Raw genomic sequence first — 72,089 nt, forward strand, 5'->3', positions numbered from 1 at the left:
ATTTTTCAGGTTGCAGCCATATAAGGAAAGCACCTTGAAGAGGAGTGGGGCAGAGAAACTCAAGCCAAGGTTCTATGGGCCTTATAAGATCACCAAGAAGGTAGGAGAGGTAGCTTATGAATTGGAGCTCCCACCAAATAGCAAAATACATAATGTTTTCCATGTATCTTTCTTGAAGAAGGTTCTAGGCTAGCAAACCATAGTATCTATAGAATTACCACCTCTTGATGATGAAGGGAAATTAGTTTTGATACGAGAAGAGATTTTGGATACAACAGAGAAAAGATTAAGAAACAGGAGCATCATAGAGCATTTGGTCAAAAGGAAAGGATTACCACAGGAGGATGCAACTTGGGAAGGAGCACATATTCTTGAACATTCCAATCTTCATTACTTGAGGACAAGTAATATTTGGAAGGGGAGGACTTGTCATGTCCCCTTTTCAAATATTTAAAAATAATAATCTTTGCTAACGCAGGCAGGCCCAAAAAAGGTGAAGCTTCAGAAAAAGGGGAAAATCTTTGGAAACCAATGGACTAATAAATAAAAATTATTATTAAAATATGTTTTATTAACCCCTGTTGGATGTGAGTTAGGTTTATGCCCTCTTTTAAGGGATTTGGATGCATTTTAGGCTCATTCCAGAACTTGATTTTCGCTTATTGCTTTGTTGTTCTTCAGAGGCTGTCAAACCTGTGGAGAAAGAGACCCAAGGATGGGAGTTTGAAGCCATTCCATGTGCAAGCTCATGCAGAGTTTTTCCTTGTGTTGAACAATGCAAATTTGTGGGGTTTTCGGATGTGTTTTTTGTAAGAGTTTGGTGTTTTCGGTTGAGTATTTCATATCAGTTTGGGTTGCTGCTGGATTTCAGACTTTAAGATGTTAAAATAGAGCCAAATATATGTATTGGTACATGGTTAAACTTCTAAGATATATTATTAGTGTTTTTGTGGTGTTTTCGGGCATTTTTGTGTTAATTTCGAGAGCCCGATGAGCATAGTTTTTGTCCTACATTTGTGAGCTGTTGTGTAAATGCTATACAGATATGGAAATTTCATTTTGTAGGCCGTTATGCTAATGAAATTTCTATAAAAATGTTCATTTTCAAATTTATTAATAATATGTGAAGTTGTGAAGTTTTTGGCACTATTTCGGTCATACCCGATTTGGGGTTTATTGAGAAATTGGTGGATCTTTGTAATATTGGTTGTTTGATTTTGAAAATCTGATTAGAGGCTTGAAATATCATAAAAAATTAGAAAAAGGGACATTTCACACACACACATACATACATATTGTGTGCTAAAATATTGACACACTTCTATGAGTCATTATATCCAAGATTTCTCAAGAATGAGATCTCAAATGGTGACTCATAGCTCTCTATTCATGGAGTGCAAGGGTTTGTAATGAAGGCCCTCAGTTTGACCTAGTTTGTGCCCATGCAAGTAAACCATAAAATGAGAGATTCAAGGAAGAAAAGAAAGAATTCTAGTCTCCACGATCATCAAATATGCATGCAAATGAAGATAAAAGCTAATCTAAATGATAACAATGCAAAGAAATGCAAGAAAGGAAATCTGCTTTATGAAAGTAAATAACAATGCAAGGTTAATCTATGAATGAAAATATAAGTCTAAGCTAATATGAAAATGCAAGGATGAAGCATAATGATGAAATTCATGGATGCATGAGAGAAGAAGAAAAGAAGAGAGAAGTTGCAATGAAGCTCCAATGTCCAAACCCTAAGGCTCAAACCCTAATGCTCAAACTCCTCCAAAATCGCTCTCCAAACCTATAGCATAACAATAAAATAGAAACTAACATCCATTATTTCTCTTATCCTTATGAAATGAGAAGGAGAGGGCTCCTTATATTGTCAATTGTGGGAGTGGGAAGCTTCTCACAACCAATATAAGATAATAAAGCTTCATTTGTGTGAGAAAAAATTTCACCAATAAAAAAAGCGGAGTGTTTGACAAGAAAAAGGAAAGAGGAAATTAAGGAATCTCACATAGAAATATGTGCATTTAAGTGTAGAGAAAATAGTTTTATTTATTTATTTTCATTTAATTTATTTCCTTTTTCCATTGTAAGGAGAGATTTAAGTGCGGATTTTATTCAAATTAAAGGGAGCAAATTCTTTTAATTAAATAGGAGCTATTTTATTTAATTAAAAGAGAAGTTTTCTTTTAATTAAATAAGATTTAGAATAAGATTATAAAACCTTAGGAAATATTGAAATAATTAAACTAATTACAATTTGATCAAGGAAAATGATTTAAATTGATTCAATAAAATATCCCAATGCATTAATTCAGGAAATTGATAAATTGAAGAATGGGGGCCCATAGTCTAGGCAACCATTTTAGGGAGCACACATTTGCCCCTCTTTGATTAATGGGTGATCATTTTAGGAAAACATGTAGTCAAAGAATACATTTGAAGTATGAGGTTGATTTGGAATCATCAAACAACATAGATGTGTGGTCAACTTAGGAACACATTAGGACAAAGAATATAATGTTTTATAACAATTTTGTCTTGACAAAGACAAGACTATCCCAGGTGGAACAAAGATTAATAAAGATGAATCAAGGATTTAAGTTTGATAGGTACTAGCCCCTTGTGATGAAAATCAAAATGAAATAGGGGTAAGTGCACCAAGTTGAGGTGCCAAAAGGGGGGTATAAGTGGACAGAAAGTAGGGGATGGGGGAGAGAAAGTGAAAGAGAGCAGGCAATGGGAGAGGGAGTGGGAGAGCGAGAGTGAGCGAGAGAGAGAGAGAGAGAGAGAGAGAGAGAGAGAGAGAGAGATGAGAAGGGGGATGGGAGTGTGTGCTAGAGTAATTATTTGTTTACACTTATTAATTAAATCACTTTGATTTAATTAAATAAGTTGCCTATTACTCTAGTTTTCTTAAGCTATCTCTTAGGTGCATATAATTAATATTTTATATTAATTATAATGTGCAACCTAGCTTTTTAGGCTTTAGGGTTTTCATTCATCTTTAAGGTTGAACTCTTGTAATTGTTTCTTTATCTCTTCTATTTCTGAGAATGCATTAGTATATTTTTCAGAGAAAAACCCTTGCCTCCTCTTATCATTTTCTTCTGCGACAGGTTTTTGCATGCATGTTTTCAAAGGCTTTGTGGATTTTTTTTAATCAAATCCTTTATGGTATCAGAGCCAAATCTATTGTAGCTTGTTCATTCTTTGGAGAAAAAGGAGAAAGAGGATTTGACAGAACATATCTGAAGTTTTTTGGGCTTTTTCTAAGAAAATAAGCGACTCACTAATTTTTGTAGCAAGTTGAGGCGAAATGGACATCACAGATGGATTCAAAGGGCATCAAATCCTATGTTTCCATATAAATTTTATTCATTTTGGATAATTTTTATCAAAGAGGAAAAAAAAATTTCCCAAAAGGTCATACGGCCTCCTGCGTGCTCTATGAGGTAAATTTTCAAAAAAAAAAAAATTGGCCACACGTCGTTTTCTAGCCTGCAAACCCATTTTTTTGGCTACTTTTGTATTTTTTAGCGCAACTTTCTATTTTTATGGAGATAGACACGAATGATCGGCAGCTTTTTGTTTTTTGGCACCGGTTTTTCTTTTTGCAGCGATCGACGTTGATTTCCACCGCGCTCCACCACTCCTCTGCATCCAGTCACCTACACTCCGTCAAAGTGTTACACCAGCTAAGCTTCGCCTCCCAGCCACCTTTCCTCTACTCCACCATCACCTTTAGCACTATTTTTTTTTTAAATAAATTTATTTTAAAAATAATAATAATAATTTTTCAACCTTCCTGGGGCCCTATCATTTTTTTGCAATATCTCAAGCATACGGGGGTATTTTTTTGATCTAAAAGAAGTGTCAAAAAGCTAGTTCTGAGACGGATATGATGCAGAAGAAATTTTTGGGAGTTTTTTCTAGATTGATACCTATTTTGGCACTTGAAATCTGTTGATGATTTCTATCTTCTGGGGGGTATAACTTCTTTGTTATAGCTCCATTTTTTGTTTTGAAAAAGCACTAGAAACATCTTCTCGAGTGTTTTCCAGATTCTCAGTCTTTTCACCAATATTTGGTATCAGTTATTTTTTATTCATATCTAAAAAATTTTTCTCTTCTCTCCTTTTTGCAATCAATTTTTAAGTTGGCGATCAGTTTATTACATTGTGGGGGGGTGCCTTTTCCTTTATGTCTTTTACTTCAGAATCGACCCTTCTACTTTTGTCTTCTTCTCTCAATGGAAAAATCCTATGTCACCTACCTTATACCTCACAAATACCATACTTGGAAAGGACAAATGACTAGATTTCTTATGGCAAAGGGGTTATGGTCATGTCTCGATGTGGCTCAACTAGTTCTACAAAGGCCTTATGAGCTTCCTATGCAACATAATAAGATGGATGAGGCAATGGGCCTCATTGCAATGAATATTTTAGATGGGTTATTGTTTCACTTGGATGGTTTGACTACACCCAAGGCTATGTGGGACAAGTTTTCCACCTTGTTTGGTACAATGAATTAGTTCAGGGTTCTACAGATAGATGCAGAGTTTCCCTCCTTGGTCCTTGAATCATTTGCCAACATTGAGGACTTCTTGATGAAATTCTAGTCTCTTTGGTCTATGTTATAGGTTGCTGGAAAGACAAAGTCAGATGATGAGTGTATCTTTCTTATACTCTCCAAGCTTTAAGGTCCTTATGAGATTTTCACTTCTACCTTCTACTCCACTATGGATGCTCTAGGTGCAGGATATGTTATGCCCTCTTTCGAGACATTTTGTGATAGGTTAACTCATGAGCAGTCCAAGATCACTTAAATGGATTCACTTACAAGTTCACAGTCATAGGCATTGCTTGCCAAGCCACCTCAAGATACACAGAAGCAAAAATTGAAGTAGACATTAGATTCCTCCTCTCAGCACTTTACTGGTTCATCATCTTCTTCTAAGAAGGAGAAAAAGAAGACTAAGACTCCTACCTATTCCTATTGTTAGAAGGGACCTAATGATGATTCACATTGTTTTTAGAACAGATTTGATGGCTATGAGAAACAAATTATAGATTTGCAAGCTCTTCTTTAGAAGAGCATTATTTCCTCTCCATGCTCTTCTACCTCATAGGGGTCTTCATTTTAGTCTTCTTCCATCTCTTTTTCATCTATACCAAATTTTGGACAAGCTCATGCATTATGGGCTTCCATTACATCCTTTTCTCAGGTCCCTCACATACTGGATTCAGTTACTTCTCACCATATAACATCTTCTCAAGGGGTTTTCTCCTCTATTGAGGCTTCTCCCATTCCTCATATCCTCATGGGGAATAAAATTTCCCTAACAGTTTGCAGGAAAGTTTTAGTTCACATTTAGGATGGCATATTCAATGATGTATTTTTTTTCCATCTCTGTCTGCAAACCTTTTCTTGATTTCTCAGATTACATGTAGTGGATCGAGGAAGACAGTTGAATTCACTATAGATTCAGTCTTCATTCAAGATAATGCAACATGAGGCCTTATTGCTATAGGGACAATTGATCATACCACCTTTCTTTACACCTTCTCACACTTTGGTCCACCATCTCCATTGTTAGAGCACAACTCTCCTCTTTCACAAGAACATCATGTGGTGTAGTCAAAACACTTGAACCTTTGTATTGATCTCAAGATTCTTGTTTTGACTACCACACCACATCTAGTTCAGGTCTTTTCTATTTAGCATGATTCTTCTTCAACTCTGGGTAAACCTCGAGTTCTTTTCATCAAGCCTCTAGGTGCACTTGTTGAGGATTCTATGTACATTCATCTCCTCCTTCATGATAGTGTCAACACATTTGCATTGGGGATTCCCTTTCCTGATCCTCATGTTTTCTCCTTTAAGGATCAATTAGGCCTTCCAATCATTCAAGGGTTTCCATGTTATGTGCCCTTGTTTGTTCCACATTGGATTTCCATTAGTTCAATCTTTTATATAGGGGCTTTGTCATTCTGGGGGGGCTTTGGTGTCTCTTTCCTCTCTCATGGGGGGGCTGGTTATACTTATGGTTTTGAGAGAGTCTCTTGAGCCATTTCTTTTCGTTGTTTTCTCATCTATTTTTGGAGAGGATTTTTTCCCACTAAGTTTTCTCTTTTGTCTCCAGTTTACAGAGATTTCCTTGTATTGGGTACCTGATTAGGCCTTTTGTCGAGACCCTATTTTCCTGGTTTCATAGTTGTGCTAGGTTAGCTTACCTCTTGAGCTTCACTTAAGGGGTGTTGTTAGAGTAATTATTTGTTTACACTTATTAATTAAATCACTTTGATTTAATTAAATAATTTTCCTATTACTCTAGTTTTCCTAAGCTACCTCTTAGGTGCATATAATTAATATTTTATATTAATTATAATGTGCAACCTAGATTTTTAGTCTTTAGGGTTTTCATTCACCTTTAAGGTTGAACTCTTGTAATTTTTTTTTTTATCTCTTCTATTTTTGAGAATGCATTAGCATATTTTTAGAGCAAAACCCTTGCCTCCTCTCATCTTTTTCTTCTATAATAGGTTTTTGTATGTAGGTATTGAAAGGCTTCGTGGATTTGTTTTAATTAAATCCTTCAGTGTGTGTTCATGTGTGTGTGTGTGTGTGTGTGTGTGTGTGTGTGTGTGAGAGAGAGAGAGAGAGAGAGAGAGAGAGAGAGAGAGAGAGAGTAGGGGATGGGAGAGGGAGTGTGAGAGTGATAACAAAAGAGAGAGAGGAGGGGATGGGAGTGTGAGAGAGAGAATAAGAAAGGGAGTAGGGGATGGGAGAGAGAGAGAGTACGCAGTAGGGAGAGAGTTAGAGAGAAGGGGATGGGAGAGAGATAGTGTGTGAGTGAGCAAGAGAGAGTAGGTGGTGGGAGAGGGAGAGTAGATAGAGAGAGAGGGGGGGGGGAGTGAGAGAGAGCGTGGGGATGGGAGTGTGTGTGTAAGAGATTAGGGGGTGGGAGAGAGTAGGAGATGGGAGAGAGAGTGACAAAGAGAGTAGGGGGTGGGATAATGAGAGAGAGTAGGGGATAAGAGGTACAGAGAGTGAGAGAGAGCAGAGAGGGAGAGGGAGAGTAGGCGGTGGAAAAGAGAGTGGGACAAGAAGATGGAGAGAGAGAGAGGGGGGTTGAGAGAGAGAGAGAGAGAGAGAGAGAGAGAGAGAGTAGAGGATGGGAGAGGAGACAGAGTATCAAAAAGAGAGAGAGAGTAGGAGATGAGAGAGATGGTAGGTGGTGGGAGAGGGAGTGGAAGAGGGAGAGAGGGAGAGAGAGGGAAAGAGAGGGAGGATGGGAGTGTGTGTAAGAGAGAAAGGGATGGGAGAGCGAGAGTGATAGAGAGAGGAGAGGGGGGATGGGAGTGTGTGTGTGTGTGTGTGTGTGTGTGTGTGTGTGTGTGTGTGTGTGTGTGTGAGAGAGAGAGAGAGAGAGAGAGAGAGAGTAGGGGATGGGAGAGAGAGACTGAGAGAGAGATATATTAGGGGATGAGAGAGAGTGAGAGAGTAGGTATTGGTGAGAGAGAGAGAAAGAAAGAGAGAGAGTAGGAGATGGGAGGGAGAGAGAGCGTGAGTGAGAGAGTAGGTAGTGGGAGAGAGGGTGGGAGAGGGAGAGCGAGAGTGAGTGTGAGAGAGAGTAGGGAGAGAGAGATAGCAAGGGATGGGAGAGAGAGAGTAGGCAATGGGAGAGGGGGTGAGAGAGAGAGAGAGAGAGTAGGGGATGGGAGAGGAGAGAGAGAGGGAATAGGGATGGGGAATGGTGGGATAGGGAGAGATTATTTTTCACATAGTGCATATGCATTATAGTGCACACGCACTATAGTGCATATGCATTACAGTGTGCACGCACTATAGTGCATATGCATTATAGTGCGCACGCACTATAGTGCATACACACTAAATGAAAACACCAACAAATGGTCATAATGAAAGTTTGGGTCCCTACTGATCCATATTCTATTTTTTTTATTGTGTGTTCTATTGTTCTGACAGAAAACATAGGTTTCATGTTGTTGGAAGTTAGCAAACACTATATTCAATCATTGGATGCACTATTTGAAGGCTTCTTGAACATTCTTTCATTCTATTTGAAGCTAGAAAACATCAAATTCAATCATAGGATACACTATTTGAAGGCTTTTTGAATATTCTTTCTATAAAAAATGTTAGTATAGTCCTTTTTAAATATTATTTGTTATTATATAGAGACAAATTTGATATAATTTGACAAGTTGTTTAAGATATAATGAAATCATTGAAATTTTTATGTTTGAATGAATTGTTATTTGAAAATGGTTAGAAATTTGAAAAGTTGTTTAATATATATTGTCTATTCATTGAAATAATTGTAATTTTTATTTGAATGATTTGTAATTGACAAATTGTAAGTAATTCAGCTGTTTGAATAATTTGACATATAGAAATCATCATCAAGCCAAGGAAGAAACCAAAAACTCAAACAACAAAAGAGAGGGAGAGAGATTGGAAATTAAAAGAGATAAAACGAAACTACTACATGAAGAAAAAAAATTGCAAAGCAATAATGGAGAATTGTCTTTCAAGGAGTAACAAGAACCACCGATACAAAGAAACAAAGAGGAAGAATTGGAAAGACAAAGAGAACGAATGAGATTGTTACACTCAAGAAGCCAATTGAATTGTGAAGCTACACCATCTTCCGATGTTAAAGTCATATCATCATCTCATTTTGAAGAGAGGCTAATTTTTAAATCCAATGATGTGCACTCTCCATCATGTCATGTTGAAGGTACAACATCAACATATCAAGTAGGTGATATGTCATATTTTGCATTGTATTGCTAAGGCACATCATCTTCGGTTCAAGGTACACAAAACACTCAACCTTATGTTGATGTTTAAAATGTTGAGGGAATGGAAGAGATTATTACACCTTGTAGAATTCATTTTGGAAGACCAAAATATTTGATTGATATTGATATTAACATTTTGAAATCAATGCCTGACAAGATTAGCAAGCGTACTTGTCAAAGAAAAGTTAAACATATGTGGAGATTATTTTATGAAGAATTAAATATTATAGATCAATGCCAATTATTTGTTGAAATGATGAGTAATTTGGAATTTAGGCCTATCATGAAGATTCTTGGGCTAAGAACGATGGACGATTCAAATGAAAAAAGCATCGTAAAGAATGTACTTAGTGCTTATGACAAAGTGGGCTCTAAATCATGCACCAAAGATAGTAATAGCACAAGATGAGTACTTACATCAACAATAGTAAGTACCCAAATGAAGAAAGCTCGACTCGTGAGAAAGACAAGAAAAACATTAAAAATTGGTAGAGGTACTCTAAGGAGAGCCATGCTAAGGTGTGAGAGATTGGAAGATCCAACAAAAAATGAATTATGAATATTTAGCAGTAGACTACTATGAAAGGATAAAAAAATTAGTAAATCTTTGAAATCATTGATCAAAGATTTTTGGACAAATAACACACATGTTTCTCCTAATCAAAGAGATGTTGTAAGAAGGAGGATTGGTAGACAAAATCACAACCCACATTCCAAACATTTTTTGGATTCAACTCAGACACAATGTTTTGCAAAATTTATTAGTATGTATCCTCAAATTTGAATAAGTCAAATATTTTTTGAGATGGGTAAACCTTTTTATGTGAAGATAAATCACACACGAACAACTTTTTATTATAGGATACATATTGAATTTTTTAACCATTTTGATGTTTCTAGGCATATATGTGTCTTTTTGCATTCTAAGTTTGTTTTACAGGATTGTGACATGAATTAGCCACCTAGATCTTCAAGGGAATCCATATCCAAGATTTTATGTGAAATAAAAGATGGCCAACAATTTTACAAGACATCATGATTGGATGGTGCATGCTTATTTTGTGGTTCTTTGAAACTTTTATCAACTTGTGAACATATGGATAGTACACATGCAATTTGAAATGAAATAGTAGATTATGGAAAATATAAGATAATGACATATGCTCTAAAAGATGAGAAATATGGTAAAAGATGTAATTTAGTCATTGAAAAGCTTCCAGTGTATGAGTTCATGAAAAAAAAAAATTACGAGTATGCAAGGCATACACATAGAGCTCGATGGTTGGATTTGCAATTCAAGTTGTGCAAGGATACTTTCCACTAGATACCATTTTTTTGGTTGTAGACTTTGTAAAGAGTTACACACTAAAACCACAAAATAAGGTGCAAGAAAAGTATTATACCTCTCAATAGGTTTCCATATTTGTTCACATAACATTCATGCATTCACCTACAAGTACAAATGATATGAAAATTTTGAGGGAGTATCATTTTTACATCAGCAATGATCAATCACATTCTATGGAGTTTATACATGGTTATTTTCAACTATTTTATAGATATTTGGCTAACAAGGGCATACCATATCGTCAATAAATTATTTGGTTAGACAATTGTGCATCTCAATTCAAGAATGCATGGATGTTCTATTGGTTGAGCAAAATGCATAAGTTGTCTGGAATTAAATATATGTGGAATTTCACATAGGCTGGTCATGGAAAGGGAGAGGACAATGGTGTAGGCACATGCATCAAAAGAGCCTTAGCTTGTGAAAAACTAAAGTAAAAAGATGGAGCAATATTGATAGATGCAAAATCCATCATCTACTGGTATAATGCTAAAATAGGTCCAGGTAAGAAAGGTGAGTCTACAGTTCGTAAATTTTTTTGGTTGATAGATAATACTAACATTGCACCATATGGGGATCGTTGCACACTAATAGGATCAAGTGAGTTGCACTCTTTTAGAAGCTCTAATGTAGGTTCATGGAGTATCCACACATGAAAAATGGCATGCTATTGTCCATCATGTGTAGAGGAAAATTGGGATGAGTGTGAGTCAACTGAATGGGTGGACAAATGGAATATACGGGTTTTGGACATAACTGACACCTATCGTCCCCCACAAGCATTGGAAATGGTAGAGATGGATTCATCCATTGAATTTGACTGCTTGTCTGATCTAGTGCAACCTAGTAATATATATATATATATATATATATATATATATATATATATATGTATATATATATATATATGTATATATATATATATATGTATATATATATATATATATGTATATATCTATATATATATATATGTATATATATATATATATGTATATATCTATATATATATATATATGTATATATCTGTATATATCTATATATATATATATATATGTATATATATGTATATATGTATATATATATATCTATATATATATATATATGTATATATGTATATATATATCTATATATATATATGTATATATGTATATATATATATCTATATATATATATGTATATATGTATATATATATCTATACATATATATATATACATATCTTTATATATACATATATATGTATATATATATGTATATATATAGATATGTATATATATATATATATGTATATATATAGATATATATATGTATAGATATATATATACATATATACATATATATGTATATATATATATATATGTATATATATATATATATACATATATATATATATGTATATATATATACATATATATATATATGTATATATATATACATATATATATATATGTATATATATATATACATATATATATATGTATATATATATATATATAATTTCAATATGTAGCTTTGTAACTTTTACCTAAGTATTTAATGAATTAATGACCATATTTTGTACATTTATCATTGCATGCCATGTTTTTGCTATTATTACACCTAAAGATAATGAATAAGGGATAGATTATTATTTGTGTTGTTGTGTCCAAGCCAAAAAAAAATTGGATCACTTGGTTATGGTGAAGGTTTAGAGTACCATATCGGTGTGGTGTTTGTAACTGGCACATGGCTTCTAAGATGATATTCTATGAAGAACCCCAACTTTTGGTTATTCAAGGATTGGCAAACAAAGAGGAAGATTCTTCATTATTCAAACCTTTTTGTTGCATCAAACATCCACTTCATAAAATATTATGGAAAACCACATAATAAGACTCTTTAGAAATTTTGCAACTCAGACCACGAGGCAATACTTGAGACATTAAAAATTTAGAGTAGATCCAGTTGGTTCATTAGATTGAATAGGGAGGGAGGGAGGGAGAGAGAGAGAGAGAGAGAGAGAGAGAGAGAGAGAGAGGGTCATGAGAGTCATGCAAGGGTACATTGAATCATAGGGCCCTCACCTTTTCATTTTTTTTGTGTTATGATCCAATTGAGCCTTGTAAGTAGAATAAGGGTCATTAGACCTAGGTGTTGTAGTTAGGTTATTAGATGTCATTTAATGTCCTTAGAAGACTCATTATTTTGGCCTAAAAATCAAGGCATACCTTTCCATAGGGCAATGAGTAACCTAAGGGATGATTCATTAGCTTAGGAAAGGGTCCCTAGGATGGACTTGCTAAGGGATAGCCTAAATAACAAATTAGAAGTGTTAAGAAGAGGAAGCAAGAAATATTGCAAAAGTGGCTATATTGCAATTTTGCAAGAAATTATGGATTTTCCTTTTAAAACTTGAAGGAGGCCAATTCAAACCATAATGATGAAGGGGAAAGACCTAGGAGGAGATATAAAGACTTCCCAAACCCTAAAATGAGAGAAGTTAATATCATTGTGTATGGTTAGCATGTTATAACATGACATTTGAAGGCAAAATTAATGAATTTCTAAGTTTTAAGGCATTTTTTACATTATTTTTTTAGACTTTATTAGTTTCCATAGTAGATTGGGTTGTTTAGAATAATTTTGATTTAGTAAGTTTGGTTTGATTATCTTTCTTTTCATAGTTTTAAAAATCTTTCTCTTTTCACCAGTTTGTTGTCCTATTTTCAGTAGCTTGTATTAATAATGGTGTAACTCACTATCCTACTATTGGATTTGTATGGACTCTTGGGGAGAGTGAGTATACATAATGTAATATATTGTGGCAAAAGCAGGGCCCTTCAAAAAGTTGGCAAGCAATTTTAAACTCTTGCCATAGGCAAGCTAGAACATGTCCAACAAGTGCATCCAATAAAGAATAGGAACATCATTGAAGGATATATATGCATATATGAACATTAACCAATAAAAAATGTAAAGGAATACGAATATTGAGTATTGTATACAAAAAATGTTTTTCAAAACCAAAGGCAATAAGTCATTCATAATGGTCAAACAATTAAGAACCAGATATATATATATATATATATATATATATATATATATGAACTAGATTATTCTTATATATGTATACAATATTATTGACCAAATCAGAATTAGAAAAATGATATTACACATAATATCCATTACAAAAACATGGAATCTTTGTGATTTTAATAGTTATATTCTTTAGTCCCAAAAATGGAAAATGTTTGCAAAAAATGACATGTACTTGTATGAGGACATTATATATTACAAAAATCACATTGTGAAGCAGCTGGCTAGCTACTCAAAAAATACTAACTAAATGCAAGTGTGATCATAAAGATGCCTTAATAAACTTGTATCCCCTTTACTTAAGCAACAACTTGGTCATTGATGTAGCAGTAGGCAGTAGAAGTCTTCAAACAACAAGGAATGGTAAAAGTTCTCAAATTCCCTCAACACCCAAGGTGAAGGGTGCTAGTGCCAAATACCTATCATAGGTATGGAGATGGGCTTATAGGAAGGTTATCATAACCCCACAAGACAAGCTAACCTAATCACTAGGTCTACCAAAGTTCTAAGCACCAAAAACCCAAAATGCACTAATGGATTCCCTTAGCCATAGAGGGATCAAACCCCAAAAACTAGATACAAAGACTAGGGGTGGCCTACAATCATTGATATGGCCTATTTAGGTCCTAATAAACATGAATCAATGATTCATTTCATCAAAGACAACTTATAGCATCAAGTTGTTTTGAAAACCAATTAATTGGCTTGTAGCCCTCCTAAAATGAGAATGAGGCATAAGTTTGAATTCTTCCAAATAACATCGTGACTTGACTAGGGATTTGTATACCCTTTTGGGTTTTATAAAACACACCAAAGCACCCAAGGATAGAGAGTAATAGAGGTTGTTGTTGTTGCAACATTAGATTGGATTCCTAGGCCTAACTAGGGCTCCATTTACTCTACAAGTGCATTTTCTACAAAGGAGAAACTCAATCCAACTATTAGGATATGTGGGGGCATGTAAAAGAAACAATAATTCAAGGTTTTAGCCTCTAATGAATCCAACTCAAACTAGAAGGGATTGTTACAAATGTTTTATGGTGTACTCATGGTGATGCACACCTAGGGTATGGCGGAAAACTCAATTACTTGTAGTTACTGGAAAACAACTTGCAAAATTTGAAAGCTCATTGTTACACCTTATATTCCAAGAAAGGACATCAATTTCCCATGGTGGAATGTGTAAAAATGAGCTAGCCCCAGCAAAGTGTTGATTTCTAGGTTGAATCTTAGGTAGCAAGCAAGAAAATTTGATAACTTTCAATCTATGAAGAATTAGAACATGGGATTTAATGCAAAATGAAATAGATAAAATTCTTCAACTTCTGGATCCATTAGCACATTCCCTCTCATCCATAGAGTTCTATACAAGGGTCTGTAACACATGTTTTGCAAGGAAAAATGTTGATTTGTATTGATTTCAATGCCAAATTACAATTGTGCTTCCTATCATTAGCCTATAAGGCTTTATACCTGTATTCTCTATTGGTTACATGGTTAGTTTAAACTACCTAGCCATTGGAGGAAAGGATTTGAAAGCATTTGACACTTTTTTGCAAAGTTGCTCAAAAGTTGTTAACTTGGTCCAGACCTAAATTAGGTGATCCAACATGAATCTAGTTATTAAAAACAATTTAAAAACTAGAATCCTATTCATTTTTTAGGTGTATTGATCATATTTTGTCTTACTTATCCAAGGGCTCTTATTTATGCCTAATCCTAGAACTAGGCCTTACAACTGGATCAATTTGCTAACCATCCTAAGTGAACTATCTAGGATCCTTAGGTGCCTTCTTTGATGAGTCTAAAGTGGGTTCTCCTACACTAGTCATCTACATGACTAGGATATCTTTGTGAAATGAAAATATCCATTTAAAGGTGGCAATGAGCTTTTGTTGTTTTGTTAAGATCATTAATATATTTCAATGAGAACTTTGAGGGATCATACCCAGCTTGAGCATCTTGGCTTCCCAAGTCCTGTAAATGCAAGGCCATTGTATGTGCACTTTTTCCCAATAGCAATAGGTTTTGTCTCTTCATTCCAACTAATCTTCATCCCAAGTAATTGGCATACCGTAGATGGCACCAAGATAACCATTTTCTTCTGATATGTCCTTTTCTCTCAGATTAATCTCTCTATTAAGCAAGTTTTCTATATCTTCCTTTGTATATTTAATAAATGTAGTTGCAATTCCTCTCTCTCTCTCTCTCTCTCTCTCTCTCTCTCTCTCTCTCTCTCTCTCTCTATATATATATATATATATATATATATATATATATATATATATATATATATATATATATATATATATATATATATATATATATATATATATATATATATATATATATATATATATATATATATATATATATATATATATATATATATAGATATCAAGCTTTCCTCTATAGGAATGAGAAGGCATGGTGATTTAGGCCAATTGTTGGTCACTATATTAAAAAGGTAGTTCTTGGCCATGTCACTAATGGGAATGATTTCAATCTTATTTTTAGAATCGGTACCTCACATTTCTAGAAAGAATAATATATATTGTTTTCAATGTCTTTGAAATATATGTAGCTAGTAGTTGATTTCTTATTCATTGCCTTTCAATATTCATAGGAAAATAAGGTATTTGGTTACATAATAGGTCCTATGAATGTTAACTAGGGTCCTAGAATAGTCCTAGATGGACCCATTTGACCTAAATATGTAAAGAGCAAAAATTGGTCAAAAGTTGCAATGTTGCTCAAAAAGTTGCTTGAGCAACTTTTGCATTTTTTGCAAATGGAAGTTTGGGATTTTTTTAACTATCCATGCTTGGGTATATGAGTGTGGGAAACATATTTTCAAATGTTGGAAGGTTTCTAGTCAAATTTACATTTTTAAGCAACTTTTATAACTTTTGTAATTTTGCACAAAAAGTGCAACTTTTGTAAAGTTCACTAGATTTCATTTCTAGGACTTGGAAGAGGTTCCAAACTATTAAAAAAAACTAAAAACACCTAATCCTAGGCTATCTTGACCAAAAACTCAAAAAGATCCAATTTTTCCTAATTAGCAACTTTTGCTCATATCTTGTTCAAAGTAGCCATAGATATCTTGCTCATATCTCTCTCATTGTTCATTGTGGGATCAAACCATCTATTATGTTAGCTCTAAGTGGCTAGATAAACCATAGTCCCAAGCTTCTCCCATCCCATTGAGTGCTTGAACATTCTTGGGCACATCGAACTGAATCATCTCTAAGAGTCACTAAATGCCATAGGGTAGCAATCTTTGATAGGGTATATCTTGGAGCTCGTGTGAGGTATGGATGTGATTCTAGGTGCTACAAGACCATGTTGTAGAGACCTAAAATAATTTCTCTCTCTTTTTGGAGATCTAATTTCATTTAGGTTTTTCGGCCCCATATCGGGTGATGCTAAAACTCATAGTGTTGGCCTGTACAAAGGTGCCAACTACTAAATCTTTTCATTGTGGGATCAAACTATCTATTTTATTAGCTCTGGGTGGCTAGGTAAACCCTAGCTGCAAGCTCTTCCCATCCCATTTAGTGCTTGAACATTCCTAGGCATGCCAACCTAAATCATCCCTAAGAGTAGCTAAATATCATAGGGTAGCAATCTTTGACAGGGCATATCTCAAAGCTCGTACAAGGTATGGATGTGATTCTAGATGCTATAGAACCATGTTTTAGAGACCTACTATAACCTCTCTCAATTTTTTGACATCCAATTTTATTTAGATTTTGTGGCCCCATCTTGGGTGATGCTAAAACTTGTAGTCTTGGCTAGTACAAAGGTGTCAACTGCTAAATCTCTCTCACCTTTTGTCATGGGATTGAACTATCTATTTTTTAAGCTCTAAGTGGCTAGGTAAAAACTAGCCCCAAGCTGCTCCTATCCTTTTGAGCACTCAAACATTCTCAGACATGCCAAACCAAATCATCCCTAAGAGTCACTAAATGCCCTAGGGTAGTGATCTTTGATGGGGCATATCTCAGAGCTCGTGCAAGGTATGGATGTGATTCTAGGTGCTACAGGACCATGTTGTAGAGACCTAAAATAAGATCTCTCTCTATTTAGAGATCTTATTCTATTTTGATTTTGCGACCCCATCTCGGGTGATGTTGAAACTTGCAGTGTTGGCTAGCACAAAGTTGCCAACTATGGAATCTCTCTCACCTTTCATCATGGGATTGAACTATTTATTCTATTATCTCTAAGTGGTCAGGTAAACACTAGCCCCAAGCTCCTCCCATATTTTTGAGCACTTGAATGTTCTCGGGCACACTAAATGCCATAGGGAAATGATCTTTGATAGGACATGTCTCAGAGCTCATACTAGGTATGGATGTGATTTTAGGTTCTATAGGACTATATTGTAGAGACCTATAATAACCTCTCTCACTTTTTGGAGATCTTATTCTATTTTGATTTTGCAAACCCATCTCAGGTGATGCTAAAACTTGTAGTGTTAGCCAGTAAAAAGTTGCCAAATGTTGAATCTCTATCACCATTCATTGTGGGATTGAGCTCTCTATTATGTTAGCTCTAAGTATCCAGGTAAATTGTAGCCCCAAGCTCTTCCTATCCTATTGATCCCTCAAACATTCTTGGGCACGCCAAACCGAATCATCCCCAAGAGTCACTAAATGCCATAGGGCATCAATCTTTGATAATGGCAACTAGATAAGTCATATCATCCAATGATGGAGACTCATGATAGAAGGTAAAGGGGCCATGATACACCTCATTTTTAACATGTTAATTTTTTTATGGTAATAAGGTAATCCTTGTTTGTAACATCAAGGAACTTGAGATCACCTATAAACCCAAGTTGCCTTAGTCCTAATGATTTATTTATTTTTGTTCTTTTTTTGTTAATAAGTTGACTCAATAAGTGTTTTGAGAGTCATTACACCTTATATAGATCCTATGGGTTGCCAAAAACCACTTGGTTAAGTTCTAGGAAGAGTTAGTGCAAAAACTGCATTTTGGAATAAAAGTCGCTAACTTTTTTGCAATTTTAGCAATTTTTAGGAAAATATTGAAATTAACCTTGTAACCAATTAAACCAACTGGTAATCAATTGGAATGTATGTCAAATAATTAAAATACCCTCTATGAATTTAGGGAATATGTCAAATAATAAAAATATCCTCTATGAATTTAGGGAAGGCATAAGGTGTTGGTTATTATTAAGTTTTTTTTATATGACAAGGAATCACTATTGATGTTAAACTTGTATATAAGATCATTGAGTTATTATCAAATGTCATTACTTCCTGTTTGGAATAGCAAGCTCATACTTTGTTAGAGTGAAACACCATTTTAGCTGCATTTTATCACCGAATGGAGTTAGTGGAAGATTTTAAGGACCATCTTGGTTGTCTTAATAGCCATTTCATGGGTTTGAAACATAATCACTTCCCATTGTAAAGAGTTGTCCAAAATTAGAAAATTACATGTTGTTGCAAAGAAAACACACTCATAAGATGTTGGAAGATTGTTTTCACTCATAGAATATTGAAGAATCTCTTGGAAGGATGGAATAGATGACAAACTGAAGTTTGTAATATAGTTATTAGGTGTTCCTTGAAGTGTCTAAGGTGATAGTTTGAAGCAAGAAGTTGAATATGATCCATTTCTCAAATTTGCTCATTTTTCCCTTATTTCTTCCCAAGTCTTGAATATTGAAAGTGATCAAGTAGGTTTGTGAAGTTGGGTAGAAGTTTGTTCAATTTTGTAACCAAGTTGGAAAGAGTCTTTGAAGACACTTAGGAAGGTGGGAAAGGTAGTTTTCCTTAAAAGTGTTCTTGCTAAGAATCCACTAGCTTTTGGTGTGAGCACTCTGCATCATTATGGATACAATTTACATTAAAATGAAATACATGAAATGTACTTAAAATGTAAACAAGAAAAATAAGATATATATTATGATAACCAATAATGTCATACTTTAACAAACATATAATATATTATGATAACCGATAATGTCATACATAAACAAATATATCATATATTAACCAATAATGTCATAAGTCTAATAATGTCATGCATCAAATATATGCCATACATCAAATATAAAATGTCATATATACATCAAATGTATATCGAATACATCCACTAACATAAAATCCAACATCTATGTCCACTAATGCCTATAAATGTGTGTCTATCAACTATATCTTCTCCTTCCCGCAAGGGGAAGGTAACAAATCCATAGAGGTCTTCGTTCATTGTGTGGAGGGAGATAATGGGGATGATGGGGTCTTCCTCACACGCTCGCTCATCCTCTTATTTAGGCTCTTCTCTAACTTGAGCTAATACAAACAAATTAGATATGAATCAATAGTTCTTATACATTGAAATCAAATATATGTACACACAAAATTAATTATTTTCTTACCACTATCAAATAGTCACTCTATACATCCACCTCCAAGGCTCATGGACGATTGGGTGTAATAAGGCCGTACAAAAATTAAATCAATATAATCACATAAAAATAACATTTGAAATTTCAATATTTGAACTAGCCATCGCTATAGCAACTCCATGATCGATGGACTGATGAAGATGAGGAGGAATATTAGACATCAACAACTGCATCTCATATAATACAATTTACATGTAACATGAAATATGAAACAAATATAATCAAATGAATTAAATTAACATGAAACAAATGTACCTCTATGAAGCTTGTATCATGCCTAGGCTCAAATTCCCTTGTAAATGTCGATGGTCCAACAAAGAACTAATGCACATGGATAAATTTTTTTTGTCAATACTTCATATGATTACTTAATAAATATATGTATTAATATAAATGATTAAATCAATACATACCTCTTGACTCATTGACAAGACATAAAATGAGGTCAAGGAATTTGTACTAGGGCCATCAACACTCTTACCCTAAATTTTGAACAATGTTAATATATGCTAATTAATTAGTCATTCACTATACATATAAAATGTGATCAAATTAGTTTATTATAATTGTAATTTACCTATGTGTCAATGTCAAATGTGTCACTTAAGAACTCATCAGTGGCTATCCCATCATCCATACTGTCTCCAACATGATTGTCAAATGTGCATAAGGATCCACATGATGTTCACATGTGACTAAGAGGCATAGAAAACTCCTCCTCAACTAATGGATTGACATAATAAATGAGGGTTTTCATCAAAGCATTGATAGTCCCTAGAGTGTTGGCCTCTACATGTTTGTTCACAACTAAAGGAATAATCACATGCTCACCTTGTGGCTTGAAAATAGGTGCCCTAACTACATTAGGGTCATGATGTGCCCCCGGCCTCTCAAATGATGACCCCCCACCTCTACCCTGAGATTCTAATATATCAAAATAATTGAGAATCTCCCCAAGGACAAATTCAGAATACAATTTCTTTAAGAAATACATTAGAACCTTATGATTATTGCAAGGAGGGGCATCAAAGACCATCCATCATCTATCCCAAAAGTTATTTCTAATATCATCATGTATGCACCAATGGATGGGGAACCTTTTAGTTGTATTTTTAATAGTGTCTTGTTCTCTAGGATTTTTAAACAATGCACAAATACTAGCTTTTGTTATTTCCTTCTTTTTAACATCTTTATAGGATAATTTTTTTACATAATATCTTCTTTGTTCATCCCTCTTAACACACCAAATATTCAACTGATGACTAACATAAGCTACATGGGTCATAATGGACTCAAGGGATGATGCCAATTGTGCTCTAATCAGATTGATTTTTTCACAAGCTTCCAACCTACCCATGAGTTCTTCTAATTTATTTTTCCCTCTTTCTATTTCATTCATTATGTTGTCTTGAGTGCTAGAAGGAGGTCTTCCAATTGGTGGAGGTTGTGAAATTTCTTGCTCTTCTTGTCAAAGATTTTGATTTTCATATTGTGGAGGGTTTTGATTTGGATGTTGTGGAGGGTTTTCATTTTGATTTTGTTGATCCAACTGGGGATTTGGTGGTTCATTATTCACATTTCCTGATAAGAAACCAATTGCAATCTAAATAAATAAACAAATTGATCTTACAAAACAATATAAAAAATTATATTTAAACAATCCAAAAATATATAAAACAATGCAAAAACAAGAGTAGAAAACATACTAAATGATCTTGATCTTGATCTTTGGTGATGAGGAGGCATTTTGAGGAGGTGGGTGACAAAATTCTTCAAGTTTTGCAGCCTTCATGCACACTATTGAGGATAAAGAATTTTTAACAAAATATAATGAAATGGATTGCGGGTTTGCAACCCATTTATAAAAAATTAAGATTTTAAAAAGCTTGTATGTGCTATGGCGCACATGCACTTTTAGAATTTAAAAAATTGCTTTTTTTTGTCATTTTTTTTGCACCAAAACTTGGTTCACTTACCCATAGAGGAGAAGCAACAAATTGATAAATTTAATCAAATTGAACTAAATATAATGTTCTTGATGTAAAACAAAAATATAAGGATCACAAAACCAAGTTAGATCATCAAGCATGAAAGATTATGCCCCAAAGTTGAATTAGAAGAAAAGAAGTGGGGTGAAAGTGAATGGAAGATAGAAGTTTGGAAGAGGTGGAAAGAAATGGAAAGAAGAAAGAGAATTTTCCTCAAGAAAGACAATGCCTCAAAATCAATCAATTGTTTAAGATATAAAAAATTTGTTGAGGTCATGTAAGAAGATAAGGAAATGAAGATCAAAACATTGCCACAATTGATTAAAATTCCAAAAGAAAGATGAAGGAAAACCCTTTCAAACTCATAATGTAGTCTAAAAATGCAAAGTAACATGGAGTTTAATAATCAAAGCTACACAAAAATGCAAAGGTGTACTTGCAATAGAGAAACTATAACATAGGATTTTGTGTTCATATTCATGAAAGAATGTGAAGGAACTTATTTTCATCATTTGGCCATTATTAACAGACATCAAAAAATCACACAATCATTACTAGTCACAAGTGTAACTATGAAGATATTAATGTGATTTATATCAGATTGGAATGTGGAAAGATTCTAATATAAGCATCAAAGACATAAAGGTCAAGATGACTTTCATGTTAGCTTACAAAATTTTATGTAGAAAAACCATGGTCGCATCAAGGATTAGATGTCAGGATGACCCTAAGAACAGTTGTGCAAAAACAATCAAGGATGATGCCTCAAATCTTCTAAGTGCTTCAAGGGGACAACAAGAGAAACTCTAGAGTTTTAAGATCACACCCACAAGTAGAAAGCAAAGAAAAATATGCCCCATGGCCCAAGTCCTCTGTCTATGCATACTAGAGAGACTTAGTAGACAAGGACACTCAATGGAAATTAATAACATTCAACATACAAAGAAAAGATCATGACATAGCTCAAGCATTAAGTATTTGTGTTTTAAAAATTTAATTGTGTTAACTGATACTAAGTTTCAAGGATAAGGATCAAATGCTTGCAAGTAAGTAAGATCACATGAAAAAAATGGTTAAGACGAAACCAATTGGTGTTAAAAAAAAACTCGATGCGAGGGGTTGTATTGAAAAATATAGCTACGGTGGCATTGAAAAAGACTATTTGTGAGGTATCTAAAAGACTAACACATCCAAGAGTCCAAAGCTAACACAATTATCTTCCCCTAGACAAAAACAAAGACAAAGACCCTTGTAAGCATCACCTAGATCCAATGAGTGCTAAGTGTTCCATTTATTCTCATGAGAGATGGATTCATGTTGAATCACTACTCATGAAACATGGGTCAATCAGTTTGACTCAAAATCACACAGTTAAATCCTGATAGCAATATCACAAGGGAACAAGGAGAAGGGATGATGGAGAAAGGCTAACTGTCGAGGAGATGCACTAAGAAACAATGGTGCAATGGCCTCAAGTAGCTCCTGTTTCTAGGTTTTCACTACTTGGATCTTATTACAACTTTTTATATTTTTCACTTTTTTTTTGGAATATATACTCTTTTTTTGAGATATATTAAAGTGCCTATTGCTAGGTTTTTGCTAAGATGGTCATTTTTTCAGGACATTTTTTTATCTTTAGAATTTTTGACTATATATATATATATAATTTTTTTTTTTTTATTTTTTTTGAAATATACCTTTTTTTTTTGGATTTTTGAAATATATTATTTTTTTGGATTTTTTAAGGATCAATAAATACATACAAAGGATGTCCCTAGATAGAATGAGCATCAAACTCCCAAGCAAGATCACATCATGTAGTGCCAATGTCTACCAAGGTGGAGGACAAGACGGATTAGTAAGCTAGTGGAAGAGATGGAAGACAAGAGAATGAAGAAGAATGAAGAGAAGAAATCCTCAAGGGAAAACTCCTCATGAGGAAACAAGTTGGGGAAAAATTCTTATGTAAAGCATATTTGGACAAGCAATGAAAACTCATCATAGAATAACTTACAAAAGTGTAATGAAAAAGTACGAAAGGATGTAGTCCAAAGGAGTAGAAATGTCTAGAGAATTCATAACATCATGTTTTACTCTTTTCTATTATATGGAGACAAAATGAAAAAAGGATAGCAAAAGGCTAGAATGAATGGAGATAAATAGATAGGAAGGCAAAACATGAAAGCAATGAAAGAAAGATCATCATAAGATAGCTCAAAAGATAACCAAATGTTTGTTTATAGGTCAGCATTGTCAAGATCAAAGTGAGATGATAGAATGGATGAAAGATGTAGAAGAACTACTCATGATGCCTAATTGCTAGGTTTTCATCATGGTACTTATCCCAGGTGCCACAAGGGAGTGATTTTCACCATAGGACAAATTTATTTCTCTTTAATTTTTCTACCAAGGTGTCAATTTCCAAATTTTGACCACGACACACTTTCAATTTATTATTTATTTAATTTATTTTTTCCTTGTTTCCCCTTCTTTTTTTTTTTAGGATGAAGGCAAGATTTTTAGATAATGCTCCTTGAAAGGATAAACCATGATATGCTAAGGATTCAAAATGATACACTCAAAGATGTTTATAGGGAAGGCAAGATGGAAGAGAAAAATGGAGGATAAAGTTTTATGCAAAGTGAGTGAGGTTGGAAGATGGGAGGAATAGGAAAATGAATAAAATAGGTAGAAGGTAGAAAGATAGTGAATGGAAGGATTATGAAAGGGTAGACAAAAAGGAAGACAATTTCAACATCAACACACACCTTGAAGGGTGGTGAGAGGATGGAGGAAATGTAAGTGGAGGAATATATGAAAGAATGTGATGAATGGATAGAAGATGTTGTGGTTTAGGTGCATGGAATGGAAGAAGGCCTTTGGAAGAAGATAAAGTGGAAGTCTTTGAAATTTTGAATGTCAACTTCACTTGTTTCTCAACATTAAACTCTTTCAAGAGAGGCTTTGGATTCCATATAGTTGTAGGTTTTTCATTCCTTTTTGATGATTTAGAGAGAATATCTTCAATGATGGATCTTGGAACCCATAGTTGTTGTTTAGTTCTCTTCTTAGATATCTCTTTTGACTTTATGTACCTACGTCAATTAGAGGAGACATGGTGATGTTATTTCTTCTTTTTTCTTCTATTGAACATTCAAGTTACTTCCAAAAGACTTGGGACTTGTGGAATAAGGAGGATGTGATTGGTTTAGATGAGTGGGTGGATGGAAAGTATTCAAGAATATGCATCTACGTTGATCATGAGGAAAGATAGGAGATGAAGGGATGTAAGGACCCAAGATGGATGATGAATTAGTAGATTTAGGAGGGGGAAATGAAGGGACATAAGGACCCAAGATGGAAGGAAGACATGAAGCCCTTAGTATTAGTAGAGGAAGTCCAAGGATGGATGTGGAAGATGAGAAAGGATAATCAATAAGTCCATCAACATCTATATGACAACCAAGGACATCAACATCTTTAGAGTGACCATTCAAATTTTCAATGGGATCATGACCATCTTAAATAGGAGCAACTTGTTTGATAGGATTGTTTGGATCTTGAAAATACTTATGAAGAGTAGAAAGTGAAAGCAAACATGGAGTGTTAGAACAAGAAGATGGAATACTTTGACCTTGACAAGTTTCTTTGGATATAATAGGCATAGAACTTTGTTCATAATTTTTAGTGAGCTTGAGGGAAATAGTGGAAGTAATGTCTTCATCATACTTAGGAGGTGGATAAGACATATGATATGGAAGAGTGACATATAAATGGATATGAAGGGGTGCTTGATCTTGATCGTTCTTGAAATTTTTATCTTTATCCTTTTACAAGTCCTCTTGACATGGAGCCAATTCTAAGGATATGGGACGATATGAGGTTTACATGATAGTATCTTGAGGACATAGTGAATTACTAGCTGAAGTGAGCATAGTAGGCATAGCATCACATTAAGGTTGAGCATCTTTAGTCTTAGTAGCATGAAAAAGGTTTGCAACCAAGTGTAGATTAGCTTGGGTTTATTTTAGAGGTAGCCATTGAAGATACATATAATCAATGCAAAATGCATTAGGCTCTTTCTTTGATGGAGGTATGTTGAATAGCTTTGTAGTTTTAGGAAGTTCATGAGTGTTAGAAGTGGAAGTATCAAGGAAATCATCACTTGACATAGGTTCATCAACATGATCATTCTCAAGAGAAGTATCCTCATCATATAAGTCTCTAAGAATTTCAACATCAATGATTCCATCATCAATAAGATATTGAATTTTACATTTCAACATAATACAATCTTCAATTTTATGACCTTTACTTCTATGGTAACCAAAATAGTGGTCACCTCTCCACCATAAAGGTTTTACCTCAGGCTCATAAGGTCTATATTTATATGGTAAATTAATTATCTTGTTTGCAACTAAGATCTCAATCACCATGTCATGTGAAAATCCCAAATGAGTAAAAGTTCTATCAAAAGTATGTCTAGGACCATTTTTGTCATTCTCATCTTGGTCAAAGATAGGTCCATCATGAAATATTGGCATATGTCCAAAAGAGTTATTACTCATTTTCTCTCTCAAGAGGTCTTTGGATCTAGAAGATGAAGACAATTGATGTCTTCGAGTAGAAGATGTAGACCTTAAAGAATATGATTCATGTAATAATGTGATATTCTCCTCTAATAATTTTTCAAATTTAGATTGCATTCCTATTATTTTCTTAGTGAGATAAAGGTAAGTAGGGTCATTTTTCTCTTCTATCTCTAATAAGGCTTGTCTCTCCAACTCTAGGAGTCTAAATTTATCTTCCTTTGCAACTTGTTCTTCTAGGAAGGTTTTCTTTTCATGCTCAATTTTCTTACGTCTTTGGAAAGTTCAAACTAAGGGTAATTGGTTTTAAAAAAATTGAGGTCACTTTCCTTGATCTACTTAATATCTTGTTGTCATCAGTGTGATAGAAAAGGTACTAGGTGATAGGATGATCCTAAGAAACATTGGTGTCAAACTAGGATAGAAAAATAACTCACTTGTCCAAAAGAGAGATGATAAGATATAATTTTTGCAATAGGCATAAACCAACATTGCCACAAAGGTACCTGCTACTTTGGGTGAATACCCTAGCACATATGAATTAGGAGGATGATTTACCCAAATTACAATTAAGTGAATGGAAAAGAGATTACTAAAATTCTCCCAGTGTGTTATCAAAGAATCTAAAGGTTTATCTTCTTAACAAGGACAGTTTCTAACTCACCTACTCCAAGAAAGGTTGTAAAATCAAATAATACTAATTAAAGAGGTCAAAACACAATAATAAAAGGTACAAAAAAGCTTCCAACAATGGGGTAAGTGACCTAATTTGACCCAGATGAACCAAGGAGGATTGGAAATGATAGGATAACAAATTAAGAAAGGTTTCAACTCGAGAACTCAATTTTCTTGTTTTCTTTAATTAACCAACTAGATGCATCAATAGAACTTTATTATAAATCAAGCACATAAGACAACACTCAAGGCATTCAATAAAACATCTACAAGTAATGGTCAAGGGACAAAGAAACCTTGTGAATAAGCAAGAATAGTGTCTTAGTATGAATCTAATCCCTAGAACCACTATTGTGTATGTTCTCAAAATGTTTTCCAATCACACACATAGTCCTAGAAAAGAAAATTTGGGTTGCATTATGGTTCTTAGTAATGGTAAACTTTGCAACTCTTGCAATCTCAAATGGGCAAAATCCAAACCCCATGCACTAGGATTTTGACACTTTTCAAGAATTTAATCAATCAAAGATGCTGAGGAAATCTGATAGCCCAAGAAAAGACTACACCCGTGGAGATTTCTTCCACAAGGATATTTATATAGCAGGCATTTCTACCATGGAAAAGGTGGCTACTATTGCTTGAGGTTCTGTCTACATGGTTTACCCAATAAAGGGAGTGTTAACTACGGTTAACCCTCTCTAATCAAGGAAGACTCACAAAATTGGACCACATTGGTACTTAGTTCAGATTAAAGGGTTCCAAGTTTTTGATGTGCCCAAAAGAGAACAAAGCATACTCCTCTAGCATCTTCACCTCACCCAAACATAAAAAATAGATTCATTGACACACAAATTTTAAATTTGTTCACTAAGGTTCAGAAAGCCAACAAAATTCATCACCAATCTCAAGAAAAAAAGTACCAACAAATGTCACCAAGTGATACAAGCAAATAATATCCACTAGTACATTTGAGACCATTTTTCAACCATTATTGGTCAAAATTTTGAACCAATTTTCAACCAAACTTCGACCAAATTCGACCAACCCATTGGTCGAAAAAATTTCGATCAAAATTTTGACCAACCTGCTAGTTGGTCAAAAAACTTCCATAGCCATGGTGCAAGTTCTGCCAGGAATTGGTCAAAATTTTGATCAATGAAGGTAGAAAATTTTGACCAATTAAGGTAGAAATTTGACCAATGAAGGAAGAATTCTTCAACCAATAAAGGTAGAAATTTTGACCAATAAAGGTAGAAATTTTGACCAATGAAGGTAAAAAATTTTGACCAGTGAAGGTAGAAATTTTGACCAATGAAGGTAGAAATTTCGACCAATAAAGGTAAAAAATTTGACTAATGAAGGTAGAAATTTCTACCAATGCCTGCGTGTAAATTTTTTTTTTAGGCATTCTATAAAACAGTTCACATGCCTTGTGTATGAAATGAATGGATTACAGAGAGTGATATGAAACCATGATGCTAAAAAGCACACACAATCAAATCCAAAATGAACTTGCATTACAAATGGATTGTGGAAATCTGATATTGTTGATTTTGCATGCATGTCTACCAGGACAATCACAACTTAAACATAAGTTGTGATTGTCTTGGTAGACATGCATGCAAATCCAACAATATCAGATTTCCACAATCCATTTGTAATGCAAGTTCCTTTTGGATTTGATTGTGTGTGCTTTTTAGCATCATGGTTTCAGATCACTCTCTATAATCCATCATTAGCCGGATGGGAGAGTACAGGATGCATGCAAAATGTCATATCATACGCAAGGCATGTGAACTGTTTTATAGAATGCCTAAAAAACATCGATAGTAACTAATCAAACTGTCATAAACAATGACAGTAACTAATATGCTTCTTCATTAATATGCCCGATACAATAAGTGAACTTGGCAACTATGCACAACAAGTTATATGCTAAAAGGAAATCATTTAGGAGATATAGAATTTGAACAACCATATGTTAAGATTTTACAATTTGTATCACTTGCCTAAGTCTGACTATTGAGAATAATTTTGTCATCCTCCCTGCAATATGCTCCAATGGCTTGCACATCCACAAAAGTTCTAGCATCTCAAATTTGTAGAATATGAATTGTTTGGTAGCAAATGGACATGATTGACAATAAATCATCATATAAAAAGACTCCAATGTTGTGACCCAGATGAATAAATTCATTGCAAAAAGTTCGTACATCCATGACTTCCCCATCTATCAACCTTCAAACAATGCCAAAGTAGGTTAGTGCAAATTTTTCTAGACTGCAACGGCAAAATTCAATCATGGTTATTGTGACTGAATTAGTCATCTGTCACAAGCATATAAATAACTTTTTAGTTCAATTATAACTTATTACTATTACATTAGATGCTACAATCACATTGAGAAGGGCAAGCCAAATGGCAAGGGACACTAACTACAACATCTATGTTTACTAGAAATGCTTGTCTATGCAACATCTATGTTCACTGAAAATGCTTGTCTTGCAAATTCTTGTCTATGCACTAGATACCTCTCCCATGGAAATTATTTCAAGAGCCTCTTTATATTGTGACTTTTCAATTAAATGTCAACCTTTTGCATGAAGCATTAGTCCCATTGTAACATCCCTATTCAAGGAAAAGCAACCTTTAATTCAATATGGTTCATAAGAAAAGACTTATACAAGTTTATACAATTAGGATGAAAAAAATTAGTAAGGGACATTGATTGTGAGCACAACAAATATATTGTTAACGGAAATGGTAGTGAAACTGATATTTGTATTTGTGCCAAGTACAATTAATTATGTTATGTATCACCACATGGGTACCATATGCTAAAGAAACATTAAAAGTCATCATAAAATACTACCTTTGATAAGTCTCTGAAATAGATGACATCTTTTCCCCATGTTGATTCTCGAGTTCAATTCAAGGCCAGTGATTCAATGCTCTTCTATCCATCTAACACTTCAAGCCAAAGATATGCAGTTGTTCCCTTGACACTATAATAAAACTTAACTTGCACATAGAGATATATTCTATGTGCAAGTTAAGTCAAATACATTCTACAAGCTAGGTTGACAATAGCACAATTCTCTAATGAGTTATTCTTTGCCAATTTATTGATATGATCAAAAAAAGACAGAGTGTTAACCATGATGAGATACTAGGTGCAGAAAAAGGAGAAATAACATAAAGAATAAAACTAAAGTGCTCTAGTTACAAAGCATAAGACGGATAGTCCATGTTAATGCCCAAAGAACACACACACACACAGACAAGAAGGCATACCTCAATCATGCTCCAAATTTGATTAACTCTTCTCTCCATAGTCTCCTAAGTCGTTCCATCACTAACTACTATTGTTGAATCTTTTGTCAGCACTATCTTGGCAGCAGTTCCCAAAACCTCATTCCAAACAGTGTCAAGGGCCAGCCCTACTTCATCTCTAATGATAGTGCATGCATTAAAATACATGGTTCAGATTATAGTTGTCTATATTACTGAATAACATATTAGGAGAATGAACTCTGAAATGACAATCCTGAGCTAAGAACTTACTTTTTGCACTCAATTTAAACTCATGTTCAAAATATTAAAAAGGCTACTTCATTATGGCTTATGAAAAATTGACCAACATAATTAATATTGGATAGAAAACTGCCATGATAAATGATTGAGGCAAAAATTTAGGGTTTAGTTGATAATCATACTACTAAATAATACTCAATAATACCTCCAATCAACATGGCAAGTTGGGAGGCAGGGTGGGGAAGTGTTTTAAACTACTCTTAATTAATTTTCCTTCCTTCAAACTTTAGAACTCTTTCAACAGACCCTTGAAACCTACAAACATTTAGTAGACCCAATTGTCTCTCTCAATGCTGATAAAAATTTATTGAAGGAATATCATTTTAAACTACCCTTGTCATATGATTGTTCCTGGCCAGGCTACACATTAACTTTGTTTCTCTCTAAATCTCTGATAAGCATTTTGCATGCTTCTCACCCCAATTTACATTTGTGAGCCTTTTGAAAATTGTTCTGCATGTTCATGCTGCATCTCTCCCCCCTCAACCAATAGGCATCTTGACAGGTGCAAACTACATTCAGACCTATCTTGGCATTTATTTCCTACCACCAAATGAATGAATTCTTCTTCTATGAGCGAGATGGAATAGCAAGAATATTGCATACAAAGGAAAAAGGGTTAAAAGGAAGCTACCAAAACTCATTCAAAGCTTCGTTGAGATCAATTTTTTTTGGGAGATGTGACCACTATCACAAATGGTTGAATTATTGTGATTGTAAAACAAGTCATAAGATACATTGATCTAGAGGTCAAAGTTGCAAGAAGTACCGTCTTCATCTATGCTGCAAAAAGCATCAATAAAAATCACTAAAAGTGATTAATGAAACTAAAATGTGCATCAAGCTTATTTATTCCCTACTTAAATGCCTGGACTAGGCCAGTGGATCTGGATTAAGTGATTGATTTCTCTTATGGCATCTCATGACCACTAAAAGTACATTTGCTATGATGGATGCCAATACCATTAAAGTTCTCAAAGAATGAATTGTACAATTTTCCTCCAAAATGGCGTAGGTAACTATATTGATATTTAGTCAAAGTCCATGAAAGTGCTTAAAGAAACTAAAGAAAAGAAAAATGCCCCTATGTTTGGATCTTGGGAAAATATAATGGTATCTAGTGATTATCTCTAAACTTGCATTTTTAATAGTATGAAAAATAACACGGAATTATAAACCAGCAAAAAAAGAAGAATAATGTTCTTTTGTCTAGGCCATGCACACAGACATGATAATTTTCTTTGCGGAAAATAATATTTGTATTCCAGATTCATCTTTCAATTATTACTTGCAAATAATGTGCGGTAATTCCCATCTATCTATGACTTCAAAAGTTCAATCCATGAAAAATGTTATTACTTCATCCTGTTTCTAAGTGATTATCAAATCACTATTTGGTAACATTTCTCTTAATCAAGATATGCCTAACAAGTAATGGATTGTTTCTCAAATAGACTAATATGGACGAAGTTGTTGTATGCTCTTCTATCCATCTGACACTTCAAGCCAAAGATATGCAATTGTTCCCTTGACACTACAATAAAACTTAACTTGCACATAGAGATATGCAATTAAATCACAAGAATTTATTTAATCATATTAACAACTTAATAATTGTTCCTAGCACTTACTGTGAAAACACAATTAAGGAAAGATCATTACTGAAAATACTATTCTCGAAGTTACATTAGTGGAGCTGTCAAACCCCTGTTTGAACTGAAGTTGTCGTTTCCTTAAAAACCCTACTTATAATATAAGAAAGAGGACTGTTTAGAATACTAAGCGAGAAGATAGTATATAAGAAGAAATGAAAGTTCAGATTGAGATAGAGGGCAGAGATTTGGGAGCATATGATGACTAGACAATGTGACATGTGATAGTGAACTAAGGACAAATAGCATAAGGATCTTAAGTGAATAGATACATCAATGTGGGTTAAATTGTAAACCTTATCCTGATTCTACTACTCATAGTTATTAGTCTTTGACATATCTCAAAAATATGGGAGAGAATTATGTTATTTATACCTTGCAACATGCTCACCTATCCATGATAGCTATATGATGCTTATGAGTATCATATGGTTTTGTACCACCCATTGATATTTATGAATGCTCCCTTGTGAACCCATGAAACTCTATCAAGATCTAAAAATAAAGAAATCATACCAAAAAAATATAGCACACTAAAACATATAATTAAGAAGGTATGGTCAATCTTCAATGGTTAAGTGTCTTTACATCCAAAGCCTTTTCATCTACCAATTGCAAATACTTTGATATAAAGTTTTGGTGTCAAAACTATGTGATCTGCAACCTGTCATATAAAACCATAGGATGTGTCAACCCCCATAGTATTCTTAAATGATATTTTTCCTTAAACAGTTCTAACAAAAAAATTAATACCCATGGATAGGTGAGCATGTAAATTAAGACATCAACAATTACAAGTAATATAAAAAAAATACATCAACAATTCTAAAATTTACAACAACTAGCAATTCACAAATGTTTTGCTACCTTTCAAGGGATTCATTTATATTTTGATTTAACATAGTTTTAATTCATCTGCAGTGGCTTTTCATTCTAATCATATTACATTAACTAACTGAATTGTAAGTTTCTTCATTGTTACATATTTAGGCAATTGTTTTGTATAATCCCTTGGGATGGAAGTGCAATGAAATGATCAAAATTTCAGTAATTTTTTATTCCTAAGGGATTCTCTTCTTTAAATACAAGATTCTAGATCTATGGTAGTTGAGATCATTACATTCACATGTACGTCCTAAAAATGAAATCTAAATAAAGCGTGGAAGATTTAGAAGCTTTAGTCTCTAGTGACCATAGATGGATTGGTCACTAAAAGGGCTTGTAGGTCAGTGGTAGATCATCCCAGCATCAAACTGGTGGTCATTAGTTCAACTCCTAGCTGGTACATAGAAAAGTTTACCCTAGTATCAAAGCCAAGGTAAAGTAGACTTCATTAGTTCAACTCCTAGCTGGTACATAGAAAATTTTACCCTAGTATCAAAGCCAAGGTAAAGTAGACTGGGACCAGGATAAGAGCCCCAAGCACTTGCAGTTTGGATGAAAGGGAATGTAGGAAACACCTGAACCATAGATGGACCAATAAATAAGAGAGTTGGTAGTATAGTGATAGAGCAACCCAACAAAAAATAGATGGTCCCGAGTTTGATTCCTAGCTAGCCAATGAATTTCTTTATCACTAATCTAGTTGAATTGTCTTTCTTAGCTTTATCCCTAAAACTTGAGTTAACAAAAGTATGACTTTTTGATTTTACTTGATCTGGGTCATTCTTTATTCAATACCAATATTATTCCTGAGACTGCAAGTCATATATCCACTCTTAAGAATGTTCTTATTTTTCTAGACTTTTAGTATATCCAACTAAGCCTAAAGGTTGGACAATGCATAGTGCAAAAATTGTATGTTTGAGACAAATCATCACTTTAGAAAGCTTAAATAATAGTTCTTCTATACCATAGGCTATCTTTGTTCTTGTGGATATTTAAAAACTTATATTCAATTGTGTACACTATAAAAGTGCTCAAGTCTCTAAAAGAGCTCTCAAAATACTATAATATTTCTAGACCTTATATTTTGAATTTACTTAATAGGTTTCTATGTCTAACCATCGTCTACCACTTATCTTTCTTACCTATGATTATAAAGTTGCTCAACAATACTTGTTTCATATCATAGGTTAGCATGGCAGTTTCTTTGAGGTAACTCCGTGTAGGAATTGAAGAGGGAACTCCAAAACCTTGATTAGTAAGAATGGAAAAGAATAAAGATTTTAACCTTTGCTACACTTCCTTAACAGAAATAGGCAAATTCAGTTGCAACTCAAACAAATCAACTAAATTTAGACATCTATATAATGTAAATGTCATCTGCAAAACAAGAGGAATCTATATAATCCAAATGACATCTACATCACAATGGAAAACATACTTTGAAGCTTAAAGCTCCTATGCATAAGGATGTTGTATGAAGCAGAATGCCTTAGATGCTTGAGCTTCTTGCTTTCAATAAAATGGAGATGAGTGATTGTGCTATTTAGGGCAATTCTAAAAAGTAAATGCATCACAAAAGCATCTAGATGACCCATGAGTTTGGACTATTTTTTAAGCAAGAGTATGTTATAGACTATACCCAGGTAAATTTGGGTCTATTTTGTAGGTCCTAGCCAAATCCACAAGAGAACTATGTCAATACCCAGTCTGTGTACAAATTGGTCTTGGATCTAGGCTGCAATATGAGTGAATTAGTAACACAGTTTTTAGGCTCCATGAAGCCTTTCACACTAGAGAAAAGGATAACTATGTCCTAAGAATTCTTAACACTAATTCATGGTTATTTATAACCAAAAATACATCACAGTTGCTTGTGGATATATTATCAACTTACTAAAACCATATACTAATTCATGGCCACTTATTCCTGACTTATTCTCAAGATTATAATATGAGCTAGAAGAAGTTGTTGAAATCCAATCTATAACTAGCTTTCAAGGATGCCTCAATAAATACCCACCCTTTGTCAAAAAAGACCAGTAAGCAAAGAAACAAATAGAAATTGTCTCCATGCATTAACCGAAAAACTAAATCCTCTCATAGTAAGAGAGGTGAAAGCTAGAACCATTTTAAGCTAGTGCCTCAGGAAACTCTCCTCACTCTATTTAAAACTTGATTACACAATATTAATCTAAAAAAATTAAAATTAGTTCATAATAGAAAAAGGAACATTAGACATTGAAATGACTAAATCTAAGCATTCTGCTTTCTTGAATTTAAATCATAATCTTGTACACTTTGTAAAGCCTAAGTTTAAATTAGGAAAATTATTTGTAGTTCATACCCATATGTGTCAAGCAGTCATGTTATCACCTCAAAAAATTGTAGCTCAATTATAAATATAACTTACCCAAGAGTAGAAAAATGCTACCATTTCAAAAGCATTCTGCAGTATCAACATAAAGCCTCTATTAACATTACTGAAATCCAACATAGACAAGCATGTGTTCTTAAAGTAAATTTCAATTTTATGACACCTACTAGAAGATCTTGATTACCTGAAATGAAATGAACTGAATCAACCACAACAAAAGTTGAGGTTTACCAAACCAGAAAAGTTGATCACGAGGCTTCAATTGAGTCCCTGTAGCTGCATGTATTGCTGCATTGTCCAAAGCTAGTTTTGCTATCACATGTTGAATTTTTGTGCCAATGAATAGGATCAACTTTCGTAAGTATGGAGGAAAGCAAAGAGATTTGAATTAGAATAAATAAGGTGGTCTGTATACTCATTAGTTTAGTGCTTAATAGAATTAACTTTAAAAAAAAAGTCATTGGACATAAGACAATATCATAAAATAAAGATAACTACAAAGAAATAAGTGATTGGCTTTAACCGATGAACTTGTCATCACTTACTATCACAGGGATGAATGATATCTAGAAGTAGAAGTTCAATCCATATTCAAAAATTAACAAGATTTGATTAAGCAATTAAATGTTAAAGATGATGGTTATTAGTTGGACCCAAATATAATTTTAGAACAAATTTCTTTATGAAGATAAGCAAAAACCATTTTGTCATACATAACAAATTGAGGAATTGAGCATAAATTTACCATGCAAATTGAAAAAAATGCAAATAATTGCATATCCCCAGAGTGGCCAGCTGCAAAAATACCAATCATCACCTAATTTCAGGTTATTCATTCAATTTTACAGATCATATTTTTTGTTTTTCAAAATCATACAAGTAGGGATTGACTCACTGTAATAAATTATTAATTATGTTAGTGGTATTTCTCTAAAAGAGGCCTTAAATCATCAATAAACATATCCAAAATACAAAAGGAGGTCAATAGATTATAGAAATAACTATTTTTCTTAAAGGGCCATGTGAAATGCCACATGTATATTTGTCTCTCCTCTCTTTGGTCTTTTTACATGCATCATTATCTCTTGTATTGTCAAATACATTGTTGTGCAGGACTTAATTTCAATTTTGTATTAGTAGGTATTGAAGTTTCGCCATAAGTTCCTCCTTATAAGTTTTGGTGAATACAAATACTACACTCTCAGCATATATGCTTACATGGATAAAATTTTAAAATTTAATACCTCTCCTGACTCAGCTTGTATGTATGTTCTTTTCAATTTTTGTACTACAGTCTCCTATTTCATTCTAGAATCGAAACACATTTTCACTTAATAGTTAGGGATTATGAGGTAACATAATCATCAACAGTGTCCATACTAGTTTCAACTACAACAATTTTAATATGTGTGGATAAGTTTGACAATTAGGAAGTTATCATCAAAAATCATAGCCAATAACATTGTCAAGTATTGGCCAAAAATATTTGGAAGACAGGGTCCTTATAAGCTGAATGGTGATCCAATCAAATGGGAAGCCTTGATACATGATTGGTCAATTTTCTAAGTTTTGGCATAAAAGATTTGGTTTCTTGCACAATGGAGCTCTACCTCTCTTGAGGAATAATCCAAAACTAAGTTCTTAGTTACAACTGAGAAAGTACCTTTTCCCCATTTCAATCCAAGGGAGTCTATGCACATTTTTTGATGTGATAATTGGTTTTCATTATTTTGACACATTAAAGACATGCATACAAGGTAATGGCTCTCTTTGTCTGGCTCCATTACCATGCTGAAAGCTATGTTGTGTGATGTGCCCATGAATTCTATTTCTTGTTTAAATTTGACAAACAATGCGGTGGCAAAACTAGATGAAAGTTTTAAATGGTTTTTTGGGTGGCTCAAACAAGTCTCACTAAATCCCTCTAATAAACTAAGATTGTATCTTTTGCAATAAGAGAAATAGGAGCCTAGCTGTCAAGCAAATTTTGGCAATACTTGACACTGGGAGAAAAACTTGTCTTGAAAGTGTTGAAGAGCTCAAAGAAACATTGGTACGAAGTAATACAAAAAAAATACTAGGACTCAAATGATTTAACAGGAATTGTGGCTATGTTTTGACTGGGTGATCAGCTATTAGGCAGTTCATGTGGGAGTGCAAAAGCATTGTTGTGAATCACATTCCATGGAATATTACAAAGGGCAACATATTGGACTTTTGGGACAACTCATGGGATGGCCACCAAGCACTAGGCTCTATTGAGGAATATAAGACTCCTAAAGGAGAAGATGGTCTTTGAGCTCTCTGATTACACTGCCAAAATCTATTCTATATGTTACTTTAATAGACAAACTATAATGGTACAAATACAAAAGTTGAAACTACGAACCATTCATGATAATGTTAAGGATATAAATGAACAAAAGCAAACAAGCACCAAAAACAAATCATGAACTCTTTTGTTAATAATATGAGATGTACTCCCGTGTGATGTGATTTAGCTATAAATTCAAACTAAAGGCAAATATAACCAAACCCAAGTTTGAAATTTGGTAGGCATGCCCCTTAATTTTCTTTACAGTTTGACACTTTAAATGTCAAGGTTAAATATGATCTATAGTATTCATAAAGTCATTTACAGGAAAAATTGCAAGACATAATAAGAGTGTTAAAAAAATAGTCCAGCAGCAAATAGTCTAGTGGTAAGATTGATTGGCATGTACCAAAATCCTTTAGCCATGCAATACATAAATGGAAAACAATCTAGTAGTTACAATATTGTTGGCACAAACCAAATTGCATCAAACAGGCAACCTGCTTCAAAACAACCACAATAATGTAGGTCCACTAAGACAAGGTTAAAAGAAAATGCCACAGGTACTTTTGATAGAAAATATATACACCAAGCATGACTTCTATGCCAAATAATATTCAACCTTGATAGTCCATTCTCAATGCATCAAGTGAGAGCAAGCTAGTTTTAACCACTCATGAAAAGAAATAAGAAAATAATGTCTATAAATAGAAAACAAAAGTTGACAACTATTTGAAATCGACAAAAGCTGAAATGTGAACACCTTGTGAGCCAAAGTGTTAAACATATCACTCAATAAAAATAGTATAGTAAGAAAAATGTCATCCAAAATTCAAAATAGAAAATGACATGCCTAAAAGATGCTACTGGTAGATGGTAGGACCAGTACTTGTTGCCTAATAGAAGGAGCCTAATTTAACTTGAATAAAGCTAATAGTATGTGGAAAAGTCAAAATCAATGAAAGGAGGGTCAATTATATCTCCTTAATGTATGACTCAACTCTCAGAAGCAATATTAAAATTTAAAAATATCACTTGCCTGTTAGCAGTTTTTGACTAATGACTGCCGAAAAGAATTTTCAAGATCATTATAAAGAGACATGAACTAATTATGAAATCATCATCTTATTGTTAATATTGAGTATTTTTTTTCCTATAAAAGTATGGCAATTGTAGGCCAACCCTATTAGTGACATTATTAAATAATTCATTGCTGAGAGCATGGAGCATATGTCTTTGGCCTACCAAATTTAAGGTGCTAATGGTTAAGTAGTAAGCCTATAGATAAATTGTTAAAAGGGTAATGTAGTTTAGGCTTAACAAAGCCTTCATCAATAGGAAATCTTTAGTTACTACGGTCCTGATCAATGTAACTAATGCTTTGTTTAGGTCTATAAATGTTGCTTTTATCTTGGTGATTCAAACTAGCATCTCAGGCATCTTCAATCATATTTGACATCCATTATCCCAACTTATATATTGAGGAGGTCGGAGTTCACAAGATGTAGCATTTTTTAGAAAATATGAAGCATTTTAGGCACAACATTATGTTATCCCTCATGTACAATTCTGACAAATACTATCAGTGTCCTATTACTGAAAGTTTTAAATCCAGTAAATATTTCCTGTAGCTTCCTCATCTGATCAAAGGCAATAAAGACCAAAAATAAGAAATACTTTGGAATTCCACTAATTCGAGAGGTAGTTTAAGTAAATTTGAAAAATAAGAGCTGAAATCTGTCATTCCTATGAAGTATCCTAGTTATCGAAACCTAAATTTGGCAAAAAAATTAGCATTTATATAGATTGTGAAAAAGGCCCATATGAAAGATTGCTCTTAAATAGGAGGTAGATGGAGTCGCTACATTTGAGAAGTGAATTCAGTGTTCCATAGTGATGTGTCCCTTCCAAGAAAGCACATCCCCAGTGCAGGACATTTTTGAGACTTGAGGAAAAATTCCCCTACAACACCAATTCTACCACCTATGCTAGGGCCATTACTAGGTCGCTTGCTATATGACCATGCCATTACATACTGAGTGTGACCTTTGACTTTGTGAAAACTAATTTACCTTTCATGAAGCACTAGCAGAGATATTATCCTACAGATATTGCCTTGAAGATTTACTATATGGGAAGATGTCTGTCGGCAATGAACAATCACTTGAAGTTCTTTCTTACAATTAAATATGAGTAAAAAGATAAAAAGGTAAATTTATATTTTATAAAATAAATAAATAAAATAATAGGAGACCATACAAGAGACCATATATTTATGATTTTATCCAATATTGTCCGAAATGGACTAAAAATAACAAGTATACATCATTGGATGTGCTATAAATGCCAAATGCAAGTGGCACTATCATCTAGAAATAGATTGTGTGTTTACAAAATCCAATGAAAAAAATAATTCAATAAACTTGCCTATATGTTGTTGAATTCCAAATGTGTACAGTACCATCTTTAGAACCTGTGATAATGATAGGAAGTTCAGGATGAAATCCAACTACTAATACATAATGGGTATGTCCATCAAGAGTCTAGATACAACCTTTTGTCTGGTAATCCCACATCTGATACAAGTACACAAATAGCCATTGTTGCATAGCATGAAGTGGGAAGGGTGATGCACATTACCACTAATAGTAACAAGGGAGAAAATCATGTCTGAAGGAAAACAACTCATTTTGTTTTAAAGGATAGTAAGAACTATATATAGAAGCTAACTTATAAAACTAGAAAACAAATAACCATCTAGCAGATGAAAGGATCAAAGCCAAACTTATATAGTAGTCATTTAAAAGTACAACCATCAACTCAAAGTGATCCCCTCAATGAAAACATGAAATGAAATTTTTTTTATAAAAATAATGAAGTCCTCTCATACCACAAATAATCAATTGGCTTCTAGATTAATCTTCTCTATCCTCCTACCAAGTTCATTATTGAAAATTCCCTAAAATGATGAGAAAGAACTTCAAAATAATAAATAAACCACAATCATGGATGGGAAACATGGAACAAGACAATATTCACTTATGCTTCCCTACTAAATTTCGTAACTCCATTATTTCTAATCAGATCACAAGCATTGCTACACTTCAGTCTTACAAAAGTCCTTTAGATATTATAAATTCTGAGAACAATAAAAGAGATATCCTCACATATGAAAATACATTGAGGAACTTACTTCACACTATGTGATTTGTCTTGCAAGTTAACTAAATCCTACAAAAGAACCACATGATCACCAAAACTATGTATCTTGTTTTCCAGCAAATCACACAAACCCTTGATCCATCAATTGAATGCTACTAGAGCACATTGTTTGTGTATTATAAACTTGCATATATTAAACATGTGTAAAGTAAAAACCATATGTAAAACCTCCTAAAAAGAAAGTGTTAAGTTATTGTGACACTTTTTAGATGTGTTTACACATGCAAATTGTTTTGAAAAGCACATCATTGTCAACTTTAGTTATAAAAGACTTCAAAGTGTCGATTTTGAATGCATATACATGTTTGTTTCTCGTTTAAAACCCCATCTTAGTAACTAAGAATACTAAGTGTCAATTTTACATACAAAAACAAATGCAAAGTGCTTCAAAAAGCATGCCTTTATGACTTTATACCATGCATTTTGAACTCTAAAGATAAAGTGGTGATTTTTGGAGCAAATATGTGTGTATTGCTTCAACAAAAATGCATCATTATTCCTTGCATAGCACTGTTTGGATGCAAACAGCTTGGGCGATGATATTGATTGCATTTGCATGGTTTCAATGCTAGCATTTTGGTGAATACAAACTGTCTAGGGCATTTTAGGGCCAAAAATACAAGCAATTTCACACAAATTGTGATGCAACCATTGCATGAGTTCTAAACAAGCTCATAGGCATTGTACTATTTACACATACAAGATATCCAAACCAAAGAATCAAATTATACAATAAACACAACATACATTTGTATATAATTTTTGAGAACTTTAGAAGAAAACTTTAACCTACTTTAAATTTTTAGAACAATAACTTCAAGCTATAAACAAGGAGCTAGAAAGTACCATTTGGATGTCACAAGCGGCTAGAAAAGATGCATATAGAACAAAAGAGAAAATGTATGAGAAAGAAAAGTCCAACCAACCTCTTTATTTAAATTAATTTGAGATAGTAGGAGAAATTAATGATGATTATAGTATTTTGAATAGAATGTTATGCAGCTACCTTAAAAGTGATATTTCATTGCAAAAATCTTCCATGTTCTCCTTTGTGAAGTCTTGCTCCAGTAAAATCTTGATTGCAACTTCTGTTCCTTTCCATATGCCTCAAAAAACTTCCCCAAATGAGCCTGCATGCAGAAGGAATTCCACATTAAAATTCTAACACTGTAGTTTACAAGCAGAAACACTTATCAAATCAAGGTTGATTAGTTTGAGAAAGCAACTAGGGGACTCCAAATAAAAAACTCACCTTTATGTAGAATATGTTACCATTTAATTAACAGTGCACTATGATTCCACCAATGTCTAAAACCTTATGATTTTGGTTGTAACCAATCCTTTAAAAATTATATTAACACAACTCATTTAAAAGTTTTTTTATGTGACCTAGATTGGTGGATGACACACCTCGAGAGCAGATGTAGAAAGAGAGAATGGATGGAATTGAGTCCATCAATAGGAATAACTCTATGGAGAAAAATATGTGTCTATGGAAAGAAATGATTTTTGCTACTGAGAAGGGGATGCAATGTTGTCTGAGAGGTAAGCTAGATATGCAAGATGTTAACAAAACATTGCAAGACCCTATTTATTATAGATGCAATCCTATCTGCCATCACCATGTTAGATCTAAATACAAGATATATCCAACATATGATTTTGCATGCTCATATGTGGATAGCATTAAAGGTGTGACACATGCTCTTCGGTCAAGTGAGTACCATGATCATAATGAACAATATTATAGGGTCTTAGAAGACATGGGTTTGCGGAAAGTGCATGTGTGGGATTTTAGGCATTTAAATTTTGTTTATACTCTCCTGAGCAAGCGAAAACTATAGTGGTTTGTAGATAATGAAAAAGTGGAGGGTTGGGATGATCCTCGCTTCCCAACAGTGCAAGGAACATTGCAAAGGGGATTTATAGTAGAGGCCTTAAAGCAATTTATTCTGTCACAAGTTTAAATGTTGGACTTTTTCTTTGGAACACCTTTTTTTTCACTTAATTTCCTATAGTTTCCATATAGATTCTTATAACCTATGCCAATTAAAATTATAAATCTAAGTCTTCTTTGGCACTTTTGTTTCAAGGAGCATCAAAAAATCAAAAAATCTAAATCTAATGGAGTGGGACAGACTTTGGACAATGAATAAGAAAATCATTGACCCTATCTGTCTCAAACACACTACTCTTTTTGAAAATTGTGTTCTTCTATGCTTAACAAATGGGCCTGCCAAACCTTTTGTCAAAATTTTGGCTAGACATAAAAAGTATGAAGGTTCTAGCAAGAAAGCAACTACTTACACAAAACACATTTGGTTGGAGAGTGTTGATGCTGCTCTTGTCTCAGAAGGTGAAGAGGTAACACTGATGGATTCGAGCAATGCCATAATAAAAAATATTAAGAAGGACTCAAAGGGTATTATTGTATGGCTTCATGGCATGCTCCATCTTGAAGGATCAGTCAAAACAACAAAGGTAAAGCTAACTTGGCTACCAGAGATTTTAGAGCTTGTCAACTTGTCACTTGTTGAAGTTGAGCATTTGATTACTAAAAAGAAGGTATAATTTTCACTGACTCAAAACCTTTATGGTCAATAATGGATGAATTTACTTATGTTTCTATACATTGTGTTGGTATTTTACATTGATGTCCAAATATGACTCTCATTGCAAGCTATTGATATAGCTTTTAACAGTTTATTCAAACAAAGATGTCCAATTTGGCTCTTTGTCACATACACACTAGTAGGGGAGTTCTCATAACTATCAATGTTTTGAATTATTTTGTATGGGAAGGTATCCGTAGAACATGTACCAGTGAACATTTGAGAACAAAGATGGGACGGTATCCACAAATCAAAGAAATATCAAAGTTTAGCTAGATGGTTTAACTCAATATTGTCAGAGTATCTAATACTTGGTCAAGTAGCTGATAAATATGTTGGTAGAAGAGGAATTGGTAAGACAAAGCCAGTAAGTCTGAAAGAAAGTGAGCCTAATGGTATCAAAAGTAAAAGCAATGAGAAAGCAAAAGAGGAAGGTTCTTTTGACATTGATCTACTAGATGTAGAAATTAGGAAAGTTTGTAGTCGGTTTCCTCTTGAGTCGATTGGATATCTTCATATTGGACATGCAAAAGCTCATTTTTTAAACTAATACTTTGCTCAAAGGCATAAAGGGTGCTTGATTATACGCTTTGATGACACAAACCCTGCTAAAGAAAGCAATGAGTTTGTAGAGAACATATTGAATGACCTTGATATGCTAGGCATTAAAGAAGAAGGACCTACATACAATTCAGATTATTTTATGTAGTTAGTAGAAATGGCTGAGAAATTGATATCTGAGGGGAAGGCATATGTGGATGACACAGCTTGAGGGTAGATGTAGAAAGAGAGAACGGATGGAATTGAGTCCATCAATAGGAATAACTCTATGGAGCAAAAAATGTGTCTGTGGAAAGAAATGATTGCTGCTGCTGAGAGACGGATGCAATGTTGTCTAAGATGTAAGCTAGATATGCAAGATGTTAACAAAACATTGCGAGACCCTATTTATTATAGATGCAATCCTGTCCACCATCACCATGTTAGATCTAAATACAAGATATATCCAACATATGATTTTACATGCCCATATGTGGATAGCATTGAAGGTGTGACACATGCTCTCTGGTCAAGTGAGTACCATGATCGTAATGAACAATATTATAGGGTCTTAGAATACATGGGTTTGTAGAAAGTGCATGTGTGGGATTTTAGCCATTTGAATTGTGTTTATACTCTCCTGAGCAAGAAAAAAACTACAGTGGTTTGTAGATAATGAAAAAGTGGAGGGTTGGGACGATCCTCGCTTCCCAATAGTGCAAGGAACATTGCGAAGGGGATTGACAGTAGAGGCCTTAAAGCAATTTATTCTGTCACAAGTTTAAATGTTGGACTTTTTCTTTGGAACACCTTTTTTTTCACTTAATTTTCTATAGTTTCCATATAGATTCTTATAACCTATACCAATTAAAATTATAAATCTAAGTTTTCTTTCGTACTTTTGTTTCAAGGAGCATCAAAAAATCAAAAAATCTAAATCTAATGGAGTGGGATAGACTTTGGACAATGAATAAAAAAATCATTGACCCTATCTGTCCTAGACACACTGCTCTTTTTGAAAATTGTGTTCTTCCATGCGTAACAAATGGGCCTGAAGAACCTTTTGTCAAAATTCTAGCTAGGCATAAAAAGTATGAAGGTGCTAGCAAGAAATCAACTACTTACACAAAACACATTTGGTTGGAGAGTGTTGATGTTGCTCTTGTCTCAAAAGGTGAAGAGGTAACACTGATGGATTCGGGTAATGCCATAATAAAAAATATTGAGGACTCAAAGGGTATTATTGTACGGCTTCATGGAATGCTCCATCTTGAAGGATCAGTCAAAAAAACAAAGCTAAAGCTGACTTGGCTACCAGAGATTTCAAAGCTTGTCAACTTGTCACTTGTTGAAGTTGAGCATTTGATTACTAAAAAGAAGGTATATTTTTCACTGACTCAAAACCTTTATGGTCAATAATGGATGAATTTATGTATGTTTCTGTACATTGTGTTGGTATTTCACATTGATGTCCAAATATAACTCTCATTGCAAGCTATTGATATAGCTTTCAGTAGTCTATTCGAACAAAGACGTCCAATTTGGCTCTGTGTCACATACACACTGGTAGGGGAGCTCTCATAACTATCAATGTTATGAATTATTTTGTATGGGAAGGTATCTACAAAACATATACCAGTGAACATTTGAGAATTTATACTTCAAGAAATTGTGCAAGAGTGTATTCTAATAATATATGAAAGTCCTAAAATTCAAAATTAAAATGCTTGTTTTGTGTGACTTTAGGACATATTCCCACCCTTTCATTCTCTATGAAATAGTCTGTAGATTGTTGTTTAGTGGAGAACGAAGAAGTAACTTGGTTCAATTTAATAGCATATTTAATGTGGTTAGAGTTATGTTACCTTGTAAATAGAGCCGAATCCACCTTCTCCAAGCTTGTTATCATCATGAAAACTTCTAGCTACAGCCTTTATATTTTCCAAGTTGAGAAAAATTCCATGCTCCTTCCCAATAGCAAAGTACACCTCTGTATCAGGATTCTCTGCTGGTTGATGCATGGGAAAAATATTAACATTTTGTATAGAGAAGATTTTATTTTACAAGAAAAAATAAACAGAATTTTTCCCCCTTTATTTCCTTTTTGAGTGAGTAGCTCTTATATAATCAACTAGCCAAAAATTTTGTTGACATTTGAAAGAATGATTTATCGAAAAAAAATCACCTCAAAAGCACCTTTCCTTAATGTCGCAGACTTGAATCTTCTTCTGAATCCAAATAGGCATAGCAATAACATCAACAAGAAGCCCCCAAGAATACCCAAAACTATACCCACTTTGTTTGAAGACTTGCTTGCATAGGAGATCAATTCAAGTGTTTAGTCATAAAAAAAAAACCCTAAACAAAACCTTATTATGGTCAATTAAAAACATCAAGACATAATTAAAACATCGATGGTTGGAATCAATACTTCATGATAAGTTCTCATTCTCATTAAATCTGAAGATGAATAATGAGTATGATTCAAAACTTCTATTGAATCTTAAAATATGATGCAAAACTTCGATAACAAATGCACATACAAAATGATTTAGAAATATATATACATTACATTTCATAGATTGTAAGATGGGAAGGTATCTGCAAAACATATTTTTGATCACTGTTTTGCCATAGCTCTTTTATTAAGTCATGACCAAACTCTAAATAAGTCTCTCTATTTGAAGTGGCATCTTGTTGTCAAGATGGGTTCCGCTCAGGTTTCCAAAGACATTCAAACATGGTTATGATCGAAGAAAAAATATTAAAAGAAAAGGCCTAGTTAGATACTCATAGTAGCATTATACATATTGTTCAAGTCAGATCAATCCTTTGATCTCTGACGTGCCCAACTTTCCAACTATTGCCTTGAGATTAAGCATTCGATAGACCAGATATGAATCTCGTGTTCGACATAACGATGTAGAGTGTGCATAACAATGAAATAGGGCATGATATTTTATATTTTCAAAATAATATGAATCCCGTCTTGGTCAAATTTTCAACCAACTCTTAGTGTTGGTCAAAATTTCAACCAACATGGGCATGAATTTTTTAAAAAACACATTTTTTCTTGCATATTCCGACCAATTTGACCCCATTTTAATAGATGGTCAAAAATTTTGGTCTAAAAATGGGGTCAAATGTACTAGTGATCAAATCCTTCCCTACCTACAAGGGGATCTATCATCAAGAAGAGCTTCACATGTAAGGCAAGCAAATGAAGCCCACTCTCTCAAAATTACAACAAATAGCATTCATAGGGACTAATTACTATGTGAAACATGTATGCAAGAAAGGAAATCTAGGTTCAATTGCACTAATCAAAATATTAATTATGAAAGCATATAAAACACTCAAGCCAAACACACGAGAGGTTCATTTTTTATTCAAAAGTCCAAACATTATAGAGATGTATAAGAATACCTCAGATCCAAAGCAATGCATGTGTATCACTCCATTGATCCAATGAACCAAGAAAGTTCTCCAAGAAAACAAGTAAACCAATGGAAAGTAGATATGTCTTATGCAAACCCTAGGTCTATATCTCAAAATCTAATTGTTAGGAGTAATAATAACCAAAAAATAACCCGAATAAAAACTCACATCATGCATTGAACCATGTGAAAATTAAATGCAAGTTAATCATTAAATTCCTTTTTTTTTTTTTTTTTTTTTCATCCATCTTGGGTCCTTATCTCCTTCCATTTCCTATCTTTCCTAAAGATCAAAGTAGATGCATATCCTTGAATCCTTTTCATCCACCCACCCATCTAAACTAGTCATATCCTTCTTCTTCTTCCAAAAGCCACATGATGAGCACCAAAAAATGTGTGTTGTTCACACACTAAACTATTAGTCATTATATCCAAGATTATTCAAGAATGAAATCTCAAATCATGACTCATAGCTCTCTATTCATAGAGTGCAACAATATGTAATGGAGGCCCTTAGTTTGACCTAGTTTGTGCCCATGCAAGTACAACACAAAATAAAAGATTCAAAGAGAAAAAGAAAGAATTATAGTCTCCATGATCATCAAATATGTATTCAAATGAAGATGCAAGTTGATCTAGATTATAACAATGCAAAGCAATGCAAGAAAGGAAATCTAATCTATGAAAGAAAATAGCAATGCAAGATTAATCTATGAAAGCAAATATGACTCTATGCTAATATAAAAATGCAAGGATGAAGTGTGATGATGGAATCCATGGAGGCATGAGAGTAGAAGACAAGAAGAGAGAGGTTGTAATGAAGCTCCAGCGTCCAAACCCTAATGCTCAAATTCCTCCAAAATCGCTCTCCAAACCTATAGCATAACAATAAAATAACAACTAACATCCATTATTCTTCTTATTCTTATGAAATGAGAAAGAGAGGGCTCCTTATATAGTCAATTATGGAGGTGGGAGGCTTCTTACAACCAATATGGGATGATAAGGTGTGATCCGTGTGAGACAAAATTCCACCAATGAGAAAAGATGAGTGTTTGAAAAGGAAGTGGAAAGAGAAAATTAAGGAATCTCACTTAGAAATATGTGCATTTAAGTGTAGAGAAAAAAATAAATATTTATTTATTTATATTTAATTTATTTCATTTTTTCATTGTAATTTGAGATTTAAGTGGCAATTTTATTTAATTAAAAGGGAGCAAGTTCTTTTAATTAAATAGGGGCTATTTTATTTAATTAAAAGAGAAGTTTTCTTATAATTAAATATAATTTAGAATAAGATGATCAAACCTTAGGAAATGTTGAAATAATTAAATTAATTACAATTTGATCAAGGAAAATGATTTGAATTGATTCAATAAAATATTGCAATGCATTGATTCAGGAAATTGATGAATAGAGGCCCATAGTTGAGGTAGTCGAGGCGGTCATTTTAGGGTGCATACATATACATATATACACACATATATATCTGTGTGCATTTGTGTACATATATATGTATATATATACATATACATATGTGTATATATATATATATATATATACACATATATATATATATATACACATATACATATATATATATATACACATATACATATATATATATACACATATACATATATATATATATACATATACATATACATATACATATACATACATATACATATACATACATATATATATATATATATATATATATATATGTTTATGTATATATGGATATATATATGTATATAAGAATATATAATATATATATGTTTATGTATATATGGATATATATATGTATATAAGTATATATATATATATGTTTATGTATATATGGATATATATATGTTTATAAGTATATGTATATATATACAGGCATGTACACACACACATATATACATGTATGTATGTATGTATAAATATGGATCTATGTATGTGTATATTTATATATATGTATGTGTGTGTATATAAATATATACACATATACATGGGTAAAAGCAGAAACCTGTGTCACCTTTTATGAAGAAACATGATATCAGAATGTGACATTTCAACATTAATGACAAAAATATGGTATTTGTGTTTAGAATTTGGAAATGATGTAAAGTGATGAAATGTGTAGAATTGGATGAACTTTATGCCTATCATTTTTTTTAAAAAAATTGAGTAAGAATTTATTCATTTCTTTTATTTTGAAGTCCATTTTTTAATTATAAAAAATATAGTGTAGTTCCTGTAAAAAAAAAAAGTGCAAATCATCTTTTTTTGTTTTGATTTGAAAATATATTATAGATGACATGTATATCTAGTGAACAAAAAAAGAAATAATTATTTTTTGATCTATATTTTCTTTGTTATAAGTACTCAAGCTTGACCTTCTCAGAAGCCAATAATTTTTTTCTCCCGTCAAAACTCCCCAATCAAATCTACACCTTCTTCAGAAAAAAATACATATTCATGAAGAGGAATCTCTCCTCTAGAGATAAATATAAATTTTTATTTTTTTTGGTATGACTTACTATTTTTTTTTCCTTTTTTAAGTGAGCATCTTTTGAAATGTTGAAATATCGATTTATAATATTTTGAAATTCTAACATATTATAACTAATCAAAACACTTAAAAATTTATATAATGATGATATTGAATGTAAGATCTAGAAAAGGGTATTTTTAGTTTTTGAATAAAATTGAGTTTTGATAGAGAAATAAAATTTGACCAAAATAGGTTTTGATATCACAAATGGTGACACAGATCTGTGCTTTTACCCACATACATATATATACATACATACATATATACATATATTTGTGTGTATGTATGTATATGTATGTCTAGATATGTATATATGGATACATATGGATGTATACATATACAAGTAGACACACACATCTATGTGTGTATGTGCGTATATAACTACATATATGTATAGTAGATTGTATTCCTATTTTGGATCACACTCTATGATCCATTATTAGGATGATAGAGCTAAAGGAGAAAGTTATAAGATTGCAAACTCTAAAAGAATAAAAGGAAACTTATTAAGTGCAAGAAAAAATAAAAAATAAAGAAGAGACAAAGGAACCTAATAGAGCCAACACAAACATGATGGGGACACGACCCAAGAACAGAATGGAACCAACAGAAAGGGAAAATTATATTAACTGAGAAAATAAGCTAGTACAAATAGTGCAGAGAAAATAAACTTCAAAACATGCCCTAAGGGCTTACAATAGCATAAATCTGGAGATAATTTCTCCTTTTAGTACCTCCTCTCAAACTCCACTCCGAACTGCCTTTTACAATGCCAAAAATCTCCTTAAATAGACCCCAGAGGGTTAAGGACTAGGAGTACATTCTAGAAAGTGCTAGTAGGCATCCACCGACCAAATAGAAGGTTCCAGAAGCTGCATTAGAAGTTGGTGCAAATCTAGAAGAATCCATAAATGGTAACCGAACTTCTGGGAGGCATAACTTTTGAACCGTAGCTCTGATTGACGAACTGTTTACATTTTCAAAAAGCTCTCGAAGCGCTCTATAGCCCTATGAACAAGCTTTGCTCGTCCCCCATTTTTTGGCCCTTTTTGAGGTCATTTAATGCCCCTAACTTGACTTCAAAGCATTCTTAGGAGGTCTCCAAAACCTGAAAAACTACAATAACTTCCAAACCGTAGGGCCTTTTGACCTGATTCTTTTTCTAGAATGCTCTAAATCACAATTACATTCATCTGGCCAATTCACACCTTCTAGGTCACCAAAATGATGGCCAAATTGCATGCTCCTATTTTTTCAAGATTTTCAAACACACTGATAGTGGAATTGTGAGAGTTGGAACCTTTATTTGACCCAAATGGGTATCCAAAAATGTAAAGAAATGAAACAGAAACTAAGTCTAAGTACATTTTTTTTTTTGGGTGACACAGGATTGCCCTTATACCTCTAGATGCTCCTGCATCAAACACCCAGGGTAGATTGAAAAGTGACCCTGTCACTTTATGGATGGTAGAGGAAATCCCAAATGGGAAACCTCAGCTGCTGAAATCCAAGTTGAGTCCTCGATTTTTTGTCCTTTCCATTTGACCAAATACTCTTCATACTGCATGTTTCTGGTACTCCTACCCACACGATGATCTAGAATGTCTTCTATCTCCTCCTTCTTAGAAGCAGGAATTGGACATGGCTCTAACACCAACTCCTCATCTGCACCATCATCATGATACTCTATTAAATCTGCAATGTTGAAAATGGGAGAAATCTGAATACCATCTGGCAGCTCCACTTCATATGCATTTCCTGAGTCATGTTTCTTCAAAATTTTGCAGGGGCCAAATTTCTTCATTTTTAGCTTGTTGTAAGTATCGGCTGGAAATCTTTCTTTTCATAAGTGTACCATGACTAGATCTCCTACTTGGAATTCCTTATGTCTTCTCCTTTGATCAGCCCTAGCTTTATACTCTTTATTCATCTTGGTTATGTGTGCTTGAACCTCCTCATGTAGACACTTGATATGTTCAGCAAATTCCTCAGCTTTAGCACTTGTCCTCTCCCCTTGTTCTATCTTCCTCAGCTCTGGTGCAGTCCTTGGGCTATTCCCATATACAATTTGGAATGGTGATTTTCCAGTACTCCTATTTATAGAGTTATTATAAGCAAACTCTACCTATGGTAGAATCAAATCCCATCCCTTGGACTTATCCCCAACTAAACATCTCAAAAAATTGCCCTGACTTCTATTTACCACTTCTGTTTGACCATCAGTCTGTGGGTGATGCGTGGAACTGAATTTTAGGTCTGTTCTCAACTTCTTCCACAATGTCCTCCAGAAATACTCGACAAATTTAGTATCTCTATTAGAAACTATACTCCTTGGAAGACCATGTAGTCTTACCACCTCTTTGAAAAACAAGTCTGCAATATGGACAGCATCATGAGTTTTGTGGCATGGAATAAAATGTGCCATTTTGGAGAACCTATCAACCACCACGAATATTGAGTCATTACCCCTTTGTGTCCTTGGAAATCCAAGAAAAAAATCCATACTTATGTCCTCCCATGGCCTTGATGGAACAGGCAACGGCTGATAAAGACCCGTATTGTGACTAAAACCCTTGGCAACTTGACAAACCTGGCAACTTTGTACGAACTTCTTCACATCCTGTGAAATTTGAGGCCAAAAATAATATTCTCTAAGAATGGAAATGTTCTTATCTCGACCAAAATGTCCTGCCATCCCTCCACTATGTTTCTCCTTAATCAGATTTTCCCTCATGGAACTCCTTGGAATGCACAATTGACTACCTTTGAACAACATGCCATCCTGAATCAAATAGTCTAACCACTTGGTTCTATCTATAGCAACAGGTTCTTTACAAGCTTTCCATGCTTCAGCAAAATTAGGATCCTCAGGGTACAAATTCTTGAGTTCATCAAACCCAACTACTTCAACCTGCATTTTTGTAAGCAACAACTGTCTCCTACTTAGTGCATCTGCAACTCTGTTAGATTTTCCACTTCTATGCTTCAACACAAATGTATAACTCTGCAAGAATTCTACCCACTTCATATGCCTTTGATTCAATTTACCTTGGCTATTTAGGTACTATAATGCCTGATGATCAGTATACAAAACAAATTCCTTTGGCAATAAATAATGCCTCCATTTCTTTAAGGCCTGAACTATTGCATAGAACTCTTGATCATAAATAGAATACTTCTTCTTTGCATCATTCAATTTTTCACTAAAATATGCAATAGGCTTACCTTCTTGGCTTAATACAGCCCCAATAGCACTGCCACTAGCATCACAATCCACTTGGAACACTTTTCTAAAATCTAGAAGTGCTAACATAGGCTGTTCTGTCACCTTCTTCTTCAGCAATTCAAAACTTCTTGTAGCTGCTGCAGTCCATTTGAACTCTTTTCTATCCCCTCTTATTGTATCAGTTAGGGGTGCACATATGCCACTGAAATTCTTAATAAACTTCCTGTAAAAACTAACCAGACCATGAAATGATCTTACCTCAGTAGAAGACCTTGGAGTAGGCCATTCCAAGATGGCTTTTACCTTCTTTGGATCCATTTTGAGACCTTCAGGTGATATAACAAACCCCAAATAGACTAATTCCCTTTTTACAAAGACACACTTCTTTAGATTAATTAATAGTTTCTCTTCCCTTAGCCTTTCAAGGACATTACGAATATGCAGTAAATGTTCTTCCAAAGTCTTGCTAAAAATTAAAATATCATCCAAATAGACAATAACAAGTTTTCCCAAGAACTTCTTAAGTACCTCATTCATGAGCTGCATGAAGGTGCTTGGGCCATTCATCAATCCAAAGGGCATGACTAACCACTCATAAAGACCCTCCTTGGTCTTGAAGGCTATTTTCCACTCATCTCCTTCTCGAATCCATATCTGATGATAGCCACTCTTCAGATCTATCTTTGTGAAGTACTGAGCTCCACTCAAGTAGTCCATAAGATCATCCATCCTTGGTAAAGGAAATTGGTACTTGATGGTTATCCTATTTATAGCTTGAGAATATGTACACATCCTCCACTCTCCATCCTTCTTTGGTGCAAGTACTATAGGTACTGCACATGGACTCAGGCTCTCTCGAATCAAGCCCTTCCTCAGCAACTCCTAAACCTGTCTATTTAGCTCATCTATTTCAGTAGGAGTCATCCTGTGAGCAGCCTTGTTAGCAAACTAGCTCCTGGAATCATATCTATCTAATGACTGATTTGCCTTACTAGTGGCAATCCATCTGGAACATTATTAGAGATAATATCTCCAAATTCCCCTAGTAAATCTGAAACTTCAAATGGTATTTCACTACTACCTTCTTTATCTTTCCTAGGAATCAAAGCATAGCATATATGCTGATGTTTCATGCCATCTAAAAACTTCCTTCCATCAACAAGAGAAATCCTAGCATTGCTACATACCTTTTCACCATCCTTTTTCATGGGCTTCAATTTGTGGCAAACTCCATCCTTTGTCAGAGAGTATGTGTTTGCATGTCCATCATGTATTGCATGTCTCTCAAACTGCCATGGTCTACCCAATAATAGATGGCAAACATCCATCAAAATAACATCACAGAGAACTTCATCATGGTAACTCCCAATTTTGAATTTTACTAAAGATTGTTCACTTACCAGGACCTTATGATCATCTTTTACCCAAGAAATCTGATAGGGCTAGGGATGTTTCTCCCTCTTGAGCTTTAGCTTAGAGACCATCTCTTCTAATACCAAGTTATCAGTGCTACCACCATCAATGATCACATCACAACATTTATCCTCACACTTGCATCTGGTACGAAAAAAACTCCTTCGTTGTCCTGGTTCATTCTCACCACTTAGTAGGACTCTTTCATTTACCAAGGTCTCTCCTCTTTCTGCATCCTCTGAATGTGATGATTGTGCATCCTCATCCACATGAGCAACCCTAGCTTGGCCCTCAGCTCTCCTATCTGTCCTTCCTTGTCATTGAGGGCATTCAAAGGCACAATGACCTTCTTCATTGCAATGGAAATAGGTACCACAGAAGCCTCCTCTTCCTTGTCCACATCCTCTACATCTTCCTCTTTGATTTCCAAAGTCTTGATCATGGGAGCGGTTGAAACCCTCATTCCTCTAGTTTCTGCTAGTACCCACATCTTCATTTTTCTTTTGGGTTTCATTGCAGCCTCCAGATGATCTACCGCTTCCCCTTCCTCCTTGATTGCACCCTCTTTGTCTTCCTTCAAACCTTTTACTCAGCTTTTCTTCAACTCGTAGGGCAAACTGGTATGCTTCTTCAACGCTGGTCATTCTTACCAGACTTAATTCCTGCTAGATGCTAGGTCGCAACCCACTGATATAACGAGAAACCTTCTCCTTATTTTCTTTTGCATGCCCTGCTCTAATCAAGAGTTGGTTAAACTCCTCTATATATTCTTGGACTGATCTTCCTACTTGCTTTAACCCATGCATCTTCTTAAACAGATCAAGCTCGTAGTCTACAGGAATCAACTGCTTCTTCAATTTGTCCACCATGCGATCCCATCTTGTGATCTTCTCCTTTCCTCTTCTAAGTCTTTCTAGTTGAACCTCTTGCCACCATTGGCATGGCCTTTCAGTTTGGCCTTTGCAAACTTAACCCTATCTAGGTCCCTTATATCCTCATACTCAAAGTATTCTTCCAGTTCATTGATCCAATCGATCAACTCATCTGGTTTCAGATTTCTTAAAAATATACCCACTTCAATTGTAGGTCTTTTCTCAAACTTAGTAATGGCCCTAAAAAGACTTTCCTCTATAGGATTTAGAACTTCCCAGTCAACTTCCTCTTTTGGTCCCATTACTTCCTCTTCATTGTCATCCTCACTATTGTCACTTGCGACAACATTTGCTCCTCTACGAAGCTCCTCTTGCAATGCTTGTACCTGCCTCTAGAGGGCTCTAACCTCATCAGGATCAATAGCTCTGGCCCTTTCACCACGCTCTCTTCATGGAGGCATCTTCTAACTCAAACCCACAACCACACAGTCCTGGTGCAAACTGCGTCACAGTCGGCGCTCTGTCTACACACTCAGGAAAACCCGCTCTGATACCACTTGATGGGGACATGACCCAAGAACATAATGGAACCAACAGAAAGGGAAAATTATATTAACTGAGAAAATAAGCTAGTACAAATAGTGCAAATAAAATAAACTTCAAAACATGCCCTAAGGGCTTACAATAGCATAAATCTGGAGATAATTTCTCCTTTTAGTACCTCCTCTCAAACTCCACTCCGAACTGCCTTTTACAATGCCAAAAATCTCCTTAAATAGACCCCAGAGGGTTAAGGACTAGGAGTACATTCTAGAAAGTGCTAGTAGGCATCCACTGACCAAATAGAAGGTTCCAGAAGCTGCGTTAGAAGTTGGTGCAAATCTAGAAAAATCCATAAATGGTAACCAAACTTTTGGGAGGCATAACTTTTGAACCGTAGCTCTTAATGATGAACTGTTTACATTTTCAAAAAGCTCTTGAAGCGCTCTATAGCCCTATGAACAAGCTTTTCTCATCCCCCATTTTTTGGCCCTTTTCAAGGTCATTTAATGCCCCTAACTTGACTTCAAAGCATTCTTAGGAGGTCTCCAAAACTTGAAAAACTACAATAACTTTCAAACCGTGGGGCCTTTTGACCTGATTCTTTTTCTGGAATGCTCTAAATCACAATTACATTCATCTAGCCAATTCACACCTTCTAGGTCACCAAAATGATGGCCAAATTGCATGCTCCTATTTTTTCAAGATTTTCAAACACACTGATAGTGGAACTGTGAGAGTTGGAACCTTTATTTGACCCAAATGGGTATCCAAAAATGTAAAGACATGAAACAGAAACTAAGTCTAAGTACTTTTTTTTTTTTGGTGACACAGGATTGCCCTTATACCTTTGGATGCTCCTGCATCAAAACATCTTAAAAAATAAACAACCAAGGGTCTTAAGGAAAAATAAATCAAACAAACAAAAAAAGAAAATTTGGAAACCAAACAAAAGACCATAATGAATAGAAGAGGAGAAAGAAAAAAGGATAATAAAAATAAAAAGAGAAGAAAGCTAACAAATACATGGTTAAACTATAAAAAGAAACCATAAAGCTAAAAAAAATGTTTAAACAAGAAAGCTAAGAAAAATACCCAAGAATTAAAAAGCACAAATACCTATATATCTACACATTATATATATATATATATATATATATATATATATATTCATGCGCACACACACTCTCTATAAGATATAAAAACAAACAATAAAAAAACTATTATTGATGAATAAATATTAAGTGAACTACAAGAGATAATATTGGAGACAATAAATAAATACATAAATAATATTTAAGTTAACTAAATATAATGAAAAGTAAAGATATATGTAATAAAAAGATGTGGCTCCTTGAAAGTATGATATAAAAGAGAGAATTTCATTTAAAAAGAAGGAAAGAAGATGTGGAAATCATAGGAGTAAAAGAAGGGAAAATGAAAGAGGAAAGTAATGTGAAGAAAATAAGGAAATGACTTTCTGAAAAGGTATCAATGATATTGAAAGGATGTGACTCTTTGAAAGAGTCATAATTATGAATGGTTGTAACTCTTCAAAAAAATAGCTTAATTATAAAGTATTATAATTTTTTAAAGTAAAATATTGTAAAATATAAGTTAACTAAATCTAATGAAATGACAAGAATTATGTAATAGAGATATGTGACTCCTTTAAAATATGATATAAAAGAGAGAAAAAATTATTTAAAGAATAAGGAAGGAAGATACAGAAAAGATAGGAGTAAAAGATGGAAAAATAGAAGAGGAAACTAATGTGAAGAAAATAAGGAAGTGACTTTCTTATAATGTATCAATGGAAGGATGCAAGTCTTTGAAAGGGTCATAGTTATAAACAGTTGTGACTCTTCAACAATGTGTTGATTTTAAAATATTTTGGTTTTTTGAAAGGACTATGATTATAAAGTGTTGTGACCTTTCAAAAGGATTATAACTTTTAAGATTTGCATCTTTTCACATAGATTGTAACTTGTAAGGAAACAAATAATTTTACATGATTTTATTTCTATGTGACACACACACATATGAATATTGATCATATATAGATAAGGATAAGTATTATATCATTTATAATTATGAGATTGAAATATCAACTATAATGAAATATATAAATATACATATACTTACATACATAGATATATGTATGTATGTATGTATGTGTATATCTATGTATAAATGTGTATATATGCATATATACATGTTAACCTTTTGGTCAAATTGTTTGTAAGTTAGTGACAAAACACTAATCAATTTGTCTACATTGCTATCGACCTCTACTATTACTACCAAGCTACTCATATAGCTAGCAATGTATACCGAGTGTTTTAGTTGCTACCGAGCTAGTCATTTAGATTGGAGTGTTTGTAAAGCCTCACAAAGTCTATTGAGTTCATCAGTGAAAACCATACAAGATATAGTGTTAACTGAGCTTATTAGTCTCTACCAAATAGGTAGTGTTAACAAAGTGAATGAAGGTAGTGTTGATCGAGCCATGCAGTGTCAACCAAGTATTTTAGTATCTACCAATTGCTTCAGTATTCACTAAGTCACCAAGTGGTAATCAAGTTCCTACTACTCCCAAGTGATCAACGTGAATCATGCATCAATGTCGAATGAATGCCATAGTTTTCTAAGTTGACAATGTTGTCGAGTTTCAAGATATCACCTGAGTGATCTTTAGAACTATGAGCCAACCTAGTGAAGATTATTGAATTTGGTATTCTAGCTAACTCCATGTTATAATTCTTATCATATCTAAGGAATCAAAGTGCAACAAGAAAGAGGAAGTATGAGTGTGAATTAAGAAGGCAAAAAGGCTACAAGAAGTATAAGGAAAAGCAGATTCTTATCTATGATAATAAGGTGATCATTATATTTCAAAGGAACATCATTTAGGAAACTGAGTTGCAGATCAGAGATCAACCAATGACTCATCCTAATAGGTAGACTTAATAGTCTTTTCCAAATCTCCTAACCAAGTGTATACTTCATTGTATGTTGTAAATTCTTTTACAAGGTGAACCTAATAGTCCTTATTGTTCCTAATAGGGAAAATCACCAAAAGTGATCAATTGTAATTTATATTGTAGTAATAAATCTTTTGGGTATCATCCCCACCCCAATTTTACTTTCTATTTGGAAGGTTTATGGATTGCCGAATATTGTGTCAAGTGTTATGAATGGTTTATTTCCTTTTATCTTTCATGAATGCAATTAGATCATATTATATTGTGAAGGTTTAATTGGTGAATTAAAGTATAAGTTTTATTAGTTCCTGATTCACCTCACCCCACCCCCCCCCCCCCCCGCCCCCCCTGGTATGAAAGATTTTGGATCTCACATCATAAATTTAGCAGCTTGAGAAATGATTAGGGGAAATGGAAGTATATAGATTGGAGAAAGTTATTGAAAATGAAAATTTTACTTTCTATTTGGAAGGTTTATGGGTTACTGGATATTGTGTCAAGTGTTATGAGTGGTTTATTTATTTTTGTCTTTCATGAATACAATTAGATCATATTATATTGTGAAGGTTTAACTAGTGAATTAAAGTATAATTTTTATTAGTTCCTGATTCACCTCACACACCCCCCCCCCCACTGGTATCAAAGATTTTGGATCTCACATCATAAATTTAGCAGCTTGAGAAATGACTAGGGGAAATGGAAGTATATAGATTGGAGAAAGTTATTGAAAATGAAAATTTGGATCTGCAATTGGCCATGGACACAATTCAAGAAAATGAAGGAGCATCTCTCTCAATTCCTAAAAGGAAGCAACAATCTTGCAACACATTGATGAACTCAATGATGCAAATCAAGAGCTTATCAACTTGAGGAAAAATAATGAAATATTGTAGATTGACCTTAGCATAGACAAGAAAAGCAATGAGAGGATTATGAAATCTCAAAAAATGATGAATCAATTGGATATGAAAACTCAATTTAGACACAAAGGTAAAGAAGGATTAGAATACACAAAATTAGGTGAATCATCTCAGCAAGGAGCTCAAAAGAATAAAAGAAAGTTGTAATAATTATGGAAAGATAGGACATACATACAAAAAGTGTTTGAGAAATGGTAAATCAAAGTTTAGTGGAAAGTGTTACAGTTGCAACAAACTAGGACATAGAGCAAGTGAATGCAAAGAGAAAATCAAGTTTGAAAGCAAGTGTTTTAATTGCAACAAATAAGGGCACAAATACTCAGAATACAAGACCAAGATGGAATCCAATAAAAAAATTTGTCAAAGCTATATTTGGTTTGGATTACAACACATGGTACAAATGTCACTATTGTGGTGAGTATGGGCATATTCGAGAAAATTGCATAAAACATCACATGAGGAAGTAAGACATGACAAAGAGATGTTTTGTATTTATAGAACTTGGACATCTTGCTAAGAACTATATGAACCAAGGAAGAATTGAACATGAAAAGAAAGTAAAGGCTAACAATATCAGAAGTCAAATGAGGTAGCAATGCAAAAGGAAATCTCCAAATAATGGAAGCCAAAGTCATGAAAGTGGTGATACCCAAGTTAATGAGTTGGGTAACTCAACCATCTCAATTTTTTTATCTATGGAGATTATGGAACTATGATTCAAAAGGAGATATCTCATATTAATTCTAGTTAGCAAGTATAAGGTCCAAACCAGCATTTTAGATGCATTGGGATCATCGAGTTGGATAGTAGTTCACATGATGTTTTAGTCCTTATTAAGAAAGGTTAGGTTGCAAGACCTAATTGAGATGGATGCATATAGTGAGATTAGAGTTCTTGCCAAGTTGAAGACTCTACCAAGTTCAAGACCTTCTCAAGTTAGAGACTCTTCCAATTTGAAGATCTTGTGAAGTTGGAGACATTACTGAGTTGAAGATATATGTTGAGTTGGACAACCTATCACTGAGATAACTATTGTACAAAAAATTAATGGAAAATTGAAGAGAAAATATTTTTTTAAAGGAAAAATAGAAGTTTATTTTTTCACTACAATTTTTTCAGAGTAAAGAGTGAAGAGTATCTTTGAGCCCCCGAGCAATTTAGAGAAGATTTGTCAAAATTTATTCTTGCAGTCAAAAAACCTCCGAGCGTAATGGAATCTTCTAATAGAAAATTAAAGAAAGGTTCAAAAATATTGATTTGAGGTGATGATTGTAAAGCCTGACATTCAAACTAGGTTTAGCAATTGCAGAAGAACTTGACCCAATTAGAGATCAATTGCTAATTCCTCCTAAGGTACTTCTAATTCATGATATTTAGTCATTTTATCATTGCTTAATGATTTCCTAGTTCTATCTAATTATATATAATCAGTTGTGCAATCTACCACAACCAAGTGGAAGAATATCTTTGGACTACATGATGCCAAGCCTACTAAGGGGGTTGTAAAAATTGAAGATGATAAGGATGGTGAGGAGAAAGAGGATCTTGAAGATGAGGAGATAGAAAATGTAGAAGGAGATGATGAAAAGGATGAAGAGGATCAAGCAATAGGAGAAGATCTTCTTAAAACTTAGAGTATTCAAGACTCAAATCTTGAGAAGATAGTAGTAGACATAATAGCCTCCCTTCCATTCTCTCTAAGAAAAACCTTAGTGTCATCCAGCTCAGATGAGGCCACTACCAAGATAGTTGAGGTAAACATTGTCTAATTGAGTACCTATTTGACTTTTGAAGCAACTCTATGAAGTACAATGATGAGTTTTGTCACTATCACTTTATCTATCTAGAAATAGGCTCTAGTCATCTCAACAACATGACAAACTAAGTCTCAACAAGGTATTTCAAGTATTCCTACTATTAGTGTTGTTTCTCCTATAATTTATATTATTTATACTATTATTTCTTCTACAGAAAGTGTAATGACAATTGAGGTTAAGCATCAACTAAGCACTTAAGTTTTCAGAAAAGAAAAGGAACTTATTCCTTCTATTGTACATAATGTAAAGGGTAAAGAAGTAGAAGACTCTAATGAGGAAATTATTCAAGAGGATGATATTTTAATACTAGATTAGGATCTCTTCAATCTAACCACGATTAAATGGATACCTTGGGTGAGCTATGGAAGAAATAGACAAGAATAGCTCAAAGAAGAGAAGAAAAATAAAATTCATGTTCTTGAAGATATTAAGGGCATATTTGTTGATGCACTAAAGATTGAGGTTGATGATGAGAAACCAATTTTGGATCAACTTGTTGAAATTGTTCACAAGTGTAATGAGGAAGTGAATGGAAAAGAGAAACTTCTATAGAGATTAAAAAGGAAATTTGAAAACAAAGTTTTGGAGAAAGTAAGTCAAAAGATTTCTATTGATCAAGTGGAATTGTCGACCATTCTTGTTCCATTTGAAAATTCTATAAATAATGTTGTTACTATATTTGTGAAGTTGAGTGAGACATAAAATTTTACTAAGGAAATAAAGGATAAGTTATCTAAGATAGATACTGATCTAAAGGCAAATGGACATCAGTTGTCACTTGATTCTAGCACCATCTCTACACATGTAATAAAACTAAGATATCTAATAGATTTGTTAGAATAATTTTTGAGGGAAGAACCAAGAATTAGGGCCAAACTTGCAAAAATTTAGAGCATTTTAGTTCTCAACATGGATGTAATGCAAAAACATATTGTACATTCCAAATTAGTAAATCCATGGCAATAATTTCTCAATTTTTTATCACATGATGGAACTCTTAGCTAAAGTGCAGATAGCTTTGTACACATCAAAGGTTTTACAAGAGAATTGGGACAAGAACATGTCCATAATCTTAAAGGTACATAGTACTTTCCTATTAGATTTTGGCATTACCTTGTAGTTATACAATTTTATCATTCGTGTCAAAATCAAGGGGGAATGTATATCATAAATAAAATTTAGGGGAATGTATATATACAAGGAGGAAATATATGTATAGTAAGAGAGATGTATATACATAGTAGAAAATATGTTTAAAAGACAATTTTAATTTTATTTTAAAAATAGAGTCTGAGTCTACCAAGTAGTAGACAACAATCAAAACTAAGTTGTAGACCAAAATTATTGATAGGGTGAGTTTTGACTTACATTATGAGTGTTCTATATTTGTCTATGATAAGTTTTTTTGTCATTAATGCCAAAGGGGGAGATTATTGACCTTATGGCCAAATTGTTCATTAGTTAATAACTAAATGCTTAATTAGTTTGTCTACATTACTACCGAGCTCTACAGTTACTACTAAGCTACTCATATTGCTAGTAGTGTATACAAAGTGTTTTAGTTGCTACTGAGATAGTCATTCAGATTACAATGTTTTCCAAGCTTTGCAGAGTCTACCAAGTTCATCAGTGAAAACCATATAGCATATAGTTTTAATTGATCTCTGTAGTGTTAATTGAGCTTATCATTTTCTACCAAGCCCATTGTGTTAACAAAGTGAATGAAGGTAGTTTTGACCAAGCTATGTAGTGTCAATTGAGTGGTTTAGTGTCTACTTAGTTCTTTAGTATTCACCAAGTCACCATGTGCTAACCAAGTCCCTACTACTCCCAAGTGATCAATTTGAATTGTGCACTAATGTTAAATGAATTCAAAAGTTTACCAAGTTGATAGTATTGCTAACTATCAAGATATCACCCAAGTGGTCTTTAGAACCTGAGTTCTAGCAGTGAGCTAACCTAGTGAAGATTATTGAATTTGGTATTGTGGCCAATACCAGAAGGTAATTAATTGGATTGGTATGTATGTGATAAATCTTATCATATACAAGGCATCAAAGTGCAATAAGAAAGAGGTGGTATGAGAGAAAATTAAGAAGGCTACAAGTAGTATAAAGAAAAGTAGAGTCTTATCTATCACAACAAGGTGATCATTGTATTTCAAATGAATCTTATTCAGCAAACTGAGATGTAGATCATGTTAGAAATTCTTTAGAATAATGAAAAGGGGGGTTGAATCAGTTATTCAAGGTCTAAATGTCATATTCAAACCTTTTCAATAAGTGTAGTGAACCCTTTGAATCATTCATTCATCCAAGCATTATGTAATACCCCTAACAAACACATAACCATACAACTAAAATCAATCATACAAAAGAGATTAAATCCCAAAGAATTTTTTTATTTATAATAATCCTAGTACAAATTATCCTTTACACAATAGATAGAGTAAAGTACTCATAATAAAAAATGTATATTACCAAAGTTATTACATCAGAGTATACGATATAATGATACTCTTATTAAAAGTATAACAGCAGCAATAAAATACATTCAAATTATTCACTAATGATGCAGGAGCATCCAGAGGTATAAGGGCAATCCTATGTCACCCAAAAAAATGTACTTAGACTTAGTTTTTGTTTCATGTGTTTTCATTTTTGGACACCCATTTGGGTCAAATAAAGGTTCCAACTCTCACAGTTCCACTATCAGTGTGCTAGAAAATCTCGAAAAAATAGGAGCATGTAATTGGACCATCATTTTGGTAAACTAGAAGGTGTGAATTGGCCAGATGAATGTAATTGTGATTTAGAGCATTCCAAAAAAAGAATCAGGTCAAAAGGCCCCATAGTTTGAAAGTTATTACAGTTTTTCGAGTTTTGGAGACCTCCTTAGAATGCTTCAAAGTCATGTTAGGGGCATTAAATGACCTCAAAAAGGGCTGAAAAATGGGGGATGAGTGAAGATGGTCCATAGGGCTATAGAGAACTTCAAGAGCTTTTCAGAAATATAAACGGTTCATCAATCAGAGCTACGGTTCAAAAGTTATGCCTCCCAAAAGTTCGGTTACCGTTTCTGGATTCTTCTAGATTTGTGCCAACTTTTAATGTAGCTTCTAGAGCATTCTATTTGGTTGGTGGATGCCTACTAGCACTTTCTAGAATGTATTCCTAGTCCTTAACCCTCTGAGGTCTATTTAAGGAGATTCCTGGCATTGTAGAAGACAGTTCGGACTGGAGTTTGAGAGGAGGTTCTGAAAGGAGAAATTATCTCCACATTTAAGCTATTGTAAGCCCTTAGGGCATGTTTTGAAGTTTATTTTCTCTATACTGAATGTACTAGCTTATTTTTAATTAATACCATTTCCCTTTTTTTTGTGTCCATTCTATTCTTGGGTTGCGTCCCCATCAACTGATTTTAAATATAAGCAGCCAGTATTCTTCTAGGTCCATAATCAAACATATCTCGAACCTGAAAACAAATCAGCACAACGACACACAAAAAACAAGGCTTAGAACATAATTAAGTAAATAAAACTTCCAGTGAACCTGCACGTTAGATTTTATAATAAAACTATCATCATTAAATCTAAATAACAGATATACTAAAAATATAATTTTCTTTTCACATTAAAATTGTAATGCAAGTACATAATTTCTTACATGCAGATATGCAGAAATAAACTCACATAGAATATGACAAGGTAATGATCCAGTAGTCCATGGGTGTCAACATAAGAATCTATGTTCAACCACTTGTAGAACTCACTATGTCAAGTGAAACCATAATGTTCTTATCTTATTATATGATTCCTGACCCATAAAATTTTAAATGTTACCACTTGATTAAATAACTATCATAAACTTTCCCATAAGTATCTAGACTAGTGTCAAAGGGCATCTAGCTTCATAATTCTGTCACCACAAGTTACTCGCTTTATGACAGCCACCCAATCTAAAGGATCACACTTGCATAATCTAACATACACATAATTCAAGTTATACTAATTGGAAGAAATCATAGATTAAATTTTCCAATTCCAACTAATACACTTATCTCATTTGCTTCAATATAATAATTGAATCAGCAAACAAAAATATCATATGAAACCAAATGAAACCATATTTGTAACCTTTCACACACTTCACAATTTATGTAACCAAACAGCCTTGTCCTCTTTAAACTTCACAAGCAACCAAGTTTTTGAAAACACAAATCAACTATACTCTAATTTGAATAGTAAATAATTGACTATCTCAAGATTCACAAAATATACATTTCAAATTTTTAAATACCAAAATAAAACTATCCACGAATGCTATTACTAATTAACGTCAGAATATAAAAAAATTAAAAAATTTCCATTTCCAAAACTAGCCATCACAGCAACCTCTTGATTATTATTATAAACTTAAATTCTAACAATCTATTCATAAAGAAATATACATATATTGATAGATATAAATTGATACATACATATATATATATATATATATATATATATATATATAATTATAGAAAACCTTATGATTATAAAGTCAGAATTGAAATAAATGAATATTCGTTTTCATTGTTTATTTTAAAAATTTGCTGATACCAAACATCTATAATCTCCTAATACAAAATCATCACCCCACTATGTTAAATCTATGACACACACAGTGTCCCTATTACCAAATTTACTCATTCCTATGCTCTGGTTTGACAAAATGCCTCTTTCCATTCCAATTGTCATCAAAACTCTAAATTACAAATATCGATAGAACTTTAACCAGTGATTTATAAATACTAAACATCATGCAAAAATAGAGTGTCAACTAAAATTTCCATGTTATTTCCAGCGTATTGAAAATCATGATAAAATCTAAGTTGACAAACCAAATTACTAACCCTGTTATAAAAATCAGTCTGACTATTTAGTCTTACGTCTATATCTCAGTTTGCAAATATATTACATATTGTCTACTATTACAAATAAAAAATAATTGTATAACCCAATCTACCCAAACCCGTGACTTCAGACTTAAACTAATTCCAAATCTAAACTCATCAAATATTTGACCAATTAAACACCCCCATTAACACATTTAAGCCTACAATTCATAGTCGCATGTCCATAGACTACATACTCGTGATCATAACAAAGCCATATTCAACAAAAAAAAAACGAATATAGAGATACAAAAAAACACACATAATTCTTTGAAACCCACATTAGCTACCAATGCCAAAATTAGGATACAATATCTTCAGACCCTAGTCTCTTAAAAATATTGATGATAAATAGCAATTGGTTATTTCCTATATAACCTTCTTATCCTCTAAAACCCATGAAATCTAAAACCAAAACAAAATTTATAAACATTGAAAGATTGTTTAATGACAACTGAAAAAGAAAATGACCATCTTTAGTTCTTAGTGACTTTATTGAAAAACAACCACAATATAGTCAAAACTGCATAGGATGCGACTGCCTTGAAAGGCCGAAAAACCCACTTTTACATATTGCAAGAAACATCAATTCGCTAATATAAATCTATTGAAAACAAAAATACAATTTGCTATCACCCATATAACTTTAAAAAAAAAAAAAAAAAAAAAAAACAACTCATTGCAACACAAGAATAGAGCGCTCTAATTTTCATACCTGATTTTGGGTTTGTACTGAATTTGACAATGAACACACCAAATTTGACATATTCACGAAACTGAGAGTCATATTTTCCACATAGCCACTACTAATTTGATTAACTTCATACAAATGAAATAAAAGAAAAGAATCAGATAAGAGTTAAGGAAAAGCCCCCTGCCTGAAAAGTGCGGGATGAAACACAAAAAAGCTGCTAGGAGAATCCTCCTTCAAACTTGAAACCCAAGCTTCCAAAACCCTCTATACCTTGCCATAGAGAATAATAAAATCTCTGTAAAAGATGATAATGCGAACAATGCAACAATAGAACCAACAGTAACCCACAATAACAAAAGCATAAACCTCTATAATGCTGGTTCGAAACGGAAGTCTTCATTATTGCCATCAATCTGCCCACATAAAATGCAGAGAAGCTCGCTAAAATAGAGCATCCATAATGCCTTAACTGAAACCAACAATGGCGGTTTGAACTCGAGCATCAACCAGCTCGATAGCCAAAAAAACCGATTAATGTTTATTACTACGAGTATTTCCTAACCCCACTATCTGAGCCACATTCAACACTTGGCAAGAGAGGTATCAGCTTGCAACCTGAATAACCCACCCTCCTTTAAAACCCACTACCACTGTCGCCATCACCAAGTCCAAAAACCCCATGTCAAGGTTTAGTTTAGGAATCAATAGACTTAGGCATAGTTAAAGATTTAGATATTAACACTTTGTTAAATCCGATGGATAGGTTAGTTTAGGCACTAACCCATACTAAGTTAGTATTAAGTACTAATTTATCATTAATATGCATATCAATATTAATATTAACATTTGTATCAACATTAACATTAATATTAATATTTATATTAATATTTATATTTATATCAACATTAATATTAATATTAATATTCATATTAATATTATGATTATTCCTAAGTAATAAAATATTTTAAAACCTCTATAAGTACCAATCAGAAAGTATGAATCAATCATAAACAAAACTGAAACCATACTAACATTACTTAATAAAATTGATTTCTGAATCCACATTAATTCAGATGACAACATTCTAAATGTAACATAAATCTGAAAACATAAAAACATCTATTTCTAAGAATCAAATTTTGAATAACCTCTGAATTCTCGAAGAGTTCAACATAATAAAACTAGATTTAAAGTAACTTAACTAGTACCAAACCAATCAAAAAACAACTAATCACAGATTTTAAAGTATCAAATGTAGAAGGTTAGCGCCATGACACATTAACTTTTCTAATCAGCAAGTTACTGTAAATCAACATGCAAGCATAAAACATAAGAAATCAACACATAAAATAGTGATTTACATCAAAACCCAATTTGGGAAAAACCACTAGTAACATGCTAAGTGATTTATCCACCCTTTTAGAAGTGATCCTGGCTAGAGGACTTTACAACATTCACTTGGAATGTCACCCTATTAAAGGATTTACAAATGGCTATTAGGCCAACCTAAGTCCATAGGATTTTCCTTCTATCCTAACTGATACAATTGCTAGAGCATAAAAATTAAGGATTTATAACTGATTGCAAAATACAACATAACTTGCAGATCTCATATCACTCTTCATCTCTTCTCATTGCCTGGCCTTCAATCTCTGCAACTCTGATAGCTTGCCCTCCTTTCAAGCTTAGTCTCCTTGAGTCTCCATGCTCAATGTACCAGTGCAATCATATCTTCTTGAGAACTTGTAGAAGTAGAGCCTATGTGTTGTTCCTTCTCTTAGATGTCTTCCCCTTGACATCCTTCTAACCACTTCACATTTTGGCTCTTTAGTAGTAGCAACATCAGTAGCATTTGCTTCTTGGTCTATCACTCCTTAAATAGAAGTTTGGAACTTCTCTTCCCGATCATTTCTTCCATTCTTTAATTTCAATTCATATGGATTAGGTAGGATTCATTGTATCTAACCCATATTTTGTTTCTTCTAGAAACTTCTTGAATGATCCTTTTGAATTCACCCAAAAAATGGTTTACATAGAATTTTGTGCCACCAACTCATCAACCCTATCCTTGATCTGGTTCACAAAATTCAAGATAACAACTATGTCATCTCATATTTGGCAAATCTTCATCATTTGAAATAATGCAGTAGCTCTACATTACTGAAATACTGGTGCTCAACACATACTATGTTTTAACTGATGCTCGGCACCTGAAGTTCACTTGGCACACAATATAACTTCTTGTTGCTTGGCTCCAATTGAGAATTTTCTTGGCTTCAACTAGCTTGCTCAGCACTCACTAATGAGCTTAGTTTAAGCTTTGCAATCAACCCTATTAGAACTTATTCCTCCAATGTTTCTAAGTGTGACCAACCTCTGTATGTTTGAGTATGTTATTAATATATCATTTGACCATTGTTTTAATTGATCCTTGCACTTCATTACAACATCATAACTCAACCTTTCCCTTAGGTACTCTTATTACATTTTATTGATCAAATCCTCTTCATCGATCAATTAACTGATAGTACTTGGATCTTATAAGCAAATGCCATTCCTACAAATAGCAAGTTTCACATTAATGACAAAACAATGATTGAAAACATTTTGTTAACATCAATCTCCCTCTTTGATCTTCAACCATGATCTTTTCAATCAGATTTCCAATAGTCTCCCTCTTTGGCATTGATGGTAAACCAAACTAATCAACCATCAGACTAAACTATTTAACCAAATGCTAACTAGGTTAGAATAGTAAGTCAGATGCATAAAAGTAATTTTATTATCATCACCATCACTTTACACATCTCCCTCTACTATCCTAATTGCTTCATTTCTACTTCTCCCTCTTAACTATTATATCCTCTTCCTTTGTTTCTCTCCCTCTGTATTGAACATCTTTTGCTATATTCTATTTTGATCATCTTCTTCATCTTCTCCTGTCAAATTTTGATCATTTCTATCTACTTATCCCTCTATCTTCATTTGATCAAATTCTACATTTTCTTGACATTTCCATTTCTCCCTCATACTTTTGATCACATGCTATTGATCAGTTTCTCACAACTTCTCCCTCTTTGAAAACAATACCGAAGACATATTAGCATCTGAATATGCAAGTGTAGCTTTTGCAAGTTCATTCCATTTCTCCCTCTATCACCTTGCTTTTGATTGATTTGGAACTTCAACACTTCAACTACTTTAGGCATGAATCATAAAGTAAACATCCTCTGCATCAATGTGTAAAATCTTTAACAATCAGCTCATTTGATGTAGGGTAGTCTTGCTTATTCTTAAGTAGCCTTGGCTAGGGGTATCACCCTTAACTTACCTCTCATATACTCCAAAGCATATTTAGGTAGTGCTTTTGTGAAGATGTCAGCAATCTGTTCCTTTGAGCTGACATATTCCATCTTCACTTATTTATCCTCAACCAATTCTCTTACATAGTGAAACTTGATTGCAATGTGCTTGGTTTTAGCATGCATTAGAGGGCTCTTTGATATGTTGATAGAAATTTTAATATCACAATAAAGTATCATGGGCTCATTTACTTCTTCCTTCATACCTTGCAACAAATGTTTGATCCATACAATATTGGTGCAATTTATGGCAGCTGCAATGTATTCAACTTCAGCAGTGGATTGTGAGGTACAACTTTTCTTTTTACTGGTCCATGTAATCAATCTTTGTTCCAAGAAAAGTGCTCCTCCACTGGTGCTTTTTCTATCATCAATGTTACCTCTCCAATCTGCATTAGTGTAGGTTTTCAATTCAAACTTTTCACTCCTCTTATAGTATAGGCCAAAATCATCAGTTCCTTTTAGATAGATCAATATTCTCTTCACAACCATTGAATAATTTTCTCTTGGATTTGTAGAAAATCTTGCCACTATTCCAATAGCTAATGCAATGTCTAGTCAACTATGTACAACATACTACAACTTTTCAATCATTGATCTACACAATGTTTGGTGTACTGCAGTAGAATCATCATTCTTGGATAGTTTATGTCCTGTTACCATTAGTGTGCTTACTAGTTTTGAATCTTCTAATCCAAATGTCTTGAATATCTCCTTGATGTATTTGGATTGAGTCACAAATATGCCATTCTTCAATTGATGTACTTGCAATCCAAGAAAGAATTTAATTTCTCCAAACATTGACATTTCAAACTCATGTTTCATTTCATCAGCAAAATATTTGCATAGAACATCTTTTCCTCCAAATATTATATCATCAACAAAGATTTCTGATATCAAAATGTCTTTACCTTTTTTATCTTTGATATACAAGTTGTTTTCATTTGTTCTATCAAATCCTATCTTCACAAGATATTTGTCTAGTCTCTCATACCATGCTTTATGTGCTTTCTTTAATCCATAAAGGGCTTTGTGCAATTTGCAGACCATATCTTCGTTCTTGTCATTGACAAATAACTCAAGTTGTTCTATGTAGAATTCCTCTTCTAGTATACCATTTAGAAAAGTAGACTTGACATCCATTTGGTAGACTTTAAAACCTTTGTATGCAACATATGCAAGTAGTGTTCTTA

At 33.5% G+C, this 72,089-nt stretch overlaps 2 pseudogenes; both read left to right on the forward strand.

Annotated features, from left to right (window-relative positions):
- Positions 1-39,969: 39,969 nt before the first annotated feature.
- LOC149569036 (glutamate--tRNA ligase, cytoplasmic pseudogene) lies at positions 39,970-43,573 on the forward strand (annotated as a pseudogene).
- A 223-nt stretch (positions 43,574-43,796) lies between these two features.
- LOC149569037 (glutamate--tRNA ligase, cytoplasmic pseudogene) lies at positions 43,797-45,573 on the forward strand (annotated as a pseudogene).
- The last annotated feature ends 26,516 nt before the right edge of the window (positions 45,574-72,089 follow it).

Source organism: Cupressus sempervirens, chromosome 3 (genome assembly GCF_028749045.1).
Source record: "Cupressus sempervirens isolate cs-2001-9-10 chromosome 3, ASM2874904v1, whole genome shotgun sequence".
Classification (NCBI taxonomy): domain Eukaryota; kingdom Viridiplantae; phylum Streptophyta; class Pinopsida; order Cupressales; family Cupressaceae; genus Cupressus; species Cupressus sempervirens.